This window comes from Bufo bufo, chromosome 4 (genome assembly GCF_905171765.1).
Source record: "Bufo bufo chromosome 4, aBufBuf1.1, whole genome shotgun sequence".
Classification (NCBI taxonomy): domain Eukaryota; kingdom Metazoa; phylum Chordata; class Amphibia; order Anura; family Bufonidae; genus Bufo; species Bufo bufo.
The window spans coordinates 117,171,854-117,243,942 of record NC_053392.1 but is presented as its reverse complement, the minus strand read 5'-3'; the positions used below and the strand labels follow the sequence as shown (position 1 = coordinate 117,243,942).

The 72,089-nt window shown below is 42.9% G+C and overlaps 1 protein-coding gene across 1 annotated transcript; it reads right to left on the bottom strand.

Moving 5' to 3' along the window:
• Positions 1–16,650: 16,650 nt before the first annotated feature.
• On the bottom strand, positions 16,651–60,011 carry SLCO2A1 (solute carrier organic anion transporter family member 2A1). The gene is made up of 14 exons (XM_040427698.1): positions 59,632–60,011; positions 39,779–39,916; positions 39,309–39,471; positions 36,730–36,951; positions 36,546–36,644; positions 36,248–36,381; positions 34,689–34,770; positions 26,411–26,575; positions 24,412–24,598; positions 23,481–23,610; positions 22,169–22,338; positions 22,026–22,090; positions 19,771–19,894; positions 16,651–17,677 (listed from the first exon to the last, which is right to left on the bottom strand). The coding sequence occupies exons 1-14, from the start codon at positions 59,710–59,712 to the stop codon at positions 17,557–17,559; spliced, it is 1,881 nt and encodes a 626-aa protein (XP_040283632.1). The 5' UTR covers positions 59,713–60,011; the 3' UTR covers positions 16,651–17,556.
• Positions 60,012–72,089: the final 12,078 nt, after the last annotated feature.

Below are 72,089 nucleotides of genomic sequence, written 5' to 3'. Positions count from 1 at the left end.
GATGAAGGCATTGATGCTATGGACTGGCCCGCCCGTTCCCCAGACCTGAATCCAATTGAGCACATCTGGGACATCACGTCTCGCTCTATCCACCAACGTCAAGTTGCACCACAGACTGTCCAGGAGTTGGCAGATGCTTTAGTCCAGGTCTGGGAGGAGATCCCTCAGGAGACCATCTGCCACCTCATCAGGAGCATGCACAGGCATTGTATGGAGGTCATACAGGCACGTGGAGGCCACACACACTACTGAGTCTCATTTTGACTTGTTTTAAGGAAATTACATCAAAGTTGGATCAGCCTGTAGTGTGTTTTTCCACTTTAATTTTGAGGGTGACTCCAAATCCAGACCTCCATGGGTTAAAAAAAATTTGATTTCCATATTTTTTTTTTGTGATTTTGTTGTCAGCACATTCAACTATGTAAAGAATAAAGTATTTCAGAAGAATATTTAATTAATTCAGCTCTAGGATGTGTTATTTTTGTGTTCCCTTTATTTTTTTGAGCAGTGTATAATTTTCTGCAGATGACACCAAACTGTGTAAAGTAATTGACACGGAAGAGGACAGTATACTGCTATAGGTGGATCTTGATAGATTGGAGGCTTGGACAGATAAGTGGCAGATGAGGTTTAACACTGACAAATGTAAGGTTATGCACATGGGAAGGAATAATGCAAGTCACCCGTACATACTAAATGGTAAAGCACTGGGCAACATTGACATGGATAACGAAACTTAAGTTGTAGAAACCAGTGTCAGGCAGCTGCTGCCAAGGCCAATAAGATAATGGGTTGCATCAAAAGGGGCATAGATGCCCATGATGAGAACATAGTCCTACCACTTTACAAATCACTAGTCAGACCACACATGGAGTACTGTGTACAGCTCTGGGCTCCTATGAACAAGGCAGACATAGCAGAGCTGGAGAGAGGACAGAGGAGGGCAACTAAAGTAATAACTGGAATGGGGGAACTACAGTACCCTGAAAGATTATCAACATTAGGATTATTCAGTTTAGAAAAAAGACGACTAAGGTGAGATCTAATTATTATGTATAAATATATTAGGGGTCAGTACAGAGATCTCTCCCATCATCTATTTATCCCCAGGACTGTGACTGTGACGAGGGGACATCCTCTGCGTCTGGAGGAAAGAAGGTTTGTACACAAACATAGAAGAGAATTCTTTACAGTAAGAGCAGTGAGACTATGGAACTCTCTGCCTTAGGAGGTGGTGATGGTGAGTTCACTAAAAGAGTTCAAGAGGGGCATGGATGTATTTCTGGAGTGTAATAATATTACAGGTTATAGTTACTAGATTTCTGGAGAAGGGTCGTTGATCTAGGGAGTTTTTACCTGAAAGGGGGGAAATTGTCTTCTACCTCACGTTTTTTTTGTTGCTTTGCTCTGGATCAACTTTCCAGGATAACAGGCTGAACTAGATGGACGTATGTCTTTTTTCAGCCTATGTTACTGTAAGAGGCAGCATTTCCAGCACTTATATTTATGCAGACTGTCATGTTTCCCTCCGGCCACCAGAGGCCACTGTGACTGAGCAGGAGCAGGAGTTGTGCTATTCCAGAGGCTAAGAAAGAGTTAAGAAGTTTTTCCCGGGCTGTGCTAGAGGTTGCTTGCTGAGATAACAGGGAGAGATGGACTGCTGAGAGATAACAGTAAAAGACTGGAGCATCAAGAGGCTACAATAGCTAAGAGCTGTGGAGCAACATACAGAGGACTGTACAGTGTGTTCCAGAGGAGTGGGACCGTGTGTCAGAGACCAGTACAAGCCAGATCCTTCCTGCCAGAGCTGAAACTAGGTGAAGATCTGCATCTGCTGTAACCAAAGAGAGAAAGACAGACAAGCAAGCGACCGGACCTAGAGCCAGACTGCATCTTATTGGATCAAGGAGAATCTGCAGAACTGTGAGAGGCACCGGTGCCAAGCTGTGATAGGTTATAGAGTCAGGGACTTAGTGCGCTGTAGAAGCGTCCCCTGGGTAGCAGGGCTAGATAGGAAATAAGTGTTGAGAGTAGCTTGTAAGCTTTCTGTTTGCTGTTTAGCTCATTCTGTGTCTATGCAAAATTCCTGTACCATTGTTGATGATTTATGTTCACCTGTTGATGCCATTCCTGTCATTGACCCATTGTGCCTCTGGTGCGGTGGTACTGTATTGTTATTCAGGTTTTCCGGCAGTTTCATTTTGCTCCTTAATAAAGCCGGTTTTTGCTTCAGTCTCATTGTCCGCTGTACTGTACTTGAATCCTGCCTTGTGGTCTCTTCCTCCCCTGACCGCTACAAGTGGCACTGCGAGCAGGGTACAGTCACAGAGATGGAGGCGGCTGAAGGCAATGTGCATAATGCTAATGGTGGAACCCCTGCAAGGGCCCTCGCTATTGGCACGTTGTTTAACTTGCTACCCAAATTTGATGGCCAGAACATGTCACTGTCGGACTGGGTGTCAAGATTACAGAGTGCTGCTAGGATTTACAATGTCAGCCCAGAACTACAAGTAGAAATCGCTTTGGCCGCTCTAGAGGGTGGGGCCCGACAAAATGTTGTACTACAACCGGAAGCCGCGCGCATTGAAAGAGATGCAATTCCTGGAAGAAATATACGGCGAAACGGCCAGCGCAGGGCACCTCAGGGCGAAATTCTTTTACCAAATTCAGCGGGAAGACGAAGGTGTCTCGCAGTATGCAATGGCGCTACAGGAAGTGTTGGCCGAGGTGCAGAAAAAAGAGGCGGACAGAGTAACCGCCATGGGAACTGCAGATCGGATCCGGCGGGAACAATTCATTCTGGGACTCTACAGCACTCCCCTGAAACGGGCCCTGCTGGAACGAGTTATGGTGGACTCTACACTAACCTTTCAACAATTATTAGCAGAGGCAGTGGCACGGAGCAAAGAAGAAAGATATGTGTCCGGAGTGATACGGACCCAGACCGTCACCTCCCTTGGGGTTTCAAAGAGCGAAGAGGTCCTAGTCAGAGTAGTACAAGACTTAAGGAGCTCTCTGAGTGCTATGCACAAAAGTTGACACACCTGGAAAAACGGATGGAGTCGCGCTATACCCCTGAAACTGCCTACCCGGCCCGACAGCAAATTTATCAAGCGCCCCCATGGGTTCCTATACCAGAATATCCTCACCCTAATTTACCTTCTCACCAATCTCCTCAATATCCTCCAAGGAGGCCGTCAAGGGGCACAGTGTTGGCGGTGTGGAAATTATGGACATTATGCCAGAGAGTGTCAGAGTGATGCGGCTGGACGCCCAGAGCCACTGTTAAACTTCCTGCCCCCGCAGTAGTGGGGCATACTGCGGGGGAGGTGGAGAGCCAAGATACCCAGTATGGCTCCGAAAACCTGGTCGCAGGGTGTCCCACCATTTGAGCTGAATTTGAAGGCATTCCGGTCGACTGCTTAGTGGATACCGGGTCACAAGTAACGACTATGCCTGAGTCACTCTTCTACAGTTACTTCCAAGCACTGGCCAAGCCAGAGCGAGAGACGCTGGTCCACGTTACAGCGGCCAATCAACAACAGATCCCTGTCACAGGAGTCGTGTGGATAAATGTACGGCTATGTGGGCAAGAAGTGGGACGGAAAGGTATCCTGTTGGTCCCTGAGATGTTCAAAGAAGATGTGCCTGTGATAATGGGCATGAATATTCTGCGAGAATTGGATCAGATAATGTTCACCAAACGGGGGTCGGGTTATTGGAAGCAAGCCACTCCGCACAAACCTAAACAGAAAGCGTTTCAACAGCTGATCCGATTCTGTGGGACACAGAAAAGTGTCCCAGCACACCAGTCTGTGAGAACGATCCGAGCGCCAGGAAAGGCTACCCTCACCCTCCCCCCTGGACGGGAGACCATGTTGACGTTACCCGTGGCAACCTTCCACAATCTTGAAGGTATGGAGGTGTTCATCGAACCAACGGCCCTAGGAGAGTTAGGTCAGGATGTCCTGGTGGCCCGAACACTGGGAGTGGTCCAGAATGGACGAGTACCCATAAGAGCTGTGAATATGGGACATCTAGAAGCTTCCTTGACACCAGGAGTGGAACTGGCTCGTGTGTACCTACATCGGGGAGAAGTACTAAGTCGGAGAGAAGTGACTCTAGCTCAGGTAGGTGATGCCGTCTGGACCCTTGCAGTTACTGCCAGCGTAGAAGAGGTGCCAACCCCAGAATGGAATGGGAGAACCATCTTGGATCAAATGGAAATAGATGTGAAGGCTCTCAGTTCGGACCAACGGCAAGCAGTTGAAAACATGCTGTGGGAGAATCAGGCTGCATTCGCTTGTCACGTCGATGACTTTGGCTGCACGGATGCTATCACACATGAGATACTGACGGGGGACACTCGGGAGAGATTCGGGACCAATTCGGGAGAGATATAGGCAGATTCCGCCCAAGTTCTACCAGGAAGTGAAAACGCTGTTGAAACAGATGATAGATTCCAGAGTGGTGCGCGGTAGCCAGAGCCCTTGGGCAGCCCCAGTGGTGCTTGTTAAGAAGAAGGATGGCACTATTCGGTTTTGTGTGGATTACCGGTGGTTGAATGCATGCACCGCGCGAGACTCATATCCTCTGCCATGTATCGAGGAGTCTCTGACGGCTCTAGGACGAGCCAAATACTTTTCTACCTTGGACCTGGCGAGCGGGTACTGGCAAGTACCAGTGGCCGAGCAAGACAAGGCAAAGACGGCATTCATACTCCCCATGGGACTATTCAAATTCAACAGGATGCCATTTGGGCTGACTAATGCCCCGGGGACCTTCCAGCGGCTGATGGAGAGATGCCTGGGAGACCTGAATTTTGAAGCCACTCTGATATATCTGGACGATATCATCGTATACTCTGCTACTTTTCAAGAACACCTGAATCGGCTAGGGCAGGTACTCGAGCGACTGCGATCCCATGGCCTGAATGTAAAGCCAAAGAAGTGTCATCTCTTCAAGAGGGAGATCGAGTACTTGGGCCATAGGGTGTCCCAAGATGGAATGTTGCCGTCCCAAGACAAATTGGCTGCAATACGACAATGGCTAGTGCCCAGAACGCTGCGGGAGTTGAAGGCCTTCCTTAGACTGACCGGGTACTACCGGCGGTTCATAAAAGACTATGCCAAGATAGCGGGCCCTCTGAATGAGTTGTTGGGAGGAACGGCTGGGCAACCCAAGGACCAAAGTATTCTCTGGGGTTAGAAGCAGGAAGAGGCCTTCCAGGCCCTGAAAGAAGCTCTGACATTGGCCCCAATATTGGCTTATGCCGACTTTGATAAACCATTTCTCTTATCTACTGATGGCAGTCTCTACGGACCCGGGGCAGTTCTGTCACAGGTACAAGATGGACATGAGAGAGTGATCACCTACGCCAGTAGATCCTTGCGAGAGACAGAGCAAAACCCCCACAACTACAGTTCCTTCCGGCTAGAACTCCTTGCCCTGGTGTGGGCTATGACGGAGAAGTTTGCAGGATATTTGACAGGAGCTAAGATAACAATCCCCTGGCCCATCTGGATACTGCCAAGTGGGGAGCCCTGGAGCAACGCTGGGCAGCTCGCCTTGCAAAATATTACTTCTCAATTCTCTACCGTTCCGCTACGGAGAACACTAATGCCGATGGCCTGTCGAGGGTTACTTTTGAGACCCCAGTAGGGGATGTCGAACAAAAGGAAGAAGATGAAACTCCGGATTTCCGCAAGTTCGTTCTGCCCACAGTTGCGGCCCAGACAAGTGGGGAGGCCCGTAAGCTACCCAAGGCATTGGGGAGGACTAATGAGGACTGGGGCCGATTACAGGATGAAGATGTTGGACCGCGGCAGATGAAAAGCTGGGTAACCCAGCGAAGGAAGCCCAACAGAGAAGTAAGGGCTGACCTGGATGCCGAGATGAAGTCATTTCTACATCAATGGGACAGACTGGAAATGCATGGAGCTGTTCTGTACCGCAAGTGGCAACAGCCCAATGACCTAGAGGAGAGGTGGCAAGTAGTCATACCTGGAAGTGTGGCATGTTAGATAGCTAAAGAAGCCCATGAATTTGGAGCTCACTTCGGGCCCGCCAAGACTTACCAGTGGCTGCGTTATGTATATTGTCCGCGACTGGAGGCCGTGGTGGAGGAAGTTTGCCGACAGTGTCGAGTGTGTGAACTCACTAAAAGCACGGAACAGAGGGCACCCCTCCAGTCCATACAGACCAAATAACCGCTGGAATTATTGATGATAGACTACCTTCTCGTGGGACAATCAAGAGGTCCACAGTACTGCCTGTTCATGGTTGACCACTTCTCCAAGTTTGCAGTAGTCTCCCCAACTTGGGATCAGACGGCTGCAGCACGCGCTATCTGTCAGAATCAAGGGGCGTGCTTTTAAGGGAAAGTAATGGAGTAGCTACACCGACTGTATGGTTTTGAAAAATCAAGGACGACCCCCTATCATCCCCAAGGGAATGGGGCCTGTGAGCGCTTCAACCGGACACTGCTACAAATGCTGAGAACGCTAGAGGAAGACAAGAAGGCACACTGGCCTGATTACCTGCCGGAACTAGTCTGGGCCTACCATAATCGGGTCCATACCACCACCGGTTACACCCCGTATATGTTACTGTTTGGGAGAGCTGGTAGAGAAATCGTTGAATTGAACCTGGAACAGCCAGAAGACCTAATGGAGCGATCAACCACCTCATGGGTGAAAGAACACCGTCAGCGACTCCAGACCATCCGCCGTTTGGCAGGCCAGCGGTTACAGGAGAGAACTCATACGGACCGTCCTCCAGTCGAGGAGGTGCCACTGAAACCTGGAGACCGGGTCCTGGTACGAGAGAAACGCCTCAGAGGCAAATTGAGTGAGCGTTGGGAAGTACAGCCATACAAAGTGATCAAGAGAGTGTACCCTAATGGTCCAGTTTACGAAGTGCAGGTTGAAAATGATGAGTTTGCTTCACGGACTTTACATAGGAATATGCTACGGCCATGCCGGTCCGCAGATCCTGCACCTATTCAGAGGACACCTTCTCCTCCTGCTCAATACCCAGAACGTGTTATCTCCAATGGAAACGAATGTTAAGACTGGTGGGCCGTTCCTGACACTGCGGAAGGTCCCCAGGCCACAGGTGATGAGGCTCCTGCTACAGAACCACTACCGTCTCGCAGTGATGAGGAACCCGCGACCACACCCTTAGCTCCTGCTGTAATGGAAGAGCTCAGGTTAACAACTCCCAGTGGAGAAAGTCAGGTCCTAGAAGATAGTCAAGACCTCCGGAGATCCAGTAGGTCTACTGCAGGGGTTCCACCAAACAGGTATGCTGCTGATGAGTTCATTTGGTCCACCTGTATGTATTATGGGCAATGTGATATTGCTGTTTAAAAATTGCACTAACCATTATTTTTCTATGAACTATATAGCTAGGCCGAGGACGGCCACCTTTAAGTGGGGAAGCATGTAAGAGGCAGCATTTCCAGCACTTATATCTAAGAAGTTTTTCCCGGGCTGTGCTAGAGGTAGCTTGCTGAGATAACAGGGAGAGATGGACTGCTGAGAGATAACAGTAAAAGACTGGAGCAGCAAGAGGCTACAATAGCTGAGTTTTCCCTGACAGCTGTGGAGCAGCATACAGAGGACTGTACAGTGTTTTCCAGAGGAGTGGGACCATGTGTCAGAGACCAGTACAAGCCGGATCCTTCCTGCCAGAGCTGAAACTAGGTGAAGATCTGAATCTGCTGTAACAAGAGAGAGAAAGAAAGACAAGCAAGCGACCGGACCTAGAGCCAGACTGCATCTTATTGGATCAAGGAGAATCTGTAGAACTGTGAGTGGCACCGGTGCCAAGCTGTGATAGGTTATAGAGTCAGGGACTTAGTCAGTGCGCTGTAGAAGCGTCCCCTGGGTAGCAGGGCTAGATAGGAAATAAGTGTTGAGAGTAGCTTGTAAGCTGTCTGTTTGCTGTTTAGCTCATTCTGTGTCTATGCAAAATTCCTGTACCATTGTTGATGATTTATGTTCGCCTGTTGATGCCATTCCTGTCATTGACCCATTGTGCCTCTGGTGCGGTGGTACTGTATTGTTATTCAGGTTTTCCGGCAGTTTCATTTTGCTCCTTAATAAAGCCGGTTTTTGGGACCTACTAAAAGGAATGACAGAGTGGAATGCCCATAGAGAATAATGGACCAGAGTGGAATGCCCATAGAGAATAATGGAAATGTAATATTTGAATTAGAGACAAAACCATTTGACATATGTAATAATTATTTAGCAGGCTTACTCTCCAAATTCAGTGGGATTATTTAATGTTCAGATTAAGTGGAATTATCACCTTTTTCTGCAGAATGACTAGAGTGAATGACACAAGGGAATGCCCATAGACTTTAACAGGAAAGTGGAATGCCCATAGAGAATAATGGACCAGAGTGGAATGCCCATAGAGAATAATGGACCAGAGTAGAATGCCCATAGAGAATAATAGACCAGAGTGGAATGCTTATAGAGAATAATGGACCAGAGTGGAATGCCCATAGAGAATAATGGAAATGTAATATTTGAATGAGAGAAAACTATTTGACATCTCTAATAAATATTTAGCAGACATACTCTCCAAACTCGGTGGGATTATTTTAAATTTAGATTAAGTGGGATTATCATTGGTTTCTATGGAATGACAGAATGGAATGTCCATAGAGAATAATGAACCAGAGTGGAATGCCCATAGAGAATAATGGAAATGTAATATTTGAATTAGAGACAAAACCATTTGACATATCTAATAATTATTTAGCAGGCTTACTTTTCAAGTTCAGTGGGATTATTTAATGTTCAGATTAAGTGGAATTATCACTTTTTTCTGCAGAATGACGAGGGTGAATGACACAAAGGAATGCCCATAGACTATAATGGGAAGAAAACTCTGAGCTCATTTGCAGGTAAATCCACTCTGGTCCATTATTCTCTATGGGCATTCCACTCTGGTCCATTATTCTCTATGGGCATTCCACTCTGGTCCATTATTCTCTATGGAAATTCCACTCTGGTCCATTATTCTCTATGGGCATTCCACTTTCCTGTTAAAGTCTATGGGCATTCCTTTGTGTCATTCACCCTAGTCATTTTGCAGAAAACAGTGATAATGCCACTTAATCTGAACATTTAATAATCCCACTGAACTTGGAGAGTAAGCCTGCTAAATAATTATTAGATATGTCAAATGGTTTTGTCTCTAATTCAAATATTATATTTCCATTATTCTCTATGGGCATTCCACTTTCCTGTTAAAGTCTATGGGCATTCCACTTTCCTGTTAAAGTCTATGGGCATTCCACTTTCCTGTTAAAGTCTATGGGCATTCCACTCTGTCATTTCTTTTAGTAGGTCCCCGGTTTTTGCTTCAGTCTCCTTATCCGCTGTACTGTACTTGAATCCTGCCTTGCGGTCTCTTCCTCCCCTGACCGCTACATTACAATGTTAAGGAACACCTCCTACTCATTATCACTCAAATAATCAGACAACACGCGTTGTAAATACATATAAAGGTTTATATATACTTTACATCACAATCATATTAACAGTTTACCAGTGTTAGATTAACAGTGAAAAATATTGCATATAAGTAGAACAGAATGCCCAGGTGAGACTGTAATAATTACCAGAGGCATAAACAAAGGCTGGGCCCACACTATACATACGGAATATCCTGCAAACAGTCCTGTACTAAGTATATACAAGGATGACGTCTCTGCACCACAGAGAATATTTCCTTCTCATTTCTTATACACACACACTTATTGGAGCACTAATCTAGAGGTAGACAAATTATAGCGAGCTAGCCATGGAGGACCTATACATCCAGGTATGCCCTGCAATGGAAAGTGTACAGCAGGACCGTCAGTAAGGATTATGTCTGAATGTGCTGGTTCTTCAGTCTGAAACTGTTAATATTCATCCAATTCAACGTTACAATAAGCAGACTAGTACTGCTTTCAAACGGCCATGTGTAGTCCGTGAAATGTAGTTCATTTGACTGCCGCAGCTCATATGAACCAAGCGCACTGCATCATACTGATGTACGATTTAGTGTGTATGGATCAGATAAGCCATGGCCGATCCAGGAAATGCGGCCATCACACGGACTAAATTTCACGGACCAAATGTGGTCACTGGAAAGCAACAGACCATGGCATTTCCCACTTAGACTGTTGCATCTCTACAAAAATAAACTGTGACATCCAAAGAACTGTTTTTTCAGACCCATGAAATCTCTTACAAACATCTAAAGGTATAACATATCAAAAGGAGTAATACTCACCTTAACTATCCTCTGCTGCTACCATTCAGATTCTTCCCAGATCCCACACCAGTCTGCAGCAGTGACATATCGTGTAGGCACGTGACTGCTGCAGCCAATCACTCCTTGCAGCGATGACATGTTGACACCACTGTGGCCAGTAATTGGCTGTCATGGTCATATGTTGCGTGGACACATCATTGCTGGAGCTTGGTAAACAGAGACTAGCGGAAGACCAAGCAAGTGTGGACACAGGAGCGGCAGAGAATTGTCTGAGGTATTAACACTTTGTTATTTTATACCATTGTCAACTGTTCATAGAAAATAAACGAATGGGTCGCAAAAAGTCCTTTAGAAGAAAATGGTATATAGAGCCAACTGTTCCGTCATGGAAACATGTTAGGAGACAACTTAGTGACCCATGAGATGGGATCCCGACATGAACTGGGCTCAGAATTATGTCTCTGGAGCATATGGTAAATAACTACATCGCTTTAAGGAGGTGTCCCATATGGACAATCCCTCTCCATATTTTTTTTAAGGCATATAGATATAGAGGAAAGTTCCCGGCTTGGGGACAAAGTGAAGAGCTGCTAGAAATGAAGGCTTCCATTAAGACAGATTCAGTATGGCCATCCTCAGGATAGGTCATCAATATCTGATCGGTGGAGGTCTGAGCACCCCACCAATCAGCAATTAAAATGAATGAGAGCTGAGCTGTAGTAACCCCGCATGGCTACTCAACCCTGAACAGAAGTGTGCTCCTGGTTCCATTCAAAGTGCTAGTTCTAATTTACTTTAAAGTTCATCTTTCGGCACATTTCTATCTATGAATCTGTCTGACCTGCTGCATGATGTTTTCACTGCCTGGCCCTGTCAATTAAAGTGCAGAGGGCGCCGCATTTGCAGAGAGAGCAGAGCCTCTAGGTGTAATGGCAACGCCCCTGTTGCTCCTAGAGGCTCATTTGCATATATTAAAACATAATTTTTCTCAGTAATGCGGGCACATATTAACATGGGACCAACACAGATGCCTTCAGCTGCCAAGTGCACATGAAACACGTCAGCCAGTGTCATAGGTACAAATCTGCTGACAGATTCACTTTAAACTGCTATTAGCAGCATTTCACAACTATTGGTATGTAAATTATTCCTGGCATAACCCCTTTAACCATAAACCTCAACAACAGTTCCTTCAAGAAAGGGCAGAGCTTGACCTAAACTGCTGAGTACTTCTTAGCCTATGGGCAGTATGTGTCCATCAGAGTCTCCTGCTCTGCTTGCACGTTCAGTCACGGATGTCTGCATGAGGCTTAATAGTGACATGTCATCCCACGTTTGGACAGATGTGCTGAGCACATACAGTTAGGACCATATATATCTGGACACTGACACAAATTTTGTTTTTATTACCTGTTTACTGAAACATATTCAAGTTATAGTTATATAATGGACATGGACATAAAGTCCAAACTTTTAGCTTTCATTTGAGGGTATCCACATTAAAATTGGATGAAGGGTTTAGGAGTTTCAGCTCCTTTCCATGTGGCACCCTGTTTTTAAAGGAACCAAAAGTAATTGGACAATTGACTAAAAGGCTGTTTCATGGGCAGGTGTGGGCAATTCCTTCATTATTTCATTCTCAATTAAGCACATAAAAGGCCTGGAGTTCATTTAAGGTGGAGTGCTTGCATTTTGAAGATGTTCCTGAGAAGTAAACATGCGGTCAAAGAAGCTCTCCATGCAGGTGAAACAAGCCATCTATCATCTGCGAACAGAAAAATCCCATCCGAGAAATTGCTACACTATTAGGAGTGGCAAAATCCTGAGAAAGAAAGAAATCACTGGTGACCTCAGCAAGACCTGGACGCCCACAGAAGACAACAGTGGTGGATGATCGCAGAATAATTACCATGGTGAAGAGAAACCCATTCACAACAGCCAACCAAGTGAACAACACTCTCCAGGATATAGGCGTATCAATATCCAAATCTACCATAAAGAGAAGACTGCATGAAAGTAAATACAGAGGGTTCACTGCATGGTGCAAGCCACTCATAAGCCTCAAGAATAAGGCGGCTAGATTGGACCTTGCTAAAAAAAAAAAAAAAAAACATCTTAAAAAACCAGCACACTTCCGGAAGAACATTCTTTGGACAGATGAAACCAAGATCAACCTCTACCAGAATGATGGAAAGAAAAAAGTATGGCAAAGGCATGGTACAGCTCATGATCCAAAGCATACCACATCATCTGTAAAACACGGCGGAGGCAGTGTGATGGCTTGGGCATGCATGGCTGCCAGTGGCACTGGGTCCCTAGTGTTTATTGATAATGTGACACAGGACAGAAGCAGCCGGATGAATTCTGGGGTTGTCAGAGACATACTGTATGCTCAAATCCAGCCAAACTGATTGGTCGGCGTTTCTTAATACAGATGGACAATGACCCAAACATAAAGCCAAAGCAACCCAGGAGTTTATTAAAGCAAATAAGTTGAATATTCTTGAATGGCCAAGTCAGTGACCTGATCTGAACCCAATAGAGCATTTCACTTGTTAAAGACTAAACTTCAGACAGAAAGGCCCACAAACAAACAGCAACTGAAAACTGCTGCAGTAAAGGCCTGGCCGAGCATTAAAAGGGAGGAAACACAGCGTCGGGTGATGTCCATGAGTTCAAGACTTCAGGCAGTCATTGCCAACAAAGGGTTTTCAACCAAGTGTTAGAAATTAACATTTTATTTACAATTATTTAATTTGTCCAATTACTTTTGAGCCACTGAAATGAAGGGATTTAGTTTAAAAAATGCTTTAGTTCCTCGCATTTTTATGCAATCATTTTGTTCAACTCACTGAATTAAAGCTGAAAGTCTGAACTTCAACTGTATCTGAATTGTTTTGTTCAAAATCTATTGTGGTAATGTACAGAAAAAAAATTAGAAATTTTTTATCTTTGCCCAAATATACATGGACCTAACTGTATGCATATTGCACAATCTGATAATATTATACACAGTCAAATGTGATTCTCTTGGTTATAATATTTTCTATCAGTTTTTATATACAGTATAAATATATATACAGTGGGGGAAATAATTATTTGACCCCTCACTGATTTTGTAAGTTTGTCCGAAGACAAAGAAATGAAAAGTCTCAGAACAGTATCATTTCAATGGTAGGTTTATTGTAACAGTGGCAGATAGCACATCAAAAGGAAAATCGAAAAAAAAACTTTAAATAAAAGATAGCAACTGATTTGCATTTCATTGAGTGAAATAAGTATTTGAACCCCTACCAACCATTAAGAGTTCTGGCTCCCACAGAGTGGTTAGACACTTCTACTCAATTAGTCACCCTCATTAAGGACACCTGTCTTAACTAGTCACCTGTATAAAAGACACCTGTCCACAGAATCAATCAATCAAGCAGACTCCAAACTCTCCAACATGGGAAAGACCAAAGAGCTGTCCAAGGATGTCAGAGACAAAATTGTAGACCTGCACAAGGCTGGAATGGGCTACAAAACCATTAGCAAGAAGCTGGGAGAGAAGGTGACAACTGTTGGTGCGATTGTTCGAAAATGGAAGGAGCACAAAATGACCATCAATCGACCTCGCTCTGGGGCTCCACGCAAGATCTCACCTCGTGGGGTGTCAATGGTTCTGAGAAAGGTGAAAAAGCATCCTAGAACTACACGGGAGGAGTTAGTTAATGACCTCAAATTAGCAGGGACCACAGTCACCAAGAAAACCATTGGAAACACATTACACCGCAATGGATTAAAATCCTGCAGGGCTCGCAAGGTCCCCCTGCTCAGGAAGGCACATGTGCAGGCCCGTCTGAAGTTTGCCAATGAACACCTGAATGATTCAGAGAGTGACTGGGAGAAGGTGCTGTGGTCTGATGAGACCAAAATAGAGCTCTTTGGCATTAACTCAACTCGCTGTGTTTGGAGGAAGAAAAATGCTGCCTATGACCCCCAAAACACCGTCCCCACCGTCAAGCATGGGGGTGGAAACATTTTGCTTTGGGGGTGTTTTTCTGCTAAGGGCACAGGACAACTTATTCGCATAAACGGGAAAATGGACGGAGCCATGTATCGTGAAATCCTGAGCGACAACCTCCTTCCCTCTGCCAGGAAACTGAAAATGGGTCGTGGATGGGTGTTCCAGCACGACAATGACCCAAAACATACAGCAAAGGCAACAAAGGAGTGGCTCAAGAAGAAGCACATTAAGGTCATGGAGTGGCCTAGTCAGTCTCCGGACCTTAATCCAATCGAAAACCTATGGAGGGAGCTCAAGCTCAGAGTTGCACAGAGACAGCCTCGAAACCTTAGGGATTTAGAGATGATCTGCAAAGAGGAGTGGACCAACATTCCTCCTAAAATGTGCGCAAACTTGGTCATCAATTACAAGAAACGTTTGACCTCTGTGCTTGCAAACAAGGGTTTTTCCACCAAGTATTAAGTCTTTTTTTGTTAGAGGGTTCAAATACTTATTTCACTCAATGAAATGCAAATCAGTTGCTATCTTTTATTTAAAGTTATTTTTTCGATTTTCCTTTTGATGTGCTATCTGCCACTGTTACAATAAACCTACCATTGAAATGATACTGTTCTGAGACTTTTCATTTCTTTGTCATTGGACAAACTTACAAAATCAGTGAGGGGTCAAATAATTATTTCCCCCACTGTATATATATATATATATATATATATAGTGGTCAGAAGCCTCACATTATATCATGAGCTCTAATGGATGCAACACTAGGGGGCAGAATCACAAGTGGATACAGGGAATATATTAAAAATAATTTAGAATGAAAAGTACAATTGCACAATTTCATGTAAACTTATATTACATTTTCCTTTCAACGTTTATATCAACCTCATAGATTATATTGTGTCAAATCGGTTTTCCTCAGATTCTTTATATATACAGTATAATAAATAAAATTTTCAGCTTTAAAGGATTGAGATAGAAAACTGGTTTACAAGATGCTACTTTTTCCTGATTTTAAACGATTGCTTACCAAATTAACTGGATAATTGAATTATAAACTTTTTATCACATTTATAGGTAGAAGTTGACCATTATGAAAAACATTCTTTTACTAAGCCAGTCCCCAATAACATGTTGGTCAGGTGGGGTTCCATTGATAATTCAACGGGTGCCAGCAGTCATTCAGTGGGAGATCTGCTTTTGCTGCCGCCAGTGGCGTACATAGAGAAGTAAGGGCCCCATAGCAAGGATCAAACCAGGCCCCCACACAGGACAGAATGGTTTCTGCCTAAACCCTTTTCAATGACCCTTGGGCCATTTTTCCACTGCCTCATTTGCTAAAAGTTGTTCCTTTACCCAGGGTAGAGTCCTGATCAAGTTTTCACCTCCAGTAGAAGAGGAGATAATCCCAAGTAAGACTGAGACCCCTCTTGCCCTGGACTCCATAGCAGTCGCATGGTCTGCCGCTGTGGTAGTTATGCCCCTGGCTGCCGCTCTCCACGTGGCAAATAAAGAGGGGTTCACAAGTCAGGAGCTCCTGTTTATTAACATCTAATAAAGCATATGATTGTTGTCTTAAATAGCTCTTGGCCAAACAAGCAGCTATCTTCTCAAACTTTCTCATACGCATGCCTTACCAACTTGCTTGAGCATGCTCAGAGAGGATTAAGGCTGCTAGACTTATCAGATACCCTAGAGTGACAAATGATCAGCTACGTTGAAATAGCCTAACCCAATACACATTGATTTATGTATGGTTTGGGGTTGTACTTTGGATGAAATATACATGGCCTCCTTACTTTATTATCTTACACATTATCTACAGCAGTATTCTAAGGCCCCTTTCACACGGGCGAGTATTCCGCACGGATGCAATGCGTGACGTGAACGCATTGCACCCGCACTGAATCCTGACCCATTCATTTCAATGGGGCTGTGTACATGAGCGTTGTTTTTCACGCAGCACTTGTGCGTTGCGTGAAAATCGCAGCAGGGTCTATATATTTCACGCAACACAGGCCCCATAGAAATTAATGGGGCTGCGTCAAAATCGCATAGCATCCACAAGCAAGGTCCTTCTATCTTCATTCAGCAGGACCTGCGCTGACGTCACCACGTGGTGAGTGCAATGACGTCATCGAAGGTCCTTTTGCAGGTCCTGCAGGAAGAAGAAAGAAGACGATACCGGGTGCACTATCAAGTGGATGAGGTCAGTTTATTTTTTTTATTTTTTAACCCCTCAATGGACATTTTAGTTAGCATTCTGTATTAAGAATGCTATTATTTTCTCTTATAACCATGTTAGAAGGGAAAATAATAAAATCAACAGAACACCTAACCCAAACCCAAACTTCAGTGAAGAAGTCCGGATTCGGGTCTGGGTACCACATTCAGTCTTTTATCACACGCGTGCAAAACGCATTGCACTCGCGCGGAAAAAACTGAACAACGGAACGCAATCGCAGACAAAACTGACTGAAATTTCAAGCCTACTCGCGCATGGTTTGCTGCAATGCACCCGCAATGCATCCGGACAAAATCCGTGACGCCCGTGTGAAAAAGTCCTAAGAGTCCTTCCTGCAGTCTGCAAGACTATACTGACGGAGAAAACCCTCACTCCACTGGCCGATGAAGAACTGTACGAGACATTTGTCTTTCATAATTCCCTGACTAGAGCCCTTCATTTTACATTTTTACAGCCCAATAGTTCAGCTTTGTAGTTGAGATATCTGGATACTGAAGACCTGCAGTTATAGAATAGCATTATTCTAGACTGATGTATCCATGTTGGAACCTCAAAGACTCAAAACCTGCAGGAAAAATGTTTGCGTCAATGGCAGATTAAATAAAGTTTAAGAAATAAGTGAGTTTTTTCTTTTGCTACCCAGAGCATCCATTCTTCAGTCTGATATGAGTCCATCCTTCCACTTCCAGGTTCCAGAACCATGGTTCCTTCTATGTACAGCAGCAGGATTAGGATGGTAGAGTGATAATATATATACTTGTGAATGTGAGTGCAATTTTATATGTTCATCCGTGCATTCTTCCCACCATATCATGTGTACTGAGCAGAAGAACAGCACTCCCGTCTTGTCCTGTTTGGATTTTCCTGTCTTTTTAGGTCCTGCCCTGCTGATCAGAAACTCAGCTATGTGATTTGCACGGCTAGGAGGGGCTCTGGCAGAGCTTACAGTGTCTGGCCCCTGAGGAATACAGTTTTCAAGGAAAGTCAAAAGGCTTTAGTCCAGCAGCTGAGCTGTGGAGGAGAGAAGCTATGCCATGCCAGAATTCTTCTCTTGTAAATTGTATTCTCTGCTCTTCGTTACCTTCCAGGCAATGCAGCTAAGCAGTAGGATCCCCAAGCCCTTGTATCCCATCTGGAGACCAAGGTACCTATGGAGAGAGGATCGTTAGTGCATCCTAACCCATAGTATTATGTTATAATACATGTTATCATTTTATGACTTCCCGCTACATTCGGAGGCATGAAGGTGCTCACATTACATTGCTAATATAAGGCCTCTTTCACACTTGCGTTGTCCGGATCCGGCGTGTACTCCACTTGCCGGAATTACACTCCGGATCCGGAAAAACGCAAGTGTACTGAAAGCATTTGAAGACGGAACCGTCTTCCAAATGCTTTCAGTGTTACTATGGCACCCAGGACGCTATTAAAGTCCTGGTTGCCATAGTAGGAGCGGGGAGCGGGGGAGCGGTATACTTACAGTCCGTGCGGCTCCCGGGGCGCTCCAGAATGACGTCAGAGCGCCCCATGCGCATGGATGACGTGATCCATGCGATCACGTGATCCATGCGCTTGGGGCGCCCTGACGTCACTCTGGAGCGCCCGGGGAGCCGCACGGACGGTAAGTACACTGCTTCCCCGCTCCCCGCTACACTTACCATGGCTGTCAGGACTTTAGCGTCCCGGCAGCCATGGTAACCACTCTGAAAAAGCTAAATGTCGGCTCCGGCAATGCGCCGAAACGACGTTTAGCTTAAGGCCGGATCTGGATCAATGCCTTCCAATGGGCATTAATTCCGGATCCGGCCTTGCGGCAAGTGTTCCGGATTTTTGGCCGGAGCAAAAAGCGCAGCATGCTGCGGTATTTTCTCCGGCCAACAAACGTTCCGTACCGGAACTGAAGACATCCTGATGCATCCTGAACGGATTACTCTCCATTCAGAATGCATTAGGATAATCCTGATCAGGATTCTTCCAGCATAGAGCCCCGACGACGGAACTCTATGCCGGAAGACAATAACGCAGGTGTGAAAGAGCCCTAAGTCTTTGAATGGCTGGTGATGTGTGTAGAAGCCCCAGTGGTAGAACTGCTGCTTCATCACTAGTACTAGCCATTGCAGAGACGGCAGTAGGACAGTATTAATGTTATTTTAGCTTCTCTTGCCTGTAACAGATAACACCTATCAATATGCCCGATTAGGCGGTTTCCCAATATCCCATAAATGTTAGATAACCGCAGCAAAAAAGGAAAAAAGAAGACTTATTCACCTGTCTGGTCCCCCTCTGTTTCAGTGCTGCTACTCTGGTGATGCCTACCAGTCTTTGTTTTGATGCACCATGATCACTGCAGCCAAACACGGGCCTCAGCGGTTATCTGGGGTACTCAGGGACATCATCATTGCAGAGAGACCAGAACTGTGGCAGTGACATCCCCAACTACAAGACGTGACCACTAAGGCCAGTGATTGGTTATAATGATCACAGAAGAACCGTAAAAAAGACCAGCAGACAGCCCTGGAGCGGCAGTGCTGGAAAGGAGGGACAGCTGATCAGTGAGTAAGTCTTTTGTTATTTTATAACAATCCCTGCTGTTATCTCACATTTTTGGGGTCTGTGAAAACCCTTTGAGGCATAAGAATGTCACAGGACCCCCTTTGAATTAGAACAGAGGTCTGATGGACCCAGTCCATTCACGCATTCTACCTGATAAGCCTTTTTTGAATGGCCAGCACATAATGCTCCAGGTGGCCACATGGTAAATTTGGCCAGATGTGGCTTTATCCAACGAAATAACCTATTGTTGAGGGTTAGTGAAGCCAAAGTCTTAATGAGACAAGCCCTTTAAATGTTTGTATGTTTCGGAGGAGACATAATACTTTGGATATGAATGTTGTATAGCTTTGTGGCATTGGATCTTTCAAGCTTCACAAGGGATTTACAGTAGTTGTAGCATTGTATCTGCATAATGATACTAAATCTTAAACTTGCTCAAAATTTCTAACAAAAATTTCAACTGTGCCCTCAAATAATCCAGTGTAATCAAGTGGCTTGGATTCTGAATTAAAGAGGAATTGCACCCATGCACAAGGAGTCCAAACTCCAGATTTGACCCATATTGTTTTCAGACTCGGGTCCCCAGTGCTGCATGGCACCAGTCCTAACCACTGAACCACCAGGCTGCATGAACTCACTGTACTTGATGGGCAAGCTAATAAACATTGAATACCGAGATATTAAGTACCTGTTCCTAAGAAGATCATTATCATAATATCGACATGCTCCTCTTTTCTGGCTGCAAGATGAAGACCACTGTATACAGGTGGAATCAATGACAAGTCCGAAGATGGCTGGGGCTGGAAGCCATGCTGAGACAAAGAGAGAAAGTTAGACATGACACCTGATCTGATCTCTTGGAGTAGATATAGAATGAAGCATTATTTTACTTTTAAAGCTTTAGATAAAAGTCAATTTTAACTATTTCAACTCTTCATAAGGAGATATATTACCCCCAAAAAACTGATCATCGCTCGACAACTAAGCAATTTTGTTAGATTATATTGGCCATTCGTTGGCTGAAACTATGAGTGAAGAGCATGATAAGATATTTCACTGATAGGTTTAAAGGGTCCCTGAGTTTTCTGAAAACTTTTTATACGTCATAGAAAAGTTTTGATTGGTGGGTGTGAGAGTGCTGAATGAGGAGACAGAAGCGCCCGAGACAAGCCCATAGACTTTCTATTAGGTCTGTCTCACTTCATGACCTGCCGCAAGGAGAGAGCGTAATATACGAGCACTTCACTCTCCTTGTTCAAGTGATTAGGCACGCTCACCAATCAAAACTTTTCATATGTCTCTATGACATTTCTGAAAACCCAGTGACCCTTTAAATTATGCAAGTTGGATGGAAACTGTCAAATGTTTAAGAATGGCACACAACTTCCTTATGCCACCACATGGCATGCTATGAATTAATCTATTGAACTATATAACTGTTATATATGCCATATTTCCTAGCCAATGTTCAAAATTGTTGAGGAAGTTATAAAAAATGTCTAAAACACTTTGAGGCACAATTATAGAAACTCTCTAAAAGAAAAGCTGTCTTTGCTGCCCGTAGCAACCAATCACAGCTCAGCTTTCATTTTACCAGAGCAGTGTAAGACATGAAAGCAGAGCTCTGGTTGGCTGTTATTGGCAACAAATGCGACTTTTCTTGTAGACAGTTTTGATAAATAGGGCACATGGTATACCACTTTACAGCACATTTTTGTCAGATTTCCACTTCATTATTACTTAGTAAATCTCCTTTATTGTTTTGTGCCCGATCATAATCTAATGGTGTATGGGTGGCTTTAGGTTGTCCATAGATGGACACACATCTGTCCAACTAGTGAAGTCCCAAGTGCCTATCCTCAGAGGATCTCTTGAGGTCTTCAATGTTTAGGAGTATAAATAGGAAGTTTACAGTGTATTATCATCATTCAGAAAGTGAAGAATATGCTTCAAGAATGTCAAGGCTCTATTTCTCCATTGCAGGGCAAGGTATCTTTGCTCAGTATTTTTTTTCTTTTGCATAGTTTATTAAAGGGGTTGTCTGATCACAGTCAACCAATTTAATTTGAATGCCGCTCTGACAATCAGCTGATCCAGCTCCCAAGACCCAGCACAAACAGCTGATTTTGCCATGGGGTTCTCATTCCTCCTGCAGTAGCTTCTTAGTATTTCCATAATCGACATTTATCACCTATCCACAGCCTAGGTGGTAAATGTGATATCTGGGACCCTCACCATTCACTGGAATGAGTTTGAATAAGCATGCAGCTTATCTCTGTCAGTCCCATAGACTGTGAATGAAGGGCCAGACTGCATGCTTGACTCACTGCAGTAGTGCATTTAGGAGAAATGGGGGCTTAGGACCCCTGCTCTAGTGATTAGGGTATTAGGGTACCAGCATTAGGATGAATCAGACATTTATCACCTATCTGGTGGATAGCTCATAAATGTCAATTGTGGGAATACTTGTATAAGGAATGAGAAACTGGCTTCTTCTACGCTCATAGAGTATGTTCCTGATCATGGAACTGACCACTGTCTACGATATCCAGGTCCATATGGTATCTACATGTAAAACCTAAAAGTGCTGGCCTAGTGACGGTTCTGTGAAAGAAGACTTAAAGGGGTTATCTGACCCTTTGTAACTGATTATCTGTCTAATCAGTGGAGGTTGATAGCCGGGACCCCCATTGATCAGCTGTTTGAGAAGGCCCCGGTGCTCCTGTGAGTGCTGTGGCCTTCTCTCTGTTTACCCTAGGACAGTGACATCATGACCATTCGTCACTTCGCCTAGGCAGGAGCACCAGGGTCTTGTCAAACAGCTGATCAGCAGGGGTCCTGGGTGTGAGACCCCATCGATCAGATGCAGATGACCTATCCGGAGTTACAAAGAGTCAGATAACCTCTTTAACTTTGCTTACTTCCTTTTTCTCAATAACTCACCTAAAAGTCTCATAAGAAGAAACTGAACTCCAATTGCAAATGATTTCTCATCCTGAGGTACTACCCTAGAAAGAGAAAAGACAAAATGAAGTGGGTTGTACTCAATCATCAGTACCAATAATGTCCTCTATCATCCTACATACCTTAACACCATCATGTAAAGGGGATTATGGGACAGGCAGGCAACAAGTCCAGCAAATGAGATGAGGAACATTACAGGAAGCAAGAGGTGGGTGCAGCTGATAGGGCAGGACCCAGATTGTGCTGTGCCCCCATGGGAACTATCAATGATGCATGAGCAGTTTGTATAGACCTAAATTAAATTAGAAAACAAAATACTTCAATAAAGTAGGAAACCCTGTGATGACTCTAGTTTATCTTTAAATCTAGGTCTCTAAAATAAATCACAATTCTTTAAATGCTTGGCATAGATTAAAAGATTTGATGGACGGTCCATAAATTTGTTATAAGAACATCCGTACCTACAGTACATGCAAACATGATATATAATGAAGGAACACTTTGACAATTTATGTGATGCTATGTGACCATCAACAGAGGATGTATCTCTAAGTATAGCCATAAATTTACCAAATTCTAGAAATATGAATAGTCCTGCAGACGACTGACAAGAATACATTCTGTCTTATAAGCATGGCTATTGGCAGGAGCATCTGGCCAAAAAAAACTATGTAGCTGTCCCTTATCCAGTCATATAATGTATTGCTAGGTTAGGACTAAACATTAGATCTTTGATCGTTAGATCATTAACAGGATACACGAACAGTCTCTACTTTACAGGGTGCAGCAAAAGTGTCCTTCAATGTCTGCTATTGATAGGAAAAGGATTTGGCATGTTGTATTTTGTATATGAGGTATATGGTGGCTACTTTTAACATGGATGTTTGACCCCTGGATCTTTTCTGGTTAGGCTATGTTCAAATCTCCAGCAGGTGAATTTGCTAGTCTATTTCACCAGAGGACCAGACTACTGGAGTTACTGTATCCAGCATAGCCGGACACTGCCACACACCGCCTGATCCCCATTGACTATAATGGGATCCTACAGATATCCAGAGGGTTTCCAGTATAAATGTCGACTCTGTCTGGCAGAAAGCCAGCGTTTGTGAAATGCCGTGGTGTGGAGCAGTGTCCAGCTATGCCAGATACGATAACTCTGATAATCTGTTCCTCTGCCGTAATAGACTACTGGATTTACCTGCTGGAGATTTGAATGTAGTCTTATCGGTTCATGTAGATGGGACATTGCACTTCAAAAACAGAAAAAAAAATTGTAGGAACCGTGGTGGACACCTCTAGGTGGTAGAGACCCCAAGTAACTTGCCATTTTTGCCTTTTCAATAATCTGGCCTTGCATATCAGACAAATCATCTTGGCACCAAAACCAACTGACATTTTAAAACTTCCATACAAACAGCTCTGTCGCTTACTCACCGATGAAGAAGCACTGAACGCTCTACATCCGGCACGGCAGGGAGACAAGTATTCCACTCCATCAGACCCACATACTGGGTTGAAAGCGTGTTCTGGGCAACCACATCTCTCAATACAAGTCATGTTTGTACTGCAAAAAATCACAATATTTCAGTTGGACCACATTCTCAAAGCCACAGCCATGACCGATTTATAATAGTGGACAGCTGACTGACATGTAGTCAATAAGTATATCCTTCGAAGATATGGAAAATTGCATGGAATAAAATTGTTTAATTCTCAAGGTCAAGCATGTTAGGTTGTATCTGCCAAATATTCTGAGGCGTGTTTGGTATTTGAACAAATAGTTGAAGAGGAATTCATCTACCTCATAAATATAATTTACAATGTTTACATAGGAGACAAATATCCTCTAAAAGGTGTCAAGTTGTGCTTTTTGGGTCAGCTATCATATTTCACAGCATAATCGAGGCATGTTCTCTTAAAGTGACCACACAATGATTGCTTTATGTAGTTATTACCAGTTATGAAGTGCACTCTAATCAGTTCCTCTACAATCATACATTAAATTTATTAACCTCATCATGTTTTTTGAAGTCTCAATGGAATCTGCTGTACCATGAGAACCTGTCACCTCTTCTGACATGTCTGCTTTAGTACTTGTATTCATCATGAAAGATCAGTTTTGGAGTATCTTTTCTTATTACTCTGTCTTGTGCTGTTCCTCTCTTTGACAGGGAAAAAGGAAACACCCAGTTTATTAATAAATATTTGGGAATAACAGGAACAGCACCACACAACATTATGGGAGAAGGTCCTCTAGAATTGTCATTTTATGAAGAATAAGAGTAGTTACTGACACATATCAGCAGAGGAGGCAGGTCCACTTTAAGTAACATGGCCAATAAATGGCACAACTAGACTATTGTACCTGCCACTAAAGCTTCCCAGCTTCTGTGTTGAGCAGCCCATGAAGAAAAGAGGTATGCAGAGCAGAACTGAGGTAAACAGAACCACCAACGCAAAGCGAGGAATGACTTTGGCAGAAAAACAAAACTTCTTCATTATGATTCCTCCGATTAGCATCCCTAGAGCAGCAGCTGGCAAGTTCACAGCACCTGTATATACAAGATACATTGGTTATATGTATATCAGATAACTTACAGAAAACAGAAAATAAATGCAGAAATTGCAGCGCCAGAAAATGTTTTAAAAATAGGGGTGCGCGCCCCAGGGAGCTTGACTCCAGGACCCTAATATACAAAAATGCTAAATCACCATAAATGAGTAAAAAGGTTATTTTATTCGCCAACAAATGGTCGCAACATTTCAGCTCAACATTAGAGCCTTTTTTCTAGCATGTTGAGCTGAAACGTTGCGACCACTTGTTGGTCAATAAAATAACTTTTTTGCATTTCTGTATATCAATCAGACCGCTGTAAGTAAACATAGTAAATCACTATCACAGCACTCTGCGCACTCATCCTAGCAATAGTCTACTGAAGAATTGCAATCAACAAAATACCCACGGTATTGCTGCATCTGCTAGTGTCTGTTTCACGCTCACAGGGAGGTATTAGTTTCAGGGAAGGTAGTACAAAACAGACAAGACTACCATACTACCATATATCTGCATTATTGTAAAGATGCAATAATATTACCGTATGTGTAGGGTTCTAATAACCCTCAGTTACAATGTTCATTAGCTATGTTTAGCCTAATGAACAAATCTGCTTGAATTCCAGAAGTCCTTAGTAGGTCCTAGAACTAACAGTACTATCTAGCCTTGGTCACATTCAGGAAGAACTAGAGCACCAATGTACAGCTATAAGAACCCAAGGGCTGGTTTGGTAATTCCACCAGGTTTGTTAGAAATCTGGTTAACATGGTGCAGTGATGCAAAAATGATTTTTTTTATTGCAAACTGCTTTTAGTGGAATATTTCCTAAAATAGGTTCTTTAACTGAATGTCCACTTTCTTACACCTTGTCATTTTAGGTCCAACATTCTATTCTGATTACTTTTATAATCGGTTTTTAAATGGGTTGAAGCCCAGTATCTCTGATACGAAGCTCCAATTTATCGGCAATGAAATGTTCTAGTGCAGTGATGTCTTAACCTCCGGCACTCCAGCTGTGGTGAAACTCCCAGCATGCTCCATTCATTTCTATGGAGTTCTGAGAACAGCCAAGCAAGTGTGCATCTTCGGAGTCGTAGTTTTACCACAGTTTGAGTGTCGGAGGTTAGCCATCACAGTTCTAGTGGCCACCCTTGGAGGGCACTTGTGAGCTTACTGCGTAGATATTTATGGAGTTCAATGTATGAACAGTATGCTGTAAGCTCCCAAGTTCCCTCTAGTGGAGGCTGCAGGCAACCATAATTTTATCACATGATACTGTGAGTGTAAGTGCTGTACAGTTAGGAAATTAATCTTCTCAGAATTTGGTACTTATTTAGCTTAAAAAATTGGTGATCAAGGGGGAACATTCACCTTAAGGAATTAATGTCTCCCGTTTTTACTGTATTCCCTGGCACACTCCTACCTGCACATCCGAGCCCAGCAACATCTGCCTTCAGAAAATGTGGAAATTATTAGATAAGTACTTGTTACTTTCCTATTCTGGCATTCTAGACTACAAAATAATGGTTCTGTAGACTATCATTTCACTTGAATAAACTTTCTTGAAAAGGACCTGCATTTCCACACTGCATATTTTAGATTTATAAGACAATATGTGAAAAGTTTCCCAAGATCCTGACAGCAAGAGCATACTGTCAGCTGGACACAGGGCAAGAAAGGACAAAGATCTTGAAGAATATTAGAAAGTCTTAAAGTCATGAGATTTATTTGCAACATGTTGATATTCTGTGGTGCGGATCCATGTACTTTTTTGAGTAGGGATTAGAATATCATCAGAAGAATCACATACCAATAAGAAAGTTGGCATATGAAGTGGTGGTTCCATATTCCTTCTCTAGATATTTGTTGAGGAAGGTAGATAGAGCAGCAATGACTGATGAGAAACTACACTGAGAAAGGACCAGGATCAAAAACAGTGGATTCATCAGCAGTCGCGCAAAGTATTGTGGGAACTCTGCAGAGATAGGAAACAAACATTTATAACTAAAAGATGCAAGTATAAATTGTAGATGAATATAGTTTAACCATAGACACGTCAGACATACTGTATACCTAGTAGACTAATCAATAAAACAAACTTATCTCCACCATAATATGGTAATACAGTCTAAAGGCTCCTTTACAGGGGCCGATGCAGAGGCAATTATCAGGAATGAACTAAATGTATGCTCGTTAGCAGAGGTGAGAGCTGCATTTAGATGCTACAATCATCTCCTCTTTATGGTACTCCTCTTCATTGTTTCTGGGCAGCAGATCCCTATTCAAAAATAACCATCCCTTTTTAAAAATGTAAATGAAAGGCCATTTTACATGGGCCAAGCATCAGAGCAATTATTGGGAACAAGTGTTTGTAGGTACAATTGTTCTCAATAATGGCCACTTAAAAAGGTGCCGCTGTTCATTCGCTGGCTGAGCGCATCTTTTATTTGGCACAAAAATCATTCTTTGCTGGTAGCAGATGGCCTTCTGTAAAAAGAGATGTGCTGCCGTCAAACAATGAACCAGTATGGGGATGATTGCTGTAATGCAGCTATAACCTTGGCTTAACAATGGTTTGTTCCCGATAATTGCCTGTGTATTGGCTGGTATGAAATAACATTTATACTAGACAGTCTAAAGGTGCACCAGATTTATCACCATGGTTAGTGCTGGATGATAAAGGCTAGTCCCACACAGCAAAATCCACAACAGAAATATCACTGTCAGATATCAGTAGCAAAATAAGTAGTGGAAAACAGGTCTATTTTGTTGATGGAAACACTGCCAAATACACTTCAGATATACCATCTACTCATCAATGTATGTTACCCTTTTCCCATTGACTTCTATGGGAAACCACCATTAAATCTGCTTTAACTCCTTCCCGCTCCATGCCGTAAATATACGGCATGGCAAGCATTACATTTGTGCACCATGCCATGTATTTACAGTATGAAGATGGTAGCAGCTCAGGTAACTGGGACGCTGCCATCAGCAGCAGGTGTCATCTGTAACATACAGCTGACACTCTGCTACAAAGGCCGAGATCAGTGCTGGCACGATCCTGACCATTCAACTGCTTAGATGCCACCGTTAATAGAGATCAAAACATCTACAGAGTTTACAGAAGGAGCAATGTCCCTCTCTCCTCCATCCAGCCCCTGCAATGCAATCACAGGGTCCCAATGATTGCTTGTCAAGCAATCAATGATTGCTGTCAAGCTAGAGGCCTTACAAAGACCTCCAGGCCTGCCATGTACTGAAGTCTACCAGGCCTTGTTAAAAAGTTATGGGTCTTAGATATGGCAATGCAAAATAAAATATTAATTGAAAAAAGTGATTTTATGATGCATAAATAGTAAAACATGAAAAAAAACTATATAAACAGAATTTTAGACTACTTCACCTCCCAAAAAATAAAAAGCTATCAAAAAGTCATATGTACCCCAAAATGGTACAAAAAAAACTACAGTCCATTGTGCAAAAAATAACCCCCCAGACAACTACGTTGACAGAAAAATAAAAAAGTTATGATTGTTAGTATATGGTGATGCAAAATATAACAAATTTTTTAATAAAAAGTGATTTTATGATGTAAAAGTAGCAAAACATGAAAAAAAAATATATATAAATGTGGTGTCGCCATAATCATATTGACCGCGGAATAAAGTTATATCACATATACCACATGGTGAACCCCATAAAAATAAAAGTGACAGAATTGCAATTTTTACCCACCTCCCAAAAAATTAGATAAAAAGCCATCAAAAAGCCAAATGTACCTCAAAATGGTATCAATAAAAACTACATGTCTGCAAAAACATTAGCCCTCACACAGCAAATAAAAAAAGGTATGGCTCTTAGCATTGCCGTGTCCCCAGACAGCAATTTATCATCACAAAAAGCCATTGGGGTATTTCTGTACTCAGGGAAAATTATGTCCCCACCTATTCTTTGGTTGAACTTGATGGACTTATGTCTTTTTTCAATCATATTAACTATGTAACTACCTATTATTTGGTGCTGTTTGAAAAATTTGACAAGGGTTCAAATTGAAAAAAAGCAACGTAGTGTTGTAAAAATTGTTAATTTGTTTATTTCCACAGTCCGATGTTAATAAAGTCTATAAAACACTGGTGGGGTCAAAACCATCACTAGACCCCTAGCTAAATTCCTTGGAGGATGTAGTTTCAACAATTGGGTTATTTCTTGGGGTTTCCACTGTACTGGTACATCAGGGGTGCTGCATGTTTGACATGGTGCCCAAACCAATTCCAGTAAAATCTGGGTTTCAAAAGCCAAATGGAATAAAAAATTTGCAAAATTTTGAGCTAAAACTACATATTATTAACATGTAATTTTCTTATTTTCATGCCCCAATTGTAATAAATTCTATGAAACACCTGTGGGGTGAAAATGCTCATTGCACCCTGTGAGGAATATGGATTAATATTTACTGTCAGCCATGTCCTCACACCCCCATTTGCTGACAGATAGCAGAGGTAGTGAACTCCACAGGAGGGCCCTGCTTCAAAGCCCCAGCCCTGATTGTCATTTGATTCACCTCTTGGCATGTTCATCAGTGTACATGCAAATTAGGTTTCCACCCCCCAGCCATCTGAGTATCAGCTGGCAAGGAAGAAAGCCCCAGGGTTCCAGGCTTCAAGGAGGCCCCAGGTGGAGAATGTCACACCTCCATCCACCAGTTTGGACGCAAGCTAAATCCTGCAGGAAAACCCCCCAGCAGGAGGTATCAGCCCTTCCCAAGATCAAGGATATCCAGACATGTTGGCACCTACATTTCATAAGGGATTATGAATCGCCCGGCCATCGCAGGCGCAAACCAGAGACATATTTGTGTCCCGGTGGCCACGATGTACATGGGCTTTATTAGCTGGGGGCATGCCAGGGAAAGGAGATATCCATATCTCCCCACAGAAACCACATAACAGTACCAGGTTTGGACTCTAATTGTAGCTGGAACCCAGGCAGGTCCGTTGGTCCCAGAACCATCTCCCTGTGACCCTCTGGTCTGGAGCTATGAACCCTAAAGGGTTTTGTGGGTCATTTCCTGCCAGCCCAGAAGAGGGGGAGTGGACCCCTCCCTGAGGCCGGGAGGGGAGGGTCCGGCTACAGGTTAAAAGGCTTGTGCCAGCAAGCGGGCGTGTCTTTTTCTGAAGAAGAGTCACATCGTGTAATGTGTTTAGAGGGACCCAGGAACTAGCAGAGCTCACGGCCCTTCATGTGGACTGCAGCAAAGAACACCTCACCACCAAAAGGAACTTTCATCTTACCCGGTAACTGACTTTTACTCTGCTTAACCCTGTTGTACCCAAATAATCTGTATCTGTAACCTCAGACCACTGTATATATTCTCTGTGTATATTGTGTTATCTAGTGTGCCCTTACGGCGATTAAATATATAATTTAATTTTGTGCTATCTTGTATCTAAATCACGAATCCCCACGTCCGTGTTTTGGCCTAGTTATAAGCTACCGCGGGTTGGTTTATCACCCTATATAATCCCGTTAGCAGACCGGGCTTATACCAAATGAGAAGCTGGTGGCAGATTTCCCAGGCTGAGACAGCGCTGTTTTCACTGCGGCAGTGAAAAGGCTCTCTCAGCTTGTTGCCTCTCTGTGCCTGCGTGGACAGGAGGTGTGTGTGTAAACTGTACCAAGTGGATCTAACCTGCTCCTCTGGAGGGTGTAACGTCACGTTTTTGGTAACCCATGACCATACCGCGCCTCGTGTGCTCGACGTAGGCGACGTCAAGATGTACGAGGTGTGGTATTCGTCACACACCCCTATATTTATTACTTTAGAGATGTACTTTCCAAAATAGGACTTTTTGGAGGTGGTTCTTATGTTTTAGCACCTCAAGGCCTATGCAACCTGAAATGGTGTCTGAAAAACTAACTAAACAAATGGGGGCCCCATAATCCACAAGGTGCTCCTTCAGTTCTGAGGCTGGTATTTTAGTCAAGTAGCACTCTAGGGCCATATATGGGATATTTCTAGAAACTGCAGATCCAGGGTAATACATTTTGAGGTTTTTTTTTACATTGAAGTCACTGGAAAGCTGTTGCTGGCATTTTGATTGTGTATTAATGTCAAGACAACTTTTCAACCGCTGGATGTAAATAAGGCATTTTCCATTCCGATACAGCAAATAAAGATCATTCTTTGACCACTGGGGACCACAGTTTAGAAGATATACTGCTCATACCTGTAGTTTCCCATCTCCAGTTCTAATGTTATGAACTGCCGGGAATCAACTGCCCCAGAACTGGCTAATCTGTCATAGGGTCTTGACTCCCACCCAACTTCTTGACACTAGTCAAGTTTCTTGATTGAATACCGATAATTGAATGTCCGATCCTTGGCAGCCACTTCCATGCAAGTCTCTAAGGTAAAACTGGCTTACTGCCCAGGAAAAGAACAATACACTGAATACATGTCAGAGCTACCGGGTCCTGTAGGATCCCCAAGATCAGTGCTTGTCCTGGAGAAACCCTATTAAATGGATGACAAATCTGTTTATAGTACTTCCAGCCAAGTGGAAACTGAGCTGTCAAGTTCTGACATCTGAGTAAAATAACTCATGCATTTTGACCTGCCAAGTGGATGCTGAGACCTGTAGTCTTATTACACTTTTCAGCATATTCACTTACATTTTATCTTAATTATAATTGCATGTCCCCTGTCCTGTAACTAAACACTCCTGGACACCAGTCAGCACACACTGACCATTGTTGCCAAGTTGGATGCATATTCAAGAATGTTCTAGCCAAAATTCTTCTTATTAATGTTCCTGAACGGCTGTGTGACTGACTATGAAGAGTGCCAAATATTTCTTGGAAAAGTTATGGCCAATACAGCAAACAAGGGAAAGCTTTGTGCATCCCAGCATATTCATAGTTTGTGGTAGAACTTTACACCTTCCTGTTCTGTGCTAATCGCTTCCACGCTCTGGGAAAAAACCCGTCATATCTGCTGCCAGACTATAAACCTTACGTGTGAAGCAGCAAAACCCAAAACACATCGTAAACACACCTTAAACCTGACAATGAGCTGGATACTTCTACTGGTTCTACTATACTGTTAAATGGGCATGTAACATAAAGAAGCATGTAGGGAAGGAAGCATTCGGCTGTTACATTGGGACGTGTAAACTCATCTTTAATCTGCCCATATACTAGCTCAATAAATAATAATAAACAATGATGATCCTTGATGGTCATGACTATTCCCCATAGATTCAATAGATGACAGGTCGGCACTACCTTGTTAGAGTTGCGGTGCACGTGTCAATCGATTGGCGTCCAGTGAAACAATGTAGCAAAAAGACCGGCACTTCGCAGGATTTCAATCAGGAATTCGATTTATTGGTCACATATTATTATTTCATAGTGACGCGTTTCAGCACCAGTGTGCTTTCTTTAGACTATGTACAGACATCTCACATGGAATCTTTAAATAGACAAATGAAATACAGAGGAACTGACATCATCAGCAAAACTCCCTTCCCCCTCATTGACGGTAATAGGCCATATAATGAGAAGTATATAGTGGGATGTTATCCAATTCATTTGGTAATCAACTCCGCTAGGAAAAATAATTCATTACGTATCTAAATTCCATCTGGGAGGAGCTGAAATTTACAGTACACCATGACATGGATAGGATCTCATTTTTAGATACTTGGGTGATCAAGGGGGCAGATGGTAAGGTACATACAGACAGATTTATTCACTTAAAAACACTGACAGAAACAGTTTACTAGCCTTCTCTAGTAGTCATCCAGCATCTATCAAACAATCTATTCCCTATTCTCAATATCAAAGGGTGAAACGTATTGTAAGTAACACTGATACATGTCAGAAAAGATTAGATTATATGACTTATAAATTTAGAGAGAGAGGTTACCCCCTGGAGTTATTGAAGGCACAGCGAGATAGGGTAGATATTACACAGGAGGCTAAAAATAAAAAGGAAACAAGGATCCCTTTAGTGGTTAAATACCACCCATGGACCCAACGCCCGAGGACTATTGTCAATCAACATTGGCACATTTTATCTAAATCTTACCCACAGATAGGTGAGTTTCAGAGACCACCTATGATGTGTTATAAACGTGCCGACAACATTAGAGATAAAATAGTTCGGGCTGATGTGGGAAGTAATAGAATAGAAATGAGACAAAGCACTTTGTCTTCCCCTAGACAAGGTACATTTCCCTGTCTCAACTGTGTAAATTGCTCAAGTGTCATTAAGGGTTCATGTTTCTCCCACCCACATTCAGGTGAAAAGATTCCGATAAGGGGCACATTTACATGTGATAGTAGATTTGTGGTTTACATTCTCAAGTGTCCATGTGGATTATTATATGTGGGGGAACCTCAATGAGAATGAAGGACAGACTGAGTAAACACAAGTTTACTATCAGAAAAGGTAATTTATTGCTTCCAGTTCCCCTTCATTTTCACGGAAAAAAAAGCATAATATTGCACAACTACGGTATCAAATTATATCTAGTGTGTTTCATTACCCCGTCGTGGAGGTGACAGAAATAAATAGTTACTAAAGAGAGAGGCCTACTGGATCCATTGTTTACAAACAATGGAACCCAGGGGCCTCAATCGTGAATACAATGTGTCTTGTTTTCTTTGATGTATCCTGTCTCTTTACTAATTAAGTATGTAGTTATAAAAGTATTTTCTTTTTTCCTAGCGGAGTTGATTACCAAATGAATTGGATAACATCCCACTATATACTTCTCATTATATGGCCTATTACCGTCAATGAGGGGGGGGGGGGGGGGGGGTTTTGCTGATGATGTCAGTTCCTCTGTATTTCATTTGTCTATTTAAAGATTCCATGTGAGATGTCTGTACATAGTCTGAAGAAAGCACACTGGTGCTGAAACGCGTCACTATGAAATAATAATATGTGACCAATAAATCAAATTCCTGATTTAAATCCTGCGAAGTGCTGGTCTTTTTGCTACATTATTCCCTATAGACATCAGATCCTTTTTTCATCTTCAAAATGAGTAGGTGTTTTAATTAAAGGGATTTTCTGTTTTAGAAACCCTTTTTTTCATCAACCTATTTGGAAAATTATAGTTTTTAAAGAGTTCTCCCTTTTAGGACCCAGATCATAGAGCAGCTCAAAGGGCATCTTTCCCTCACGAGGACCCAGCATGTCCATGGACAGTCCACTGATTTCAATGAGAACTGTGTAATGCTTTATGTCCCCTATGGCAGTGCTGCCGGGAATCAAACGCTTGGTACCAGGTTCCTCTACTTATGAGAGCTGATTCTTGTAGTTCCTGAAGATTAGCTTATGTTTTAGGGACCCTCTAATGAAAAATTATTGTCCAAATCAGACAACCCTTTTATCTCCTGCTACCTACTGAAATAAACATGTTCCTGTGGTTTGTATTTTTAACTCCATGGCCAAGTATTTCCTGAGTTATTCAGTTTTCATTTTATAAACCAAAACAGAAAGAAATGTGAACCTTTTCTCAGCAACAGGTTTAGTACAAAAGGCCCATTGTGAAACTATTGTATATGGTACTTTATGTCCTTAACGGGGCTTATCTGATTTTGAAATTCCCTTTTAGGGCAATTTGTGCAATTAGGAGTTTCTTATTCAGGACTTCTAACAAATAGCAAAAAGTGGCCATAAAGAAACTTGCACTGGAAGACCCGAAACATCTGTGATTTCAATGGGTAATGCTTCATTTCTCCTGTGGTGGCACTGCAGGAAAATTGCTGTCAGATCACCTAAAGACTATAGTTGTTTAGGGTGTTTAGGCAATATTCATTTTTAAAAAATTAGTTCTTAGTTCCAAACTAATTACAAAACATCCAGCCTTCACCAAAGATTGTATGTTGGGCAGCATTGACTTTCAGAGTCATGGGATTCATGTTATTGTTAGTCACTGAACTGTACTTCAAGGACAAAAATTTACAAAGTAAGCAATCGACAGGATTATTTTTATGCACTTGAGGAATTAAATGTGCTCTGCCCTTCCTGTGATATGGCTGACCATGGTGTCCCTGTTGTGCCGTCTCCTTACTTTTAATAAAGCCGGATAGAGAACTTTCCTCGCTGGTTGCATCTGGGATCTTTCTCAGAACATTCTCCTCTGTATTTGGTTTCTGTTACCAAAAATAAAACAGAAAGAGTCATAATGTTTTTGTCCGTGGTAAAAAAATATATGTGGAAATCAATGGTTCTACAATCTCATGCAATCTCTATACACAAACAGTAGTAGATATCAAACTAGAGTCAATAACACTTCATCTCCTGACATTACCCCTGCTGTATTACAGAACACCAGTTCGCTGTTTCTAACATTATGTCCTCTCTCTGTCTGAAACTGATTCTTTCAAAAACTGAACTACTGGTGTTTCCTCCATCTACTGACCTACCTAGACCTGATATCTCCATCTCAGCGTGTGGCAGTACCATCATGCCTAGGCAGCATGCCCACTGTCTCTGAGTTATGTTTGACACTGATCTTTCCTTAACCCCCAATATTCAATCTCTCGCCCACTTATGTCGCCTGCACCTCAAAAATATTTCTCACTATGGAAACAACAAAAACTCTCATTGTTGCCCTAATCCATTCCTGCCTTGATTACTGTAACTCACTATTAATTGGTCTCCCCCTCACCAGACCCTCTCCAATCTATCCTGAACGCAGCAGCCAGGCTCAACTATCTTTCTAACCGCTACTCAGATGCCTCTGCCCTATGTCAGTCATTGCACTGGTTGCCCATACTTTACAGGATTCAATTTAAGATGGTCATGCTCACCCAATTCGGCTTCACTTTCCAAAGTCGCGCGCATGTGCGGTGCCCTCTGTTTTACTGTGCAATCCCATGTCAGAGCATGGGATCACACAGTAAAATAGAGGGCACCGCGCATGCGCGAGACTTCGGAAAGCGAAGCCGAATTGCGGGCTGTCACTCAAAGGCAAGAGGGGACGTGGTTACCTTGACTTGAAGCAAGGAGGCCGCTGCTCTCTTGACTTCAAGCTGACATGCAAATAAGCGCGGACGGAGGATAAAAGATCGTTTTCTGACCTTATGCAGCATCGGACTGCAGGATGAAAAGTATGATTAGTATCACACTGCTGGCTACCCTGAGGTACTGCTGCCGGGTTTACATGCATTTAGAAGGTGACAGGTTCGCTTTAATTCCTAGCAATGATGAATTGTGCTTCACCACATGTCTTCATCTAGTTTGGCAGAGGTCATGAGAACATTTCCTACATGAACATGTAGTGATAAATCTATTGTGTTTTTTTTAATGATCATTTGTGCTGTTTTAGATTTGGGACCATTACTTCTAATAAATAGCATTCTTGGGAATTGTGTGCTTCCAACTTTGTTGCAACAGTTCAGGGAAGAACTGTTCCCGGTGTTGTAAGCTAGTGCCTGACAAGCAAAGTAAAATTCCACAGAAAATAGTTGGTTTGGATGAACTTGATTGGATCGCATGGACTCCAATTGGAACATCTCTGAGAGAAAGGCAAGATACTGTAGTTTTTGACTATATCATTTTGATAATTTGCCATGTTTTGAAAGGTTACATTTCAGAAATGTCCTTAAAAAAAAGAAGTGTTTTTACCTTATTTGTTGCCATATCCTTTGGAAAGAAAAAATAAGGAATGGACGTAATCACAAGGCATCCAGCTGCTATGAGTAGACCTAGCCACCAAGCCCCTATCCAGCGTGGGTCACGAGGGTTAATGTCTACTTCATCTGAAACCATAGAAATAACAGTTGCTATCAGCAGATTATATAGATAATACTATGCACTAAAGATTCCCAATGTCTTGAGATATACCGTATATAACTATGTTCATCTAATTAACAAACATACCAAAATTACTAGTATATACTGCTTTTTCTTCATATCTACTTACCAAGGTCAACCCTTCCAATGTCAACAAACATTCTCAAGACCATGGAGCCAACAAGATACCCAAACGCTGGTCCAAACACTGATATTGCAAACAGTATAGCTGTAGAGAGAGATGATGAAAGGTAATACAATGTATGTACTGGCAAATTAACAAATTCTGTTTACAGACTCAGTTAATTACTTACCGATATACAAAGCAGAATTGTTTGGTTCTGCAAAATCATCAATATAGGAGATGCCGAAAGGTTGTATAGGAACAGTGCCAATGCCTGCCAATAATTGTCCCACAACCATTATGGCCCACATGCTGCTGGACTGAATGCTGTTTGTTTGAGATGTTTGAGGACCTTGTGTACAATATGATGTCCTATTTTCTCCTGTACACAGTTCATGATGAGTCTTATTCCCTGTGACATAAAACCATACGTCAAATTGAGTAAACTGTTATTGTGTATGCCTAAATGACTAAACTATGGACCTTGTCAGCCAAGTCAGTGTCAGGATTAGACTGTAATCTAATGACAAAATATATTACTACATGCCCAATGAGTTTACCACTGAAAAGCTACATCTCCTCAGCTGACAACGACTCGTTGGGGACAGAATTGTCTATCTATCTATCTAATCTATATACTCCTCAACACTGAAACTGCAGCACCAAGAAGGAATAGTCGTGGAATTATGGAAATCACAGTATTGATAGACATGTTAACGATATGCAAATTATAAAAAAATTCTAACAAAATATTTAAAACATCTCAAGTTATTCAGGATCGAGTATGAGCCACACACAGAAATACACGCACTTAGATGCCTTGACATGCTATCAGTGAGGTTATTAATGGTTCTCAGCAGAATGTTCTCTCAGGCTGAATGCACTTGGGCACCCAAATCACCAAGATCCACTGCTGGCAGCTCCCTTAATTGTAATTGCCGACCAATAGTGTCCCAGATGTGCTCAATGGAAGACAAACCCAAGAGACGCTTCAGGCCACTGTAGCATGTTTTGGTCACACTGGCTGCGCATAGTAGCACGAGCAACATGCGGCTTGGTTTTGTAATGTTGAAAAACGGCCTCTGGGACACTTTGGAGGAACCAAATCAATGTAACACCAAGCTGTTAGTGTAGCTGAAATGACTAGACTAGAGGGATCCGGCTACTGTACATTATGCCTCCCATCGCCACAATCCTGGGAGAAGGACCAGTGTGAAGTTTCCTTGTGAAGGCCTCATCATGGAGTTAGTCTTCAGACTAATCTGTAGTTATCAATGTGTCCGAGACTAACGCAAAACTCATCACTGAAGAAGATAGACCTCCGGTCCAGCCTCTGTTTCCATCTTGCTGTATACCATAATAGCCTTTAAGAGTGGTGGGGTGAGGTCAATGAAACACCCGTAGCTGGACATCTGGCTTGTAGCTCAGTGTCAAGCAAATGCCTTCTGATGGTTTGTGTAGACACTGTTTGCTGTCCTAGACATTAAATGTGACTTCCAGTTTTCATTTGCCTTACAGAATGGATCACAATGCACCATTCTTCTAATAAGACAATCAGTCCTTGCAGAGGTTCACCTCTGTGCACCTCTTTCTGTCATTCTAGTTCATCGTTGTTCTCCCAACCACCATGACGCACAAAGGTGAATAGTGCTGACACCTCGGCCTAGACATATAGCGATCTTCCGGAGTGATAAACCAAGGTCTCTTGGTTGAAGGATTCTCAGTTTGTGACTAGTGGCAATAACTGGCACGTTGACGAACAGGAGGTATCACACATTCATCCCACATGAATTGAACAGATTTTTGAGGTTTCATGTTCCTGCAAAACTTTGCTTTCAATCTGGCTTTTATGCCTCTCCCACATGTCACAGATTGCAGCTAGGCGCTTAAAAATGTGATCATTTGCAGACACCTGCTACTTCCTCAATTTGTATAACCCTATGGCTCTTGTTCTTCTTGGTGTTGCAATTTCACAGTTGAGGAGTCAGATTAATAGATAGATAGATAGATAGATAGATAGGACCCAATAAGGGCGCATACACTTTAGATAATGTTTGACAACTGCTAAACACCTCTAGTAGTGGTTCAACAAAGGAACGGCCATGTTGAAACCCACAATGAAATATTCTTCTTACCGTCCGACATCAACTGTCAGGGTAGAGTTGTGAAACCCCCCTATACAAGTTATTGAATTGTCCAATCCCACCTATGAAGGACACTACTTACTAGAAGTTTTGCTTCTGCCTTTGTCTGGATAAACACTCTAGGGACTATCCAGCCTAAATAAAAACAGCATCAAATGAAATAGCATAAAGGGTTGCTCCCTCCTATCTCCTGACCATCCAACACAGACAGCCCAGCAATTTCTCTCATCTTTGTTAACAGATGCTGCCCTGAGACTGTTGTACCTACTCAGTGGCCTCAGCAGTCACATGCTGTACTACTGGCATCACCATTTAGACATGAGAGTCATAGTCATATGTCAGCTGTTGTAAATAAACCGGGGAAGCGCAGAGTCATCTGTGCTGGATCGGCAGGGATATATATATATATATATATTTTTTATAACATTTGCTGCTGTTTTTATTTTTATTTTTTTAAATTAGATCTGATATCCCCTTTAAATTAAACTAGTTCTGCTCTAGTTACCAATTTTTTTTTATTATTATTACCAATAAAAAACAATAATAATATACAGTCCAGTCAACTAATAGCAATACAAATGGGCTTTATAAATTACATGTCACATTCTTCTTAAGATGAACGTACCATTTTCAACAGGTGTGTACTGATACTTGTCTGAGATGAAGTGTGGTACTGTCAGTAGGAATGTCCCCAGGGCCAGCAGTAGACCACCAATACCAATAGCCCGAGGCCGATGCACCCGACATCCAAAATAGCTAATGAAGATGATCAGCACTGCATTACTAATCTAAAACAGAGAATGTAAAATATCAGTCCATCAAAAATACAAAGATATAATTATATTGCTTAAACCAGCGAGTCTAGCACATTATATAGCTCTGCAGTCGGCAATCTCAGGCAGTCCCATGGAGAATGAATGCAGCAGCAAGGCAGTGGCACATGCTCAACCTCCCGCTCCATTTGGATGAAGGAAATGGGACCCCCATTCTCAGGATCAGTGGGGGTACAGCAATCAGGCCCCCATTGATCAGTTAGTTATCTAATAACTCTATGTTGCACTCATTCTGCATGTTGACAAATTAAGTTCTACTCACCTCATGGATACTTGAGAGGAGACCAGAAGAAGAGCTGGAAAGGCCAAAGCGTTTTTCAATTGTGGTCAGACTGCTCTTAAAGTAAGCACTGTACAGGAGCTGAGAAAGCTGCAGCAGAGCATGGCAAAGTACAAAGACCTAAAGATAAGAAAAAAAATCATATTTTCAGTGTTCATTAATGTCTTTACATACATACTGTTGCACAGAGAAGATAAAAGGGGGTAGTGAAATAAGCACTGTGGTGTCTTGTTTTGCCACATTATAAAGGGCTGAAGTTTGTTTTCTGCCCCCTTTCCATGACTCTTGGACCAGTTCATCAACCCCTTGTTTGCTAGCACTGCAGGTTCTTTGGACAGGGGAGTACTGCCAACTCATATCAAAAGGGACGGGACTAACTAGGGCTGGACATTTTCTCCAAGTATGAGTAATTAGATGTACTGAAAGGTGATTTATAGAAACCCGTTGGCAGGATGTATCAAGAAGTCCTAAGACATGTAGCAGAAGGAGGAGGTGAGCCATGTAGGTTGTCAGGTCTGCTCCCCTGTCACATCAGGGGATGTTTGATGTTACTGTTCCAGGGACAGACATGGATGTTATTCTCAGGACTGTGTAACTCAGGACTATGAGTGAAATCAGAGAACCCAAAACAAGGCGACAGCCAAGTAAAAAAATTGTAGGCAAGGAGCTCCAGATACTAGGACCATATTTGCCCAAGGAGAACTGCTACGTACCATGAAGTATATACAATATTTAAAGTGTCTGTTACTCGTTAAAAAAATTCCTAAGGCCAGTAATTGTCATGAAATAATAAAAATGTATGCTCAATCATTTCATCCCCCTCTGCTTCCAGCTATGACTCTCTTGGCTGCAGCGAGGAAGGGCACATACATACACACCAGACACTATGAAGCCAATCGCTATGGTCAGCAGTGTGCGGCACAAGACTGCTTGGGCCAGTGACTGGCGGCAGGGTTGACCTGGAGTCTTGGGTACATCATATCTGCAGCCAAACATATAAAGCCTGGCAGGGAGGATTAAAGTGGTGGCGCTGGAAGAAGTGGGGAATGAAATAGTTGAGTTTAAAGTTTTTTATTTTATTTTATGACAATTGCTGACTTCAGGGATTAAAATTTTATTTTTTTTGCCAACTCCTTTAAGAGTTAACAGTAAAAGAAGTTTGCTGCACAGATGCATATATTTTTCCCTCAATTTACAAAATATCAAAGCAACATGAAGCCCAACATTAATGAGAACCATAGATCCAGTGGAGAGCCATGGAGGACACAGGGCTAGCATTCACACCATGGCCACGGACCATAAGTTATAGCGGAATCCATAACGGAATTCTTAGATAACCCGAACCTTGTACAATACAAACTCACTCATCCCTAACAGTCAAGTATCCTTTTTATAAATAATGTGCACCAAATTGTGTAAAAAAAAATGCTCCAGATCTTAGCACTAGTTATTCTATAATTCAGATATAGCCCCAATACTAAATGTGGGTCATGGTGAGAAAAGGTAGAGCTTCCCTTTAAGTGTCAAGATACTTTCATAAGTTCATTAAGGTCCTATGTCCATCAAAGTCAACTGTTATTTTAGCATAGTAAAACAGATTTCCTTTTTTTGGTTCTTTATCCATTAGTATGCTGCTTTCCCACAGTCAGTTTTTGGTCAGTGATTGATCAGTGATTTCCATCAGTTATGCCTCATTCACACGTCAGTGTTTTAGTCAGTGATTTCCATCAGTGATTTTGAGCCAAAGCCAAGTGCAGCTCTAAACACAGAACAGGTGCAGATCTTTTTCTTATACCTTATCTCTGTGGAGGCTCACAATCACTGATGGAAATCACTGACCAAAACACTGACGTGTGAATGAGGCTTTAACCAGAGACAAAACCAGGTGCAGGTCAAAAACACATAAGAGGTGCAAATCTTTCCCTTAGGCTGGTTTCACACGGGCGTTGCGGGAAAAGGTGCGGGTGCGTTGCGGGAACATGCACGATTTTTCCGCACGAGTGCAAAACATTGCAATGCTTTTTGCACGCGCGTGATAAAAATCGGCATGTTTGGTACCCAAACCCAAACTTCTTCACAGAAGTTCGGGTTTGGGATCAGGGTTGTGTAGATTGTATTATTTTCCCTTATAAGGGAAAATAATAGCATTCTTAATACAGAATGCATAGTACAATAGGGCTGGAGGGGTTAAAATAAATAAATAAATAATTTAACTCACCTTAATCCACTTGTTCGCGCAGCCCAGCTTCTCTTCTGTCTTCTTTTTTGCTGTGTACAGGAAAAAGACCCGTGGCTACGTCACTCCGGTCATCACATGGTCCATCACATGATCCATCACCATGGTAAAAGATCATGTGACGGACCATGTGATGACCGGAGTGACGTCACCACAGGTCCTTTTCCTGTACACAGCAAAGAAGAAGACAGAAGAGAAGCTGGGCTGCGCGAACAAGTGGATTAAGGTGAGTTAAATTATTTATTTATTTATTTATTTTAACCCCTCCAGCGCTATTGTACTATGCATTCTGTATTAAGAATGCTATTATTTTCCCTTATAACCATGTTATAAGGGAAAATAATATTGATCGGGTCTCCATCCCGATCGTCTCCTAGCAACCGTGCGTAAATATCGTACCGCATCCGCACTTGCTTGCGGATGCTTGCGATTTTCTCGCAGCCCCATTCATTTCTAAACTCGCCTGTGTGAAAGGGGCCTTATACCTCATCTCTGTGGAGTCTCCACACCAGGTTTTGGCTCACAATCACTGATGGAAATCACTGAGCAAAACGCTGACGTGTGAAAGTGGCCCAAGTCTGAGCAGCTTCAGTAGACACAGATAATTGTGAGATACAAATATTGTGTTGCATCATGTAAAGTGCGGCATGTACCCTTTGATAATGGGGAGGGACATTTCAACATTTAGAGAACTGCTTAAAGAACAACTAAAATCAAACACAGTGAATACTAGGAAAATAAAATGTCATTCCAGCGCACAGTCCCCAGCACACGGGGCCTCTCTGGCAGGAGAAGAGTCCGGTCACATGCTCCTGTTTGTTCACTATTTTCCCAGCAATAGCAAAAAAATATATAATTGTCCACCCAAAATGAGACAGAGACCTGCGCAGTACACAGCTTGGAAAGTCCAGATACAAGACAAATGACATACCTGAACAAAATCTTCAGCTGGTGACCCCTCATGTCTCCCTTAAACCCTTTCTATTTGTATAAGGGCTCATTCACACTACCCGATGTGCCCCGTGCCCATGCTGTGGACCACAAATTACAGGCCGGGTGAATCCCGTATTGTGGCGCAGACCCATTGACTTGAATGGGTTCGTGATCCACAATATACAGCAAAAGATAGGACATGTCCTATATTTTGCGGTGCGGAAGAACAGACCCAAAAGTAGGGTTGAGCAAACCCGAACTGCAAAGTTCGGGTTCGTACTGAACTTTGCGAGTTCGGGTACCAGGACCCGAACCTGGACTTTTTCACTGAAGTTCGGGTTCGGTGTTCGGATGATTTTATTATTTTCCATTATAACATGGTTATAACGGATAATAATAGCATTCTTAAGACAGAATGCTAAATAAAATGGCCATTGAGGGGTTAAAAATAATAATAATAAAAAAAACTTACCTCATCCACTTGATCGCTCATGCCGGTATCCTCTTCTTTCTTCAGCCCGCTGCGTGATCAAGTGGATGAGGTGATTTAAAAAAAAATATCTTTTTAACCCCCTAAATGGCCATTTTATTTAGCATTCTGTCTTCCTCTGGATCAACTTGCAGGATAACAGGCCGAACTGGATGGACAAATGTCTTTTTTCGGCCTTATGTACTATGTTACTATGTTACTATGTTACTATTATTTTCCATTATAACCATGTAACAACAGAAAATAATAAATTGAAGATCGGGTCCCCATTGACTTTAATGGGGTCCGGGTTCGGGGTCAAGTTTGGGTCCCGAACCCGAACTTTGACCTGAAGTTCAAGTCAATGGGTTTGCGGTCTGCAATACGGGCATGGACCGCCTACAGTTGTGTTATTGGGCCCTAAACCCTCTCTATTTGAACTTTTAAACTGGTATAGCATGCACAATGCTAGGTCATAATCCTCCATAGAGCATCAGCAGATGCTATTGCCATTCCTCCTGAAAGAGTCTAATAGACGTTATGGGGGCCATTTCATTAGAAATAGTGCCTGTCACCATTACTGATATGTCCGCTTTAGATGACCATTCTCGAGCATCTATTTTTATGACTGTATGTTGCATCATTCCCTTATTATTCCTAGTAGATGTAATGAATGAATTGCCTGGTGCAAAGTTTCAGTAGTACTATGACATTCCTGGTGCCCATAGTGTATAATCTCATTTAGAGCAGTCACTAGCTGGGGAAACAAACAGGGGGTCTCTGAGCCTAATATGGCTCCATTTAGGGCTGGGCGATATGGCCTAAAATCTATATTGCGATATAATTTTAAGCATGTGCGATATGCGATATATTCAATATTTCGGGGGGGGGGGGGGGTAAACTTTTTTTTTTTTAAACTTTTTATTTAATAACTATAACCCTTGTCCTACTCACCCTAATAGAGCTCTATTAGAGTGAATAGGACTTCCCACTCTTCAGTAGTGTCCTGGCTGCCATGGTAACCGATCGAATCCCCGCGATTACACTGCTGGGGCTCCGATCAGAAGCTACCACCCTGGGGCCACTGCCACCAATGATTTAATCGTGTGGAAGGGGGGGCCCGCAATTAATGTAATACTTCGAAGAGGGGGAGTAGAAGGGAGGGGCTGTGGCCACTGCGCCACCAATGAATATAGTTAATATGCCCGAATACAAACGTAGCTGCCTGCATATGCCGGCCATATCCCATACCTGGCCTCTATTACTGCGCACCGTGATCCGCCGCAATTAACCCCTTAGGCTACGTTTGTATTCAGTCCCTCCCCTCCTCCTCTCTGTTCTCATTGGTGGCGCAGTGGCCACAGTCCCTCCCCTCCTCCTCCTAGTCTGTTCTCACTGGTGGTCAGCGGCAGCCGCACACAGTAGGGAGGAGGGACTCTCTCCTTCTCCACTGTACCGGCTCAGGAAAACATGGTGAGTGCCGAGAGCGGCGCATGTCATGTTCTACTGCGATATGGCGATATAAACAAAATCTCTATCGTTGGCCAGATTTATATAGTTTATATCGCATATCCTCTATATCGCCCACCCCTAGCTCCATTGTCACTGACTGGGGAACGCAGTAACTTGAGAGGTATTTTATTGTTCCCTGCCCATGATGGCTACAATCTAGTTTCTCTACAGTCATACTGATATGTGAATTAACTCATCAGACGACCATGATTATCGCTGGGATTAAACACCAGTGCCACTGTATTCTTTTTATATGGCGAATAATTACTCCACCCTATTCAATCACTATACCATTACCTGTTGATATCCAGTTGTTGACAAACTACATCTACAACAATCTTCTGGCAGTCTGTATTTGATAGGGCATGCTAGGAGTTGTAGTTTTATAAAAGCTGGAGAATCAAAGGTTGTAGACCATTTAAGAATATGCACATTCTTATACTGTATCTCCTTGCTATAATTATAGGACAAGGCCAATACCCAGGTTGTACAGTAGATGGCACTGCCATTTGGTAAATGATCTTAAATCTCACGCCATGTTCATTGCATAGAATTCCATTTCAAATTACTACATTGAGGATACGTGATCATAAGTGATGAATGGAACTCCTAACGGCACCCTTTGTCAGTTCCATATTAGGTCACTTTTAGGTAATAGAAGGAGGTGCCTCCATCATGATGTCCCACAGGTAGTGAACACACAAAACCATTGCAAAGATCATCTCTGGTTCCAGATTACTATGGTTGTTCACTAAATTTATGGTCATGATCAATGTTTTCAGGGAGAAACCAGACAACCCCTTTAAAGGGATTGTCAAGGTTTTATTTTAATTTCCCGCCACCCAGCTGAACTTGTGAAGAGATCTATACAGGGAGTGCAGAATTATTAGGCAAATGAGTATTTTGACCACATCATCCTCTTTATGCATGTTGTCTTACTCCAAGCTGTATAGGCTCGAAAGCCTACTACCAATTAAGCATATTAGGTGATGTGCATCTCTGTAATGAGAAGGGGTGTGGTCTAATGACATCAACACCCTATATTAGGTGTGCATAATTATTAGGCAACTTCCTTTCCTTTGGCAAAATGGGTCAAAAGAAGGACTTGACAGGCTCAGAAAAGTCAAAAATAGTGAGATATCTTGCAGAGGGATGCAGCACTCTTAAAATTGCAAAGCTTCTGAAGCGTGATCATCGAACAATCAAGCGTTTCATTCAAAATAGTCAACAGGGTCGCAAGAAGCGTGTGGAAAAACCAAGGCGCAAAATAACTGCCCATGAACTGAGAAAAGTCAAGCGTGCAGCTGCCAAGGTGCCACTTGCCACCAGTTTGGCCATATTACAGAGCTGCAACATCACTGGAGTGCCCAAAAGCACAAGGTGTGCAATACTCAGAGACATGGCCAAGGTAAGAAAGGCTGAAAGACGACCACCACTGAACAAGACACACAAGCTGAAACGTCAAGACTGGGCCAAGAAATATCTCAAGACTGATTTTTCTAAGGTTTTATGGACTGATGAAATGAGAGTGAGTCTTGATGGGCCAGATGGATGGGCCCGTGGCTGGATTGGTAAAGGGCAGAGAGCTCCAGTCCGACTCAGACGCCAGCAAGGTGGAGGTGGAGTACTGGTTTGGGCTGGTATCATCAAAGATGAGCTTGTGGGGCCTTTTCGGGTTGAGGATGGAGTCAAGCTCAACTCCCAGTCCTACTGCCAGTTTCTGGAAGACACCTTCTTCAAGCAGTGGTACAGGAAGAAGTCTGCATCCTTCAAGAAAAACATGATTTTCATGCAGGACAATGCTCCATCACACGCGTCCAAGTACTCCACAGCGTGGCTGGCAAGAAAGGGTATAAAAGAAGAAAATCTAATGACATGGCCTCCTTGTTCACCTGATCTGAACCCCATTGAGAACCTCTGGTCCATCATCAAATGTGAGATTTACAAGGAGGGAAAACAGTACACCTCTCTGAACAGTGTCTGGGAGGCTGTGGTTGCTGCTGCACGCAATGTTGATGGTGAACAGATCAAAACACTGACAGAATCCATGGATGGCAGGCTTTTGAGTGTCCTTGCAAAGAAAGGTGGCTATATTGGTCACTGATTTGTTTTTGTTTTGTTTTTGAATGTCAGAAATGTATATTTGTGAATGTTGAGATGTTATATTGGTTTCACTGGTAAAAATAAATAATTGAAATGGGTATATATTTGTTTTTTGTTAAGTTGCCTAATAATTATGCACAGTAATAGTCACCTGCACACACAGATGACCCCCTAAAATAGCTAAAACTAAAAACAAACTAAAAACTACTTCCAAAAATATTCAGCTTTGATATTAATGAGTTTTTTGGGTTCATTGAGAACATGGTTGTTGTTCAATAATAAAATTAATCCTCAAAAATACAACTTGCCTAATAATTCTGCACTCCCTGTACTTACCTGCTTCCCCTCAGTTCAGGCTCACCAGCTCCCGGGCTTTCTTCACTATACTTCCATTCGCCGGATATTGATACTTTGGAGAGAGTTCAGAGAAGAGCTACTAAACTAGTACATGGATTGCAGGATAAAACTTACCAGGAAAGATTAAAGGACCTTAATATGTATAGCTTGGAAGAAAGATGAGACAGAGGGGATATGATAGAAACTTTTAAATACATAAAGGGAATCAACAAGGTAAAAGAGGAGAGAATATTTAAAAGAAGAAAAACTGCTACAAGAGGACATAGTTTTAAATTAGAGGGGCAAAGGTTTAAAAGTAATTTTAGGAAGTATTACTTTACTGAGAGTAGTGGATGTATGGAATAGCCTTCCTGCAGAAGTGGTAGCTGCAAATACAGTGAAGGAGTTTAAGCATGCATGGGATAGGCATAAGGCCATCCTTCATATAAGATAGGGCCAGGGGCTATTCATAGTACTCAGTATATTGGGCAGACTAGATGGGCCAAATGGTTCTTATCTGCCGACACATTCTATGTTTCTATGTTGTCAACTTCTGCACGGACAGGGTCACATGTGCCACTGAAGCCAACGACTGGTCTCACTAGTGGCATGTCCCCAAGAGGCACATCTCTGCTGGCTCGTGTGCTGCATGGGAAATGTCTCTGCTGAAGCCAGTCATTGGCTGCAGCGGTGTACATGACCCTGTCAATGTGGAAATTGACAAACAGGAATTAGTCTGGTGAAGACAACATGAGAGCCATAGAGCAGGTCTGGCTGGGGAGGGGGGTGAAATATAAAAAAATAAACCCTGGACAACCCCTTAAACATTACAATACAAAAAACAGTGCAGCTAAGAAATGAATGATTGCAATTTGAATTTTGCAAGCGACAAGCAACTAAAAAAAGGTGAAAGATTCTGGAACAGTTTACATAACTCCTAGAGGTGCCAAAGTAAATTATAGGTCACATTCTCTTGTCAATAAACTAAAATGTTGTACGATAGGTATCCGAACTAATGGCATCGTTTCATCAATGGGAGGGAAATAAGCCTAGGGGGATAAGACTCCTCTGGGAGACTTGTTTTTGCCCAACAGAAAAACATGCTTCGAAATAGAGGAGTGGGACAACCCAAATTGTTAATAAGGCAGGTATGACAGAAGTGATCATAGGTTACACAGATCTTTCTGTGACCAAACATTTCTGATTTAGCAACTTTCACATCAGCATTTTTCCTTTCCAGTATTGAGATCCGTCATAAGATCTCAATACCGGAGGAAAACGCTTCAGGTTTGTCCCCATTCATTGTCAATGGGAACAAAACTGAACTGAAGGGAATAGAGTGCGACCAGAATGCATTCTGTCCCTTTCGTTGCGTTCCCATGATGCACACACCAGCACTGCAAACAGCGTTTTTGAGTATGTCATGGGATGTGGCGCAAGACGGATCTGGCATCAAACACAATGTAAGTCAACGGTGCCGGATCCGTTTTCTCGGACACAAAAGAAAACAGATCCGGCGCCCATTGACTTACAATGGTTTTAGGTGCCTGATCCGTCATGGTCATTTTAGAGATAATATAACCGGATGCAGCCGGTTGTATTATCTAATGGAAGCATGTTCTGGTTTGTGAGGCACCAGCAGAAAACGTTTGAAATGCTCTGCACTGTTAGACAGTCAGCCCACATTTATCTAATGTGTATGGCCAGCTTGATTGTACCTTCAGTATTTAATTTCCTCCTTAGGTTATATTCACACATGGTACAAAGCTGCAGCGTGTGAATATAACCTAATTGTTAAATGTTTTCCTAAAAGTATTAGGTGTGCCACTGTTTCTACTGTGACTTCTAGATGATACTAGGGTGCAGAGTTGAGCGAACCCGAACTGTAAAGTTCGGGTTCGTACCGAACTTTAGGTTTTTCGGCACCCGGACCCGAACCCGAACATTTACGTAAAAGTTCGGGTTCGGTGTTCGGCCATTTATATGGCGCTTTTTCAAAGGCTGCAAGGCAGCCGATCAACAAGCGTCATACTACTTGCCCCAAAAGGCCATCACAGCCATGCCTACTATTGGCATGGCTGTGATTGGCCAACTGCAGCATGTGACCCAGCCTCTATTTAAGCTGGAGTCACATAGCGCCGCCCGTCACTCTGCTTGGATTAGTGTAGGGATAGGCTGCAGCTGCTGTGAGGGAGAGATCAGGGAGAAATCTTATGAAGAACTGCTTCTTTACTCAGCGATCTACAGCAAATGTGTTTTGTGGGTGCAGTGCACAATTGTTTTAAGCCTGCCCTGAGCCAACTACTACTGAAAACAAACTTTTTTTCCTTCAGTTAGTCAATATCAATACATAATCGGCAGCCATTTTATGCAACAATAGTGCACCAGCACAGGATATCTGCATGTCTGCAAGTCCAGAAATACTGCTTTGAGACACTGGGGTTAAAAAAAAACTTTTTTTCATATAGTGCAGATCTAGGATTATCGCTGCATAAGTGACTTTGAAATTTAGGCCAGAAATACGGCTTTCTCATACTGGGGCAAAAAAAACCCATCTGTTTCATATAGTGCACATCTAGGATTATAGGTGCATAAGTGAGTGGCACATTTAGGCCACAAATACGGCTTTCTGCTTACTGGGGTTAAAAAACCCTCTGATATAATGCACATCTGGGATTAGACGTGCATAAGTGACTGTGAAATTTAGGCCACAAATACGGCTTTTTGCTTACTGGGGTGAAAAAAAAACATCTGTTTCATATAGTGCACATCTAGGATTATAGGTGCATAAGTGAGTGTCACATTTAGGCCAGAAATACAGCTTTTTGCTTACTGGGGTTAAAAAACCCTCTGATATACTGCACATCTGGGATTAAACGTGCATAAGTGACTGTGAAATTTAGGCCACAAATACGGCTTTTTGCTTACTGGGGTGAAAAAAAAACATCTGTTTCATATAGTGCACATCTAGGATTATAGGTGCATAAGTGAGTGTCACATTTAGGCCAGAAATACAGCTTTTTGCTTACTGGGGTTAAAAAACCCTCTGATATACTGCACATCTGGGATTAAACGTGCATAAGTGACTGTGAAATTTAGGCCACAAATACGGCTTTTTGCTTACTGGGGTGAAAAAAAAAACATCTGTTTCATATAGTGCACATCTAGGATTATAGGTGCATAAGTGAGTGTCACATTTAGGCCAGAAATACAGCTTTTTGCTTACTGGGGTTAAAAAAAACCTCTGATATACTGAACATCTGGGATTAGACGTGCATAAGTGACTGTGAAATTTAGGCCACAAATACGTCTTTTTGCTTACTGGGGTAAAAAAAAAACATCTGTTTCATATAGTGCACATCTAGGATTATAGGTGCATAAGTGAGTGTCACATTTAGGCCAGAAATACAGCTTTGGTATACTGGGGCATACTCTCGGTGCGGTCCGCACCCCCCTTGCAACGCCACTGCAGACAGTGGTGCTAAAATATGCCACCAATGTCAGATAGGTAAAGGTCCCACCTCCGGGACCCACTCCTATCTCCAGAACGGGCCCACCAAAGCGCAGGAGAACATATTGTGCATGTATAGGATGCTTTCCATTCACTTCTCTGGGAGTTCTGAAAATAGCCAAGCGCTCGGCCATTTTCAGAACTCCTATAGGAGTGAATGGAGGGCGTCTGTGCTTGCATGGTGCACTTTTTTTCACTTTGGGGGGGCCGTTCTGGAGATAGGAGTGGGTCTCAACTCTGGGCACAAACTGCTGCTGTAATAAGTAAAATACTGAGCAGAGGGTAAAGGTTTTCTTAAATAGATACTATTCAAATTATTATCACATATTAACAGCCTATATTTGAAATATTCTGTGCAATTTTTTTATAAAATATGGGCGGATGGTTTCCTGACATTTTTTTAAAGTGACTTCATGTATTCCTCTCATGACTCTTTAACTTCCTCTTTGTTTGGACTTTTAGCAGGGCAGATAGCCTCGCTTAAAGGGGTTCTCTCCCTTTTTCTTACTGATGACCTATCCTTTGGATAGGTCATCGGTGTCTGATCAGGGGCGGTCAGATCAGCCAATCAGCCGTTTGAGAAGGCAGTGGCGCTCTCAGTAGCGCCGCGGCCTTCTTTCTGCTTTCCCACAGACCAGTGACATCACAACTATGTCTCGTGGCCTGGGCGCAGCTCAGCCCTATTGAAGTGAATGGGGCTGAGCTGCACCCAGGCCATGGACCCCCACCAATCAGATCTTGATGACCTATCCAAAGGATAGATCATCAGAAGGGAAAAAGGCAGGGAACCGCTTTAACGCTCTCAGTCAGACCATTCACTGCATCCAGAGAGGGAAGGAGGATGAGTGAATAAATTACAGCATCACACATTACACTACGGCTGGGTTCACATCAGCGCTGTAAACTCCGGCAGTCTGTTCTGATGGAGGAACAGACTGCCAGAGTTCACCATATCCGGGTTAGCTGGATACCACCGTGCACCACCGCATCCCCTACAGTGACCGGATTACAGTGACGGAGTGTCACTTGCAGGGAAACACTAGGAAGGAGATGCATCACATTGCAACCCTTTCCATTTAGGGATTGGAAGTCCATCTGGAAGAGATCCCATATATTAGCAATAAGACATTGCCTACTATAGTGGAAAGCCCCCTTTAATAGATACATCTGTATAGTATGCTTTCAGAGAGCTGTGACATTTGATATGTTGGCTTCTCACCATATGACTTACTGCATTTTTATTTTCGAATACATTAGTATTTGCACTGGACTTGGCCCTTGTCTTTCATGCCCGCTAATACAATCCCACCCATATGACTCACTATGACAGCAAAAAGACAAAATACCCTGACAGGCCCTGTAAGACTCACTTCTCTCAACTAATTCATCAATGCTGAATTTTCTAGTCTTGTTTCTTTTACTTATGCAATTTACAGGCAGTTCAGATGTCATGTTATCGCCATAATCGACCCAAGTGCGACTGAATTAAGCAACAGCGTTACAAAGAATATTGTAGCCTTCCACACTAACGTAAGATCATAAGCCTAAGTGAGCCTTAATGAAATGGCATTCGTTCACTTACTAATTTATTTGGAATTTTAAGACATAAAAGTGAGTTGACATGTGTGACAGCTGAACAATAGGCTTTTAGAGACAGGGTAATTATTAGACACAGGTACTTGTGGTTTTTCTAACCCCTTAGGCTGCACTTGCTGATATTTGGTGATAGATTTGATAGATCTCCTTCTTGCTCATATTTCAGGGACAACCAGTATGAAAAGTCAAAGGACAAGTCTAGTTGACACACTTATGTGAAAAGACGAATGTGATTTTACACATTCTCTGTGTAATTTAAGGTGGCAGCCAACAAGCATTCTCAGCTTGAATGATATATGACCAAGCCAAAACTAAATGTGACCACACTCATTAGATAGAAGTTGGTTGATGGTTGAACAAACAACCATCTGGTGAACATTCGTTTCACAGACACGGCCATACACATTTTAGTCCACATTGGGTGTTACAGTTATTCAAACTCCCTATACACATTTAATGAAACTGGGTGATGGACGAAAGATCTTTCTGGGAACGTTTTCTCAAATAAAAGATCTTTTGTTCATTAGTTTTGGTTGAAATTGTCTGTTTTGATCAACTTTAGGCTAGTGTGTATGGCCATTTTAAAGGGGTTGTCTGGGTTCAGAGCTGAACCCGGACATATCCTCGTTTTCACCCAGGCAGGCCCTCGGATATGAGCATCGGAGCCCCATGATACCTGGTGATGTCTCCAGCACTAATGTGTGGGCTTTAGCACTGCCCTAGCCTGTAAAACGGCTAGGGCAGCACTAAAGCACGCCCATCATAGCCGGTGACGTCACCGGGAACACTGCTGGGTGGAAGCCTCTCCCTAGCAGTATAAAAAATATAAACAAACAGCCCTTGCCCTGGGGAAATAAAGCAAAGGGCAAGGGAGAGCATCAGAGAATTTCATAGGGGCTGCCTGGCTGAAAACGGGAGAGATGAACCTGGACAACCCCTTTAAGGTTAGGTTCACATATGTGCCACAAACTCCAGTAGTCTGCTGCATGCAGTATTTTTTGTCTGCCCAAAAGCCAGCATTTATGCCGGAAACTGTCTAAATCCCTGTCAGATCCCATTATAGTCAATGGGAATCTGGCCGCATGTGGCAGTATCCGACACTCTGTAAGTCTGTCCCTCTGGCGGCCATACATGTTCAATGAAACAGGCAATGGACAAAAGATCTTTCTGGGAAGTTTCTTTCAATGAAAGATCTTTTGTCCAACTATCGGATGAAAATATTAAACACTGAAGACTTCTTTTCAGATGGTGATGGTCTGCCATCAGTTGGCTAAAACGATTGTCGCTGAAATTCAACTCAAAGAACATCCATTTTGATCAACTTGTGACTAATATGTAGGCCCAGCTTAAGGTTTCTTTCACACCTGAGCCGACAACTGACCATCTAAAAACAACCCAACAATTGAGGATAATGTTTTTGCTAAACAAGCATTGTTAGGAAATGTTCCTAGTAATGTTCTTTTCCATATTTTCCTTTAATAACTATAATACAGCCACAACTACTTTGTTCTACTCCTCCCAGTACATAGTGGAGGCTGCACAAGCTGTTACATTATGGAGCTAGTTTAACAGGTGTGAAGTTGTGTGTGTGTTAATAAGACGGGACGCAACATGAAGCTGCATCACAATTGGGCAGGGATGGACAAATTTACAGGACCAGATATTCAATGAGTTCAGTTGTTTGGTACCAGTGTCAACATTTTTTAGTTGTTTTCCACAAAAATTCTAAGTGCCGGGTTTCTTGAGAAAGAAAAGAAACTAGCTCCTGGAGTGGTCCAACTCGTTCTTAAAGTGTAGAGAATTTATCCACCCATGCTGTTGTATAATGAATGAAGTCCTAGGTTTCCTACTAGATTTTTACTCACTCCTTAGTAACAGTATATTAAAGATTGTCGAGATTGTAATTTTCCATGAATGTGTGGAACCTTTTATTAATTACATATAAGTCATACCCATCTACTGACCCAGGACTTATGCAGTGAATAACTTTTTTATGGCCCACCAGAGCAAGGGTGGGTCATTCAGCTTTTATGCTTAATAATATGTAGTATTTTAGCTTTTTTTTTTTTTTTTGTAACATAATCTTAAAAGAGTTACAGATGTAGACTGACCCAGCCAGCTCGCAACACAATATATTCTCCCAGTATGAGAACTTGCCCTTCCTTCAAGAGATTTTATCCTGAGCTGAGAAGATATTTACTGTATGAAGAACAAAAGATGACAATGAGGAGACTTGACAAAAAACCAATACAAATAGTCATGAACTGTTTCCTTGACACTTTATAGAAAAGCAGAGAGTTCAGGATGATGTGACATCCACACACTGAACATACAAACTATAAAGCATTTGGAAATCTAATGCGTAGAATATTGGAACGGTTCCTATGTAAAGAAATCAAGAGAAAGTGGTTGTGGTGAGAACAATTAACATTGAAGCTTCTAAGGTGGACTGGAAGGTAGAAGTCTTTTCTTGTCTGTTGTAGTTACCGGTTCTGCTCCTAATAGGATTGTCATTTCTTTAATCTCATTGCACCTACGTATGTCTTAGTAACATAAGAAAATTCCACCTCTTCCCAGTCAGATAATGAGGCACGAGTTCGGCTTAGTATTTGGATACAGTAATTTATGCCAATAAATGAATTGACGTGATAGAAGCGAGACGAAGTAGGTCTCGCGATATATGCAGAAACTTTGGAAAGACCTCCGAGGAGAACATACATTTTACAGTAAGACAGAGCCCATATTATTAACAACGTTTTTACACGAATCGGGTTCGGATACAGCAATCCAAACCAAAATTGCTGAACCATTTTTTCTTTCTATCAGAGAGTTTTTAAAACTGCCCCAGTCTAGTAAATCTCAGCCCCCTGCAGAGGCCTTCTCTATGATATATTGGGGTCCCCAGTAATGCTTTTCAGCTATAATTGCGGCCAGATCTTCGCCACTACAGATCGTAATTATGATGGATATGGCGAATGACAGGTGCAGATTTTGTGTAGAAAAAAATCTGAAGATGTTATTAAATAATGACTTCAGGCAAAAAATATTTAGTTCAGGACCCGGGGGAAACCAAGCGCATCTGTGGACTACCTCAGGCCAGCTATGTGCTGAGAAGACAGGACATACATATACATTTCACTCATTGTCTGAGTAAAGATGGCAGCTGTCAACTGTGCAGAATATTTTACTTTTTCCAAATTATTTTAGGTTGTTTAGGCCTCCAAACACAGGAGGATTATCATATAAGCAGATTATATCTACTAGCTTTAGGTTAGAACACCACTCTCATCCCTGCTTTTCATTCACCGAGTTGCAGCAGGTCACAGATGCATCCAATGCAATTCTATGGCCACAGGCAGGCCACATTCCTTGCGGCTTCTCTGCAGCCCACATTACAGTAGTCTGTACCTGATGTGTTGTTGTAGTGCCCTAGAGCAAGGGTAATTTAGACTATGGATTCTTTTGGACATTTGCCCCTATTACTTCTTAGCAAAGCCATCAACTCCCTACTTTACTGCACTTTGAAGGGTTAACTTGCACTGTGATTTTTGCTGTTTTATATTGTTAAACTGCATTTTATGTGTTTATTATAATACATCCTGTTCATTTGCACTGTTATTGCACCATATCTGCACTGCACTGTGGAAAGGGTTAATGCCCAGCCAGCTAATATCAAGAGACTAGGACTTTCTACCTATGCACTGAGATGCAAGAAATCAAAATAAAGTTTCGGAGAGAAAAAAAAATAACACGCTGACCTTTTGACTGTCTGGTTTAGTTCTGCTGTTTATGTCTGAAGACTTGTTTACGTCTGGGAACTGCTTATTCATTCCCTGAGACCTATATTAAAAAGCTGTACAAGTCTGTAGCAGACTAAAATTATAACATTGTTTTTGTTAGGCTGTGCTTCTCCACTCCACCCATCGCACTAGAAGGTTCTAGTTCAGGTAAAACTGTATATAAGAAGAGCAGTCAGAGCCCCTAGTGTTCTGTAGATAGACACCAATGTTTAGTAGAAGAAACTCTGTCAGACTGCATGAGTGACCAGAAGAGGATGCTTAGATGCAGATACTGAGCCACATACCCTAGGTTACCAGCCCTGTTACCAGGGAGCCAGCCGGACGACTGAGCTATAGACCCTAGGCCACCAGCCTTTGGTTAGGATGCCATCCTTCTGACAGAGAGAGGGACAGCTAGCTCAGGCCTTTCCTCAGCATCAAACCCTTCTTCTGCCAAGGAGAAGCCAGCTTAGTGATTGCTTATATTGTTTTGCACTTGAGTTCCTCCAGTAAAGAAGAACCCTGGTTTACTGCAAACCCTGACTCTCTGGACTTATTTCCTATTGGGGTGCACCACTCCTTACCATCCCTTCTGGAGAGCAGCAACATGTGGTGACACGTCCGGGGGGCCAACCCAAACCCAAACACTGAATGATCGTCAAAATACAGACTGCTATTAGCAAACTCTGCATTCTGCAAACTTCTCACAGGGCAATCGCTGAGATGTCGTTTTTCATTGTTCTGTTCTATTATAGGAATTCATAGGAAAACAGTTCTTATGATAGATGTATATTAGTCCATTAATGAAGGAAGTGCTCCTTATGACAGTATTACATTTAAAGAGATTATCTGAAATTTAAAAAACAATGATCTCTATTTTTCACCTGGAACAGGGCCACCCTTTTCCAGTGGCTACATCTGGTATTGATGTCTCCTTCAAGTGAATGAGTTTAGTTCCAATATCATACACAGCCCATGGAGTGTTGAGGGAAAAGCAGACATTTTTCTCAATTCAGACCGTCCGAATTAAGGAATCATATTTAATTATTTTTATGTTATATTCAAAGGTAAACATATAAACATGATATGCTACAAATGTCTTCATAAAGTGTCACATTTTACTTCTGATTACGGCATATTAAGGCTTGATAAGTTGACTTTACCTGCCGCTTATACATGCAAGCAGCAGGATCTTGATTTTGATGCTCACCATTATATAGCCCTATGGATCAAGGCACATTTAATTTATTGAATACCTTAGCTTATTTCTTACAGATAAGGAAGTTAATTTTAGAATACCTAGCGTGCCAATGTGTCATTACAGTGACTGGATATGACATCACAGGATGGCTCACTTATAAATACTCAGGTGAGAAGCAAGACTCCCAGTGCAAGTGAACTAAGGGCAAGAATCACACAGCAGAGAGGTTCCAGCGCCTTGTCAGAGTGCCAGTGACTGTCACTCCTGCACAATGTGTTGTGCGCCAGGTTTCGCTTAGCACACTTACACTGATAACGTTGCGCTGATATCCTGTTGAGGCATAGGGAGAATATGTTTGCACTGATACAGTTCTTTCAACATAGGTAGAAGCTAAAGGTGGGTTTACACTGGCCGAGCTTAAAGCTGATTGTCGGGAACGAAACGTTCCTTCCAGACAGTCCGCTGCTTGTTATTTACATGCAGCGATCCCCTCCACGGTATGAGAATGAGAGATCACTATTGCAATCGCTCATTCTCATACAGCTGTATTGTGTCTAGATAGCACAATCTGCTGCTCAGTAACCATCATTTAGGTGCCTACACGAACAACAGGATCAACCAATGAATGAGTGCTTCGCTCATTCAATGGGTGATTTGCAGCACATTTAGACGGGCAAATTGTCGGGAATGAGTGTTTGCAGAAACATTCGTTCCGATAATCTGCCTGGATATCGGGCCATGTAAATCCGCCTTAAGAAACCCTTATAGAGCCATCTACGCAGTGATTTTTCTGCATGTTGGGGCTGATTACACTGGCCGAGGGTCAGCCAGATCTTCGATAACAAGCGTTCATAAGAATGCTCATTAGCAATGATCTGCCTGTGTGTCGCCGATTACCCGATGAATGAGCAAACGCTTGTTCATGGGGTAATCGCATCTTTTATGCAGGTACAAAAATAATTTTTTACCGGCAGCAGATCATGGCGTCTAATCACAGTCTGCTGCCGGCAAATAATGAATCTGGATGGGGACATTAGCGATTGCTCCTCCATATACTGTGGAGGAGATTGCTGCATGTAATGGCAGTGCTCTCCTTTACTGAAGAGCAGGCAATTTTTGGGAAGGATCGCTTCCTTCCCGGCAATCGTCAGCCTCATCTACCAGTGTAATACAGTCCTTAGACAAAATAATCTGAGCCTTATAACACTATGATTCTAAAGGATTTTCTAAGTCAGGGTTCAGTTGTGAAACCATAATGTCCAGCATGCGCTATTCAGTGCTAAAGGAGTCCTAAGAACAGTCGAGTAAGTGTGCACGCTGGAAGTTGTAGTTTTACCACAGCTTAAGTGCCCGAGATTGCTAACCCGTCCAGAGAAGTTCTAATTCCTAATGTACTCTCTGCTCCAGTTCCATCCCTGTGAGCTCATCTCAGGAGCCACAGCTGGACGGTCAGGGTACTGTATGTTTATATACATACTCATGGAAAAGTGATATATACTCATCCCTAATCCGTATCCATGCACTTAAGTAAACAGACAACCCTCAGCTTGCAGCTGCAACACAGTGTACACTTGCAAATATTTTGTGCTACTTTAATTTTGTTCTATTTCTGTTCCCTCTCCCTCTCCTGAAGGCCCCTTCAGGTCTTGGAAATATTGCCCATATCTCACTGTCATGGTTGAAGTCAGTAACGGTTCCCTTTGATTGATTATGAATGTATCGCAATTAATTAGGTCATACTACATTGTCACCAATACAAACTGTTCAACGGTACTGAGCTCTGATTAATATATAGAAAAACACATGATGGTATTGCCTGTTACTACTACTCGCTTCATGTGGATGAAACCTCCAGTGAAAGTGATTGAAAACAGATCACAGTATATTCCACAGGCCACTCTCTGCAAATTCAGGTCCTGCAGAGGGATAAAGAATTGAGGTCCCTGCCTTCTGGTATCTATACTATAGATGGTCAGCTATGACAACCTTAGGGTACTACAGATGGCTCACCTATTCTATATAATAATATCAATTTACCTACAGTCCTATGAAAAACTAGAGACAGCATTGTGATCTCACCAGGAACTTGATGTCAAGATCAGCTATGCTACATCTGTAGCTAGTACGCAAAACTTATGGATGTCAAAACTTCACCTTACCTTGATGTTGTTGAAGATCCCCCTGCAGCAGCTACCCATGGATCTAGCTTGAGACTTGTTATCTCCAAGTTTCACTCCCATTTTAAGACTTGAATGGCTATGATGAAATGTCTTGAAGTACTCCAGTAGATGAGTCTAAGGAGAGAGAGTAGGACAGGTCACTGGTCCTGTACCTGCAGATGTGTGGAGATCTCTGGTGGCCTTCAGAGAGTCACTCTTGAGCATTCTCCGGCACAAGCAGCTGAGCAGAGCTTTCTCCTTCTCTCTCAGCTCAGGTGTCTGCAGAGGTTTAAGTAAAAGTGGGAGGATTTATAAGTTTTCCACTATGACAGACTCCTTCTCTCTCCCTCCTCCTACTTTTCAAACAATTGGGAGAAGAGAGAAATGCAGGATTCTGAAAGAGAGTGAGACCCATAGACAATGAAAAAAAGTTGCCTGAGAGAACAGAATACAAAGTCCTATTCTTCTGACACAACTCTTGGCAATGCTGGAGTGAGTAAGACACCTTTGACTTGTGGATATTAACAACATGAATGATGAGGTTCCTGCACTATGCCTTATATACTGTATACACCCTATAGGACATGGAAGGTTCTCCTCAGAACATTTCTGGCTGAAGAATATACCACACAACTGTATATGTAAGAAACACAGACTTGTCACTAGGAAGGAAAGACTTTCTATTACAGTCTGATTTCTATGAAGTTGCTCGTAGCCTGAGCTGTGTTGACAACATGGACTAATATAAGAAACACTTTGTATGTGCATTGCTATAAAAATTAAAATAATAATAATCATAATAAATACATCATGCCTGCCAACTTTTTGGACAGTAAAAGAGGGACACTGATGGTTCATTGTGTGAAAGATCCATTTTTCCTGTATATCTATAAACTTTGATAGTTTTCTTTTACAAAATAGCACAAATATTATCTACATTTTTTTTAAAATAATTTTCAGGAAATTTCAAATAATGAAATAATATACAAGACGGGTTGTAACATACAGATAGGAAGCAGACTAACACTTCAATATTATAAAAGTAATCATGCAAACCTATAAAACAGGGACATTTAAGGAGCAAAGAGGGACTTGGGTCAAAAGTAGGGACTGTCCCTCCAAAAGAGGAACACTTTGGAGGTCTGAACACATATTAAAGGAATCTGATACTTTTGTAATAGGCAACAAGTGGGACAGGATGTCATTTTCAAATGTATGTGTTATCCCACACCTTTCCTCCAGGGGGTGCTCTGATATGATGTTGTGTGTTAGAATGTTGCAGCCCGACGCAGTGGCTGCCTTTGAGGCTGTCATTCATTAAAGTGTAGATTACATGTAATGGGGTGGTCCAACAATAAAAAAAACGCTAAATGACCAGATAGTGTGTAAAAAAAGAAAAGAAAAAGAATCTATTCAGTGTCCCGCGCCCAGGGCCAAGGCTCCCTTCCCCGCCAGCCCAGAAGTGATGGTGTTCCTTATACACACACATGACTGCTGCCAACCAGTCAACAGCCTCAGCGATGACGTGTGCATGAACGTACATGTTCACTGAAGCGTAGTACATGCTTAAAGGGGTATTCCACTATAAGAAACCTGGCACCAATGGAAAGCATACAGTGCAAAGTAAAAATCCTGCATATACAGTCTCCAAATGATTTTAGTAGTCTCCTACATAGTTACTCACTACTTACTGACCCTAAAGGTGCATGGTCAACCAGCATGTGTGACCCCACGTAGCGAGCTACAAACAGCATGTTTAGGGCTGGGAAACATGGTCCGTGTGTCTGCCGGATCACCGAGCCCAACCGTATCTCCCCTAAACTGAACTGATTGTGTTGTAAAACACTATGAGACAGTTAGGTCAGTTCAGGGGAGTTGCAGTAGGCCTGGGAGATCTGGCAGACACATAGACCACGTTTCCAAGGCCGATCATAGTGGCGTGCATGAGCGCTAAACATGCTGTTTGTAGCTCACTACGTGGGGTCGCAACATGTTGGTCGACCATGCTCAGTTCCAGCACTAGGTCAATTTACACATGGAAGAAAAATGCAAAGTGTACAGTACATGAGATTTGTCAAATCTGATTCACTTTGATGCTACTGTAGTACGCTGCAGTTCTTCTGCATGAAAATCTGTGGGGGAAAACTGCACATAATCGGCATCATGTGCAGGTGGCCCGAGGGGCCTTCACAAGTGGCAGATTTCGTTGCAGAAAATTTATGTTCCTGGAAATCGGTTCTATTCGTCTGAATGGGATTGATTTGGCTGGAAACACATAGATTTCTGCAAGCCCCATTCACATGAAACTTTCTGTAAGAAAATCTGCCGTGTGTGAAGGTACCCTTAGACTGGGTTCACAAGTCACTTAAAATTCGGAGGAAAAATCTGCTGCAGATTATGCTGCGTTTCTGCGTTTCACAGCAAAAACCCCAACATAACTGTATGTATTAGGGCTCATTCACACAACCATGGTTTGGTTCCGCATCCGAGACGCATTTTTTCCGACAAAAAATGCGGCTCGGGTGCGGACCCATTCACTTTAATGGGGCCGCAAAAGCTGCAGACAGCACTACGCGTGCTGTCCGCATTTGTTGCTCCGTTCTGTGGCCCCCCAAAAATATAGATCATGTCCTATTCTTGTCCGTTTTTGCGGACAAGAATAGGCATTTCTATAATGGGCCATCTATCCCGTTCCGCAAATTGCGGAAGGCACACCAGCAGCATACGTGTTTTGCGGATCCACAATTTGCAGATCGGCACAGTTGTGTGAATGAGCCCTTACATGTGATTTTTGCCATAGCAGCCAGCAGATTTCACCATCTCCATTGCAAATGGTGAAACCTGTAGGACAAATCCGGTGTATAAATTGACATGCTGCGGATTTCAAATCCACAATGTCGCACTTTTTATGCTGTGTTTTACATGCAGCGTGTGACTGAGAATTTGCTGGTACTGTATAACGCTGAGAATTTGCCACACAAAAATCCACTATGACAAATCCGAAGTTAATCGGCCACATGTGACCCCGGCCTTAGGATAAGTGCACACGTTTCTTCCGTCTAAAAAAACGGATCTGTGACAGAACTGACAAAACCAGATGCAAAATGAGCACAACGGCTGCTTAAAACAAAGAATCTGTTTTTTAAATTCTTCTGTTCTTCTGACAGAACAAAAGAACAGAAAACCAAACAGTGATGTGAACTCGTCTTGCACTTCGTAGTGAAGTGTTCCTATCAAAGAGTATTTACTGCTCGTCTCCATACTTACCTGGCAGAAGCCCTCTGTGGTATATAACAGTATTCCATGTATTTGTTCTTCCGTCATCAGCTCCGTCTTGGAGTGTACGCTGCCTAGGAACCCAGTGATATCAACTTTGGAAGTGTGAAGTCTCTACTTTTCTACTTGTTGACTTCTCGCTTCTGCAAAGTACCAGGTTAAATACCATTGATCAGAAGTGGTGTGGAGCACCAAGGAGTAGGAGAGGTGCTGTGATGGAGAGCGGCATAGAAGGAACATGATAGGATCTGTCACAGTGTAAACAGCAAACAAGGCTTATAAACGCCATGACTACACAGTCATTTTGTAGGGGCGTTAAGGGTGGCTATAGCGGGTTTGTCACAACCTGCATGAGCCCAAAGAACAATGAATTCAGATTTTCATACCAGGGAGTTTGGCTAAGGCTACTTTCACACTTGCGTTGTTCTTTTCCGGCATAGAGTTCCGTCACAGGGGCTCTATACCGGAAAAGAACTGATCAGGTATGTCCCCATGCATTCTGAATGGAGAGTAATCCGTTCAGTTTGCATCAGGATGTCTTCAGTTCAGTCGTTTTGACTGATCAGGCAAAAGAGAAAACCGTAGCATGCTACGGTTTTATCTCCGGCTAAAAAAACTGAAGACTTGCCTGAATGCCGGATCAGGCATTTTTTCCCATAGGAATGTATTAGTGCCGGATCCGGCATTCAGAATACCGGAATGCCGGATCCGTCTTTCCGGTATGCGCATGCGCAGACTGAAAAAAAGGTGAAAAAATAAATGCCGGATCCGTTTTTGCCGGATGACACCGGAAAGACGGATCCAGCATTTCAATGCATTTTTTCGACTGATCAGGCATTTTTAAGACTGATCAGGATCCTGATCAGTCTTACTAATGCCATCAGTTAGCATACATTTTGCCTGATCCGGCAGGCAGTTCCGGCGACGGAACTGCTTGCCGGATCTCTCTGCCGCAAGTGTGAAAGTAGCCTAAGGTAGACAACTGAGGGCCCTTGTACAGCAACTTGCATCTTCTCACATGTAAAATGAATAATGACAGTAAAAAAAGAATCATTTCTGATTTATTTGTTTGGAAGCCATCCAGACAATTTTAGGTTACATCCCAGATAGTCTAACCTGCGGCATTCCAGCTAGGGTTGCCACCCATATGGGATAGTCCGGTTTTGTAATCCTGTGCCCCGGTACAAGCCTTTCTCAGACCCGGGCACAGGATTCATTTCAAACTGCAGTGCAGACTGTCTGACTTGCTCGCTCACGGTCCTGACAGCTGGCAGTGAGTGAGCGGCGGTGAGCTGTGAGCGGCCGGCACTCCGGGAATGGCTCGAAACCTGAAGAGGACGGGGCCGCCAGTCAGGATGGATTGGAATCCGGAGAGCTGGGGGCTGCTGGTGTTCAGGAGCAGGAGCACGAAGACGTTGCTGAAGGAGAGCAGCAAACCCTTGCCCCACAGCATGGCGGCCGCTCTCACACCCAGATCAGGCCGGATAACAACGAGACGAGCCTCGGGCCTGCGCTCCTCCCGTCCCCGGCTCTTCTGCTGCGCTCCTTTCCTATCACCTCCCCTCTCCCCCGGTCTCCGTTACCTGGCCCAGGAAAGCTGCCGGACTCTCACACAACACTCTACAGTCAGTGTGCAGCCCCGAGTGACGGTTCACGGGGGATGAGGGCCACATTGCTCTAACTGGGGGTCACTAATGGGGGCATTATTCTTAATGGGTGGCACAAATAGGGGCATTACTCTTACTGGGGACATTATTCTTACTGGGGGGCACTAATAGGGGGCATTATTCATTCTAGGGCGCACTAATAGGGCCATTACTCTTACTGGGGCACACTAATGGGGGCATTACTATTACTGAGGGGGCACTAATGGGGCATTACTATTACTGGGGGCGCTAAAGGGGGCTTTAATATTCCTGGGGAGCCACAGTAAGACAGCGACTTCACACCCCGTGTTAAGCCACGCCCCCGCAACCACACACCCTTTGGGGTGTGGCTTAACTTGCCCGGTATTTTTTGTTGGGAAAGGTGGCGACCCTAATTCCAGCTGTTGTGAAACTACAACTCCCAGCATGCATACTGGCTCTGCTCTTCTCAGAACTCTCATAGAAATAAATGGAGCATGCTAAGAATTGTAGTTTCACAACAGCTGGAGTGCCGCAGGGTGCCCACGCCTGGCTAAGGTAATTAAAGGTGTTCTCTCACACAGATACCAGGTGGCCAGGACAGGAGCCGCTACGCATGCGTGCCTATGTGTGCTCCCATGATCATGGACACCAGAGCAGGTGCTTTTTCCTGTAGTGTGCAAGCACGACCACCGCTGCTGGCTTACAAGGTGATCGTAATCCCTGGATACAAGCAGTGTATAATGTGATGGAGAAATTAATCCAGCCAGCAAAGGAGCCAATATGGACAATCACAATACATTAGTAAGTGCCTTGTATTCACTTTCTCTACATGATAAATTAGGGTGACCATATTTCCTCTTTTACACAGACATGTCCTCTTTTTGGGACCTGAAAAAATGTCAATCAGGATTTTTTTCATTGACCTGGATTGCCCGGAATTCTCAAGGGGGGCGCACTTACAACATTTTAATGTCAATATGTGGGGGTTTTTTTACAGTCAGTGACTTTGTACAGGAGGCCGGGGAGCACTGCTAAGGCTGTTATTACTCACCGCTCCCTGGTCTTCTGCTCCTGGTGCCGCGCTGTGATGAGTCCTGACAGCATTCAGCATGAGGGCGTAGTGCGCACAGGCGCTGTGACCTCACGCTGGGCAACGTCAGGGCTGCAAGAGGGGCGCGCTGGATCAGAACAGGAGAGATAAGTTTTATTTATTATTTTTTGTCTGATATGAGGTTTGATTTATGCGATGGAGGGAAAGGGGGGGTTGTTGTAGGGGCTATGACTTTGGGGTCTGCTCTGAGGTCTGATTGATGGAGGAGGTGGGGGTATTATATAATTATATAGGGCTATGAGTTTGGGGTCTGATCTGAGATCTGATTTAAAGTATAGGGGGTAGCTCTTCCCTTTGGTACTTTTATTTTGGCAGTACAGTATTTTCGGAGCAGCAGCGGGCACAGTATTGGTGGATACTATAGGATGGCAGTGTTAAAGTGGCAGCTGTATAGAGGTGGTTCTTTACCATAGAGGGTGTTGATGGACTGCAGAAGCAATAAGTCAAGACAGAGGTGTAACCTAATCTCCTGGGCCCTAATGCAAAATCTGTAACAGGCCCTGTCTACAGTGTGCCATTTATTAATACTGGTGTCTTCTTATATACACTGTATCAGAGGGGGCTGCATACACCTGACCAAAGATCAGGTTTAGACCAAATGGAAAAGAAAAGGAAAGTGAACACCTCAAATCCATGGAGAAATTACCAATAAGTCAGTTTATTAGAAAGTAGAGTCACTCTAAATATTGCTGGCGGGGGAGGGGGGTTGCTCTGTGTCCTCTTTTTTGAAAACCAAAATATGGTCACCCTAGATCAGTGATGGTTAACCTCCGGTACTCCAGCTGTGGTGAAACTACGACTCCCAGCATGCTCCGTTTATTTCTAGGCAGAACAGCTAAGCAAGTGTGCATCTTGAGAGTTGTAGTTTTACCACAGCTGGAGTGCTGGAGGTTAGCCTTCACAGCCCTAGATCAATGGCATTTGATGAAGTGAAACAACCAATGTAAGGTGTGTACAGTTTCATCCTTGGTGGCTTAGGGCAATAAAAACGTTAATGGTAAGTAACTCTGGTATCTCTGGTGGTCTAGGTCTGTGATGAGGTTAATTGTAACTTGACTAGTAGTTTGAACAGTGAAAGGGTTAAAGATATCTAGGATGTCTGGCTCCATGATGGGGTTAACTACTAGTACTGAAGGCTGTAGGACTCTTGTTTTGCTTCAATCAGAGGGCAGCTGAGACAATCATGGAGGCTCTGTGATTGGCTGTGTGATACTATAAGAGGCTCCTGGAAAGTATAAGCAGGGATGGGGTCGAGAGATCGGTATATTTGTTTTACAACCCCATGTATCCAGAGTGCACTCTACCCTCTCTGGGCCCCTGTGCTCCTTCAGAGGCTTTCTGGAATCCGCCGACTCCGCTTTGGAATTTTGATGGGGCTAGGGCAGTGAATCTTTGCCCCAGGTGGAAAAAAAGTCTAACTATGACTCTATCCAACATGCCAAGAAATCTCCAAATGCAATTGTATGTGATTTTTTCCTTCCTGGCCCCAGAGGCCGTACGTGTCCTGATTCGGCCATCTATGGCCTGTGAAAGGCAGGAAGGAACAGATCAGAAACACCAACTGAGATGTAGGAAGGGCAAGAGATAGTGGGGAAAGAGAGCGAAGCCAAAAACAGCACAGAGATAATCTGATAGAAAGTGGAAGAAAAAAATATAGAAAAAATGAGGTAATGGCATCGTATAGTAGATGTGGCACTGGTAGAATAATGTGTTGCTGTAAAATATACAATATTCAACCCCCATCCTGTGAGTTTATAATATCATTCCATGTATTTCATTGGTCTCTGTCAGACAGGTTTCCACCAGGTGTAGCCTACAACCAGTGTAGGAAACCATGAGTCTCACGTGGGGCTGGTGTCAGCAGTAGTTAAGTCTGAACTTTGCGGTATTAATTACTATAACCCGTCTTAATTATAGTTTTACCCTGTGTTGTGTCAGCAGTACATGGCCATCAGCATCCCTGCAGTCTGCCCCACGAGCGTTATGAGTGTTGCTCTGCACTGTTTGCAGTGTTACACAATGGCAAATACTGAGAAGACAATGCAATGTGTCCACTTCGTCAGGGCACTAAATGTACCCGGATATACTCTCAATGTCAAGTGGCTGCTCTGGATGAGGGATATGAGCATTGATCTCTAAGGATCTCATTTATCAACACATAAAAACCAGTCTGGTTGCCCATAGCAGCTTATCAACATGCAGCTTTTATTCCCAAGAGCGGTTTAAAGGCGCCACTCTTGTCTATAGGCTGTGCCTGCTATTGCGGCTCTTCTTCATTCACGGCTGAGCTGCAGTACCAGACACAACAAAGACAAAAGTGTGGGTCATTTACAAAGACCAACTTTTTACGTCGGTCTTTTACTCCCCTTTTGCACTGGCTTTGCTACAGAAGAGGAACCTAACTTATGACGAGGAGTGCGCCTCATCAAAAATTAGGCACACCTTCCGTAGTCCGTGCGCCTGGAGGAAAAAACAAGACCAACCCCTGGCTGCAGTAGTTTTTGGCCAACATTTACTTCTGTTTCGAAATTTTTGGGGGTCGAAATCCTAGCCCCAGCATGCCTTCGCCACACCCTCAACAGCTCTATGTGATTAAAACAAAGCCTATGCAACAAATTATTGTTGAATGGAAAGTCCCAAAAAAGGGGTTACACCATAAGCTGCTACAAAAATGTTCATAAATGACCCCCAATCTTTTGTAGATAAAAGCTGCACTGTGACAAGGGTCCTACTAGACATGCAGATATTTTATCATTAATGAGTCACAAGAGACAATTTAGATAGTTGTTTGCTCGTTATTTCGATCATCGCCCGTTTGCCACTAGAGTATTTGTACTGCTAACGACTGGCAGATATAGGATTAGATGGAAGGATGTTGCAGTGACCAATGAAAATCTTTAATTTAGGCAGATTTGTCCAATCTATGGAAAATAAACGTATTTTGGTCTGCAAATAACGGATCCACAAAATACGGATACCTTCTGTGTCCATTCTAGATTTTTCTAGGACTATTCAAATCCGCAATACTTCTGGAGTAATTGGCAGGACGGCCAAACGTATTCTAAAAAAATACGGATGTGTTCATCCATAGAAATGAATGAGTCAGTGTACTATCCTCTAAAAATGTGGATAGAACACAAATAAAAAATAAGCCATGTGCATGAGGTCATGTACAGTTTTGATAAATCTTCCCTTTTTATTAATGTACTGTATCTGGACTGGACAAGTGTACATGGACAATGCCACCCTCTCTCTTCTGCCCTCTTCACAGCCACGGACTGCAAGATCACACTTCATTTCCTAAAGGGGTTGTCTCACTTCAACAAGTGGCATTTATCATGTAGAGAAAGTTAATACAAGGCACTTACTAATGTGTTGTTATTGTCCATATTGTCTTCTCTGCTGGCATGATTCATTTTTCCATAACATTATACACTGCTCGTATCCATAGTAAATGCCATTTGAAAACATAATCCCACCTACTGGCAGCAGTATAAAAACTCACATTTTTAGGCCAAATTGTGTTGTGCCTTCCATGAAGTCGTCATTTTCTGACTGGAATGTGCCAAGCTGCACCATCTCTCAGGAATGCACTACCCTGGACAATCAGGTTAATTCCCTCCTTCCTTAGCTGTGAACGTGCCTTGAAAACACATCTTTTTAGGCAGACATCATGTTCCCTAAACTGACTCTTCCCCAACAGCAGGGGCGGACTGGGAACTTAAAGTGGCCCTATGTTGTAGGCGGGTCCAAATTGACAGAAAGTGGGACAACAGAAGCAGGCGGGGCCAGCAATACAGTAGTGCACAGGACGAAATACCGCCCCAGCAGAACCAAATACGACAGTGCAGCACAATATACTGCCGTCCGCCCCACAGTATGAGGCTGTGCCTGATGCTCCTGCATTAATTAATGCTGAGAGCATCAGATCTTTATGTAGCTTGCCAAGAGGAGGGATTAAGTGGCCCCCTGGGCATCGGCCCATCTGGAAATTTCCCTGTAGGGTATATGGCCAATCCACTCATGCCTAACAGTAATCACCACATTCAGTGCACCAGCTCATGCAGCTCGCCTGCACCACTCTATTTACTACAAAGATGGTTGCACCACTGTAAAAACCATTTAACCTTTTGTGTCATTCCCATTTCCGCATAGATTGTAAGCTCTTGTGGGCAAGGCCTTCACTCTGAGTGTTTCACTTGTATATTAGCCTGTAATCCTGTGATGTCTGTTTTGATTTGTATATGCGCCCTCTGAATTGTAAAGCGCCTCTGAATATGGTGGAGCTATATAAATAAAGATTATTATTGTAGAACTAGGTTTTATGCTGGGGCAGTGTCCTGGTGGGAAAAACAATTTGAGCAGCAAACTCTATATTTACCATTTACAAGTGACCCCTCTGTCACTTTAAAGGGAATGCGTCACCTATAATTTTTTTCTGCCAGTTAAAATCAGATAGCGGCACATGATTATGGGGGGCAGCCATCTCGCCTGAGCTTTTGTATACAGCATGTAGAGATATGCTTTACAGCGGCCATCATACGACAGAGACTGGGGACCTCATTGACTTCTACAGGAGAATTTTCTTGGCATACTGTGTGACCTGTGCAGAGGTCAGGAGGGAGCAGATAAGTTGTAATATCACCTATTGTGGATGGTAGATCCAGAGGTGATATGTGGAATTCTAAACCTGCTTACTGCAGTAAAATTATATGTACAGACCAAGAAACTGTGCCTATTAGGCAAAGCGGCCAATGCAAAAACTGCAGAATTTTAGGATTTTTTTAAAAGAAATATAGATAGTGACATGCAGGGCTGGGACAAGGTCCACCACCAACAGAGGCTGAGCTGCCCAAGTGCGCCCCCCCCCCCCCCCCCCCGCCATTTAGATATGTATGTTTGTTATTAATCAGACAAAATCAATAAAATAAAAAAATCACAAAATACAAGCTCAGCCATAAGCTCAAGCTCAATTAAACGTTTACATAAATCAGTACACCCCTCGGTCAACAAAAAAGACCATGACAATCACAACAATAAAGAAAAAGGGGTGGGTGGGAGCAGTGGCGTACATAGAGAAGTAAGGGCCCCATAGTAAGGATCAAACCAGGCCCCGCACACAGGACAGAAGAGTTTCTGCCTAAACCCCTTTCACTGACCCTTGAGCCATTTTTTCCACTGTCTTGTTTGCTGAAAGTTGTTCCTTTAGAGCAGGGATGCCCAACCTGCGGCCCTACAACTCCCAGCATGCTTGGACAGCCTAGAGCTATCAGCTTACAACAGGGCATGGTGGGAGTTGTAGTTTTACAACAGCTGGAGGGCCGCAGGTTGGGCCTCAATGCTTTAGAGGGTAGAGTCCTGATCAAGTTTTCACCCCCAGTAAAAGAGGGGATGATCCCAAATGGGGCCCCGTCTTGACCTGGGCCCCATAGAAGTCGCATAGTCTGCCACTATGGTAGTAACGCCCCTGGGCGGGAGTTGACCAATGATCCTCAGTTTCAGATGATGAGTTACTGCGCTCCCTCCCCTCAACCCCACAAATTTATCCCCCTAGTCATCCACCAACCACCAATGAAAACCCTGTTACTGGGGTGGCAAAATCTATAGTCTAAACCCATTGGGCCCATAAATATCACCAATAAAAACGCACGTTGCCATACCGGGTCAAACCTTGTGACAACACCAATCAAAGTGGCAGTGGCAACACCAATCAAAATCATGTTGCCATCCTGGGCAATCTGCCCAGTGATGACAACCCAAAATTTGGTGGGCAACTCACAGCCAAAAGCAATGAGGGTTCCAACATAAGGATTATCCTAATCCCATGTGGATGCCTCCCTAATGTCCAGGACCTTACCATTCTTTGATTAACATAGGAACTTGTGGGATCATTTATCAAACTGGTGTAAAGTAAAACTGGCTTAGTTGCCCATAGCAACCAATCAGATTCCACCTTTTATTTTTGACTGTTCCTTTGGAAAATGAAAGGTGGAATCTGATTGGTTGCTATGGGCCAGTTAGTGGACAGTTTTCGAGTGTCCAAAAAAAATAATGACAGTGGCCGTGATTTTTTTTAAGCCAGAGGAGCATGGACAGATTATGTCGATATTGTAAACTCATTATTTTACAGTTTTCTGTGAATATATCGTATCTGTATTCCAAGCTGCAGACATATTATTAGTAACCTGTGTTATTTCTTATGGCTTTCCGTGACTTTTTCATAAGTTGTCCAGAAATAAAACACACTTTTTGACAACACTAATTTGACATTTGTCCCCAACCTACAACTTCCTATACGGCGCTGACATTTGGTGACTGTTCATAGTGGGACACTTCCCCGTTTTTTATTCTATTTTGGTGGATTTCCTCTAAACATAACTAGAAGGTGACGATAGCGTGAGTAATCCCCGCCTTTCTGATGTTCGGGCCTGGAACATTTTCTC

Excerpts from the sequence above, each read along its gene's own strand:
- SLCO2A1 (XM_040427698.1), bottom strand. The coding sequence starts at position 59,712 with ATGGGAGTGAAACTTGGAGATAACAAGTCTCAAGCTAGATCCATGGGT. Across the intron at positions 39,472-39,778 it reads TCCTCTCAAGTATCCATGAG|ATTAGTAATGCAGTGCTGAT; the intron begins GTGAGTAGAACT and ends TCTCTGTTTTAG. Across the intron at positions 34,771-36,247 it reads AGGATATGGCAACAAATAAG|AAACCAAATACAGAGGAGAA; the intron begins GTAAAAACACTT and ends TTTTGGTAACAG.